This window comes from Capra hircus, chromosome 2 (genome assembly GCF_001704415.2).
Source record: "Capra hircus breed San Clemente chromosome 2, ASM170441v1, whole genome shotgun sequence".
Taxonomy (NCBI): domain Eukaryota; kingdom Metazoa; phylum Chordata; class Mammalia; order Artiodactyla; family Bovidae; genus Capra; species Capra hircus.
In genome coordinates, this window is record NC_030809.1 from 132,509,155 (window position 1) to 132,581,243 (window position 72,089).

Here is a 72,089-nt window from a genome sequence, read left to right on the forward strand (position 1 = left end):
GGATAGAAGTGTCTGGGGCCTGTGTGAGCAGGGCCACTCGGGGTGGACGGGGTGGCTGTCTGGAAGGGCCGTCCTGGGCTTGGCCAGCTGGGAGGGTAGTGGGGCAGGTGGGGGTAAGCTGGGAGGGGCAGCTAGCTTTGATGCTTCTGGGTCGGGGGCCCAGTTCATGTGGCGGCAGCTTGCTCCTGCTGTACAGTAAGTTGGATAGCCAACCACATGTAGAGAATTCTCCTGACCTAGTTTTGAAGCCTAGAGTCCTCTTGGTGCAAAGGGGATGATGACCCCTGAGAGCAATTCGTGCCTCACTTCTGTCTCCTTGAATCCTTAAACCTGGTCACCCAGTGCCTCTCCATCTTACAGAGGAGGTGGCTGCAGGGAAAGTCAGGGGAATCACTAGTGAGTGGCAGGGGAGGGCCCCATCCAGGGCACTGTGCCTCAGGGGCTAGCCCTCCAGGTCAGGGCCCCAGCAGAGCTGTTGCTCTCAGAAAGCTTCGCTTGGGTCTCTGCCCCAACCCTGCTCCCAGCTTAGGCTCCTGCCCAGGCCTTGAGTCCCTGGCCTTGTCTAAAGAGAAGAGTGCTGCGGGGAACCAGCCCCAGGCTCTGGGGAGACATTTCTAATGGGAAAACATGCCCATTTGCCTAAATGAATCAAATCCATTTCTCTCCCATACATATTTCATGGGCTTCCTCTCTGTGTAATTTAATTATCGCCGTTGTTAGTGTTAATGTCCTGGTTGGTGCGGTTCTGCTCCCCAGACCCTCGGAGCCTAATGTGGCATGGGGCTCCGAGGAGGAGCTGAGAGAGTGGGACCATCACCATGGCAACAGGATGCAATAATATTTCCCGGTGATCTATTGCTTTAATCTTGAGGGCTTTGAGTATATTGCCAGCATTAATAAATAAGTCTAAATAACACCCTGGTGAGATTGATATTATTCTATCTATTTTACTGATGGATCATCTGCAGCTCAGGGGGGGTTTACATGCCTGATCTGGGGGGAGAGGGGAGAAAGATAGGGATGGTAGAAATGCCTGCTAAGTGCTGCCCTGCCTCCCGGGTCCCCAGCATCCCTGCTGGAGGGGCTGGGTCAGGGGCCACAGGAGCCCTGGGAGCCGGTGGGAAAGTGATGGCCAAGTGTGCTCTGGAGGTACGATCCCTTCTGCTTTGTGACTGGGTGGGAGCAGGGCAGTGCGTCGGTCTCTCAGTGTTGCTCCTCTATTTTCTAAGTCCAGACAGTCCACTCAGAGACCTCTGTATGTTCAACAGTACCTTTCTTGGAAGTAATAACCTTTAACCCAGTGTCAGTCTCGGCAGCCCCTGGTGAGAGCTACCAGGGTGATTCTTGAGGCAGGGTTCCCGTGGTGAAGAAGGAGGAGGGAACAAAGGAGATGGGGGCCTCCATGGTGGGTGTGAGATGAGTGATCACGGTGCCTGCCTCTTCAGAAAATATGTTATCATTTTTATTTTTCCAACTGCATTCGTACACACCTAATTTGGAGGGGAACTCCCTTCCCCTTGGCTGTCCTGGGGTTGTCTCAACTTGAGGAGTTGGTCCTAGTTCCGAGTGCACCACGAGATTCCTGGCCTGGCCGCACAGCAGTCCCTGCCGCCTGGTGGTGGCTTGCCCAGCCTGTCCACTCTCGCCTCCCTCCTTGCACACTCACACCTGCCCTGGCACGTGGGTCCTGGTACTGACGCGCTGTGCGTCTCCTCTCCCTGCAGTGAGCTCCCCGCCTCTGACTGCACGTGGGCCACAGTAGCTGCCCAGCTTCCAGACTTACCCCACTTGGCCAGCACAGCTCTCCTCACAGGTCCTTGATCTGGGTTGTTAAGCAGGCTCCTTCCCCCTTCTAGGTGAGAATGCTTTTGGGGGTCCTTCTGTAAACCTCATTCAGGGCCACCCAGTCCATCAGAGGTGACTTAATGGCGTGGGGCCAAAAGACAAGGCTCTGCAGGCCTGTTCCTTCTGTTAAGGCTCCGCTTTTGCCCCTGGTCCCCTGGCTCTGCGACCAGTCATGTCCATGCAGGAGACCTAAAATGTCCTGCACTTGGTGATGAGGTCAGATCATCTCAGACTGAGATCATTTTTGACCATTTCAGGTCTTTCTCCAGAAAGAGGGCTCCAGGATGCTGTGCGGATGGACTTTCTGGCTAAAACGGGAGTGTGCCTCCACAGGCTCCTGGTCCCACGTGTGTACTTTCTCTGACCCCACTCCTCATCTCACCTGTCGGTGTGGGCCCTGAGTGCTCTGCCTAGGGAGTGGATGTCTTTTGGGGAGGCTTCCCCACCCCACCCCACTTTTCTCTGCCCCTGCCTCTCTGGCCACGGCTGATGGGAGCAGGTGTGAGCATCTGACGCAAGCCAGTCCAACTGTGGATTCTCTCCCAGTCACTGGGAACTGGGCCGCACACTGTTGCGATTGCACTAGTACCTGTGCCTGTGTCTGAGATGGAGATGCCCCCTGGGGTCCCCTGGGGGGCTGAGTTTAGGGTGCCGAGCGGCACAAAGCTGAGCGTGGGCTGGACCGAATGCAGCACTGGAGGGGTGGGGTGGGGGCCCCACTCCTTGAAAGGCTGGAGGCAGGTGGCGTGGGGCTTCTGCTTTTGGCCCATGTGCCTGTGGGAGAGGAGGATACTGGGAAGGAGGTGGAGGGAGAGAGGAAGAGAAGAGAAGGGAAGGCAAGGAAACAGAGAAGGGCAGGAACAGCAGGAAGGAGAGGAGGAGGGACTCCTGGGGCTTCCCTGCCAGCTCTGCTTTCTCGGAGGCCAGCTGTCAGCCCCAGCTCTGGGAGCTGCTTTGTCCTCATTTTGCTTAATGGCAGGCCCTGTCCATTCCAGACGCAGGCCTGACTTCAGAGATCTTAGAGTATTCTGCCTGGCAGGAGTGTTTCTGCCTGCCTGAGGCCTTGCACCAAGCTGGCGCAGTCTGAGCAGGTAAGCGTATCCAGACAGTGTGATTGCCGGTAAATGCCTGCGTTTTCTTGGGGGAGTGGAGTCAGTCCTGTAGGCTCCTGTGACTGAGCCCTAGTAAAAACTCTGGTCACCAGGGCTCAGGGGAGCCTCTGGCTGGGAGTACTTTGCACCTGTCTTCACGTTGTTGGGGGAATTAGGTATGTCCCCATGTAGCTCTGTTGGTAGGGACCCCCAGAGGATTGTGCTTGCACCCAGAGCTTCTTGCGGTGTCTTTCTCCCTGCACAAACCTTCCCTGTAGCAGAACAACGTTTTTCTGAGCAGTGAGAGTCTGCTAGTTAACTATCCGGCCTGAGGATGCTCTTGGGGAGCATCCCAACAGGGATCCCAACAGAGCATTCCAACACAGGTTGGCTGTGGCTTGTGCATATTTCTCTCCCTTGTAAGCTAAAGAGCCTTGTCTGAGGCATCTTGGAATGAAAAAGATGCACCAGAAGGGGTCCCAGCAGGGAACGGCACACTCAACCTGGGTGGCTATGGAGGGAACCAGTGAGCACCATAAAGAGAGAGCCACCACGGGAGCTCTGGCCAGCGAGGCCTGAGGCCCAAGGGGTGGGCAGCCGTGGTTAGAGGAAGCACCTGCTCATGGGCCAGTGGCTGCACGTGGAGGACACGGCCCTGCCTGCTGTGGCCTGGGGTGGACGCCAGCCTGGTTTGACCTTCCTGCTGCTGCTTCCAGGTTTCTGGTGAGGCCTTGTGTTGGCCAGACCCAACAGGAAGCTCCAGGGCAGGTGATACCAGGGAGGAGCGAGGTCCCAGGGCTAGGCCTGATGCTTGGGTGTCTCTGGGGTCCCCTGTGGAGGCTGAGGCTCAGGGTGCTGGGGACGTTGCTCTGGGCCTGCAACTTGGCCCAGCTGCAGCCCCACAGTGGCCCAGGTGGAGTGATGTTCGTGTGGTGGAGCTGGGGTAGGGCGGGGTCCCCTCTCCCTGAGAGGCGCTCAGGGAGGAGGAGGAGAGAAGCAGGCCTGACCCACTAGTAGGCAGAGCCTGAGGGGCAGGGTTAGGTGCCCTGCTCCTGAGGGTAGCATCCGGCTCCAGGCCTCTGTGTGCTGCCCACAGGTGTGAGGAGAGACAGGGTGGTCTGCCAGGATCTCCAAGTGGGACCACCTTGCCTGCCAGCATGCCACCTCTCCCTGCTGCAGGATGCTCGAGGCAGATGCTGTGCTGGGAATGGGCAGGCCCAGGTGTAAAGAATGGATGGAAAAGGACTTGCTAATTAATTTGTCAATTAGTGAATGCCCTTCTTCTTTCCACAGAGGGTTCAAGACAATTCACAAGAACTCATACAATACAGTAATCACAAAATAGAGGCAGATCATTACCCAGGGAAAAAGGTAAATGAGGGTGCCAGGTGGGACTGGCAGGCTCTTCCTTGGCCCTGGGGTCAAGTTCATCCTCTGCGCCCCTGGCCTGGCCGTGCCCCCTGCCTTTGGTTGGGGCCCCAGGGTATGAGTCCTCCTCATTTGGGAGGCTGTGTCGCAGGGGGCTGACTCCACCCCGGGGACTCTGTGTCCTTCCTGAGCTGGCCGGCCAGTGTTGTCACCCCTCAGGTCCCTGTCTGGGGCCGGACTGTGCTCTTCTGATCAAAGCCCTGGCACCCACGCTCACTCCCCTGCCACATCTGTGAAGGGAAGGCTCTGGGCCCATCCACTGCTGTTGCCTCCTAGGCTGCCCCAGGCCCCTACAGGTACCTGGAACTTGGGGGTGGGGGACGTGGGGGATGTGCTGAGTAAGCAAACGGTTGTGCAGAGGTGATGCTCTGACTAAGAGAGTGAGTCACCTGACTTCCACACTCTCTTGTTAGCTTTGCCCTGGGTCTCTTTTCATTCTAATTTAATATTAGCTTGTGTGTGTGTTAGTTGCTCAGTCGTGTCCCACTCTTTGGGAGACTGTAGCCCATCAAGCTCCTCTGTCCATGGGATTCTCCAGGCAAGAATACTGGAGTGCGTAGCCATTCCCTTCCCTAGGGGATCTTCCTGATCCAGGGATGAAACCCAGGTCTCCTGCGCTGCAAGCAGATTACCGTCTGAGCTACTAGGGAAGCCTGCAGCTGAGCCACTAGCAAACACACATAGTATTAGCTTGTTCTACATATGGAACTTTGCAGCAACTTCTGTTTCCTTTTTGGAATAAGGCTGAATGTATTTAAAACAAAATAAAAGAATAAGGGGAGATGGAAGAGTAAATCCAAGAAGAGTGAACAGGCAAATTATCAGATGATTTAGGACCTGTGTTGTTTCTTCAAGCTGAGAGTTTGTATGTGGCTCTGAGCTCCCTGTGTCTCCTGTGGGGAGATACAAGGTGCTTATTTTCAGCAGGGTGTACACCCAGGATCCCCATGAGCCCCACCTTTCCCAGCATGGAATCCGGGGAGAAGAAATGTGCCCTTGCCCTTGTGTGTATTTGAGAAGGTGTCATGAACACTGGCCTGTTAGGTGGGTGGTCAGGAAAGGAGTGACACAGGAAGGATTTCTGCACTAAAGGCTCAGGTGGGACCCCAGGCTGCTGCAGACTTCAGGGCAGAGGTCAGACTGTGCTGGGTTGGCCAGTTGCCCAGGGTGGGGCTTCGGCAGACACCTCTACCCAGTACACACAGCCATGGCCCAGCTCGGTCAGCTCTGACCATCAGCATCCTTTGAGTGCTCCATTCTTCTAACTATGGTGCATGTGTAACTTGGATAAAAATGAAAACCCATCTCTGTACCCAGTCCTGTGCACTCTCTTGATCCCACCCTTCTTTCCATCCAGGCTTAATATGTATTCCCTGACTAGAAACTGGATTTCTGTCCCCAAAACTCTGATCTGCTGGTGTGGCAGGAAGCTTTGGAATTGGCGCACTGGGCTGTTTCTAACTGGTTCTGCATCAGCTGTTCTCTCTGTTTCTAACTGGTTCTCTGCGTCAGCTGCAGGTCCCTCTGACCCTTTCTTTCCTTTTAGGGTGCCTCTGAAGTCCTGCCCTCTTTCAGCACCTCAGTGTCATCCCTCAGGCCTCCGAGACCTGCTGGCTCCCATGTCGGTGCTCTGCCAGCAGCCATGCTCCGATCAGGCCTCCCCCTTGATCCCCAAGTCCCAGGGGCTGTGACCCCACTGCTAACTTCTCCTCGCTGCCCATGTGCATGCTCCTACCTGCCGTCTGCATCCCTCTCCCCAACCCCGAGTGCACACCTCCCGCTAGGGCTCGCCACAATTCTCAGCCCGGAGCACTGATGAACTTAGACACCAAGTGCAAGCTCATTGATTTAACCAATCAGTGTCTATAAATCCGGGCATTATTACCCACCTTGCGGGGTTGCTGAGTGCAGCCCAGTGCTTGACAGATCGCTGACATCAAGTCGAAGACCATTCCTTTGTCCGCACATCCAATACCCCTCCAGGTGCATGGCCAGCCTGGTCCCAGCTCCACCTCTGCTCCCTTGCCTGGCTCTCCCTGTATTCCAGCTTACCTGGCCTTTCTTTTCTTGCCTCCTTCCACCCTCCAGGTTGAAGATCTCTCTGGAATGATTTTGTTTTAGAAAAGCCCCCAGTTGCCAGCTTTCCGCCATCACAAGTGCTCCCTGCTTCCGCGGCGCACAGGCTATGCTTCTGCAGGGCTCTGAGGGTCATGGGAGCAGGCCCGCCAACCTAGAGCAGATACCAGAGTTCCTGGAGGCTCACAGGCGTTGGGTACTGACAGTGATTATCACAACTATGAGCTGCATAACCCTGCACCTCTATGGATCATGTTGTGAACAAAGGCAGTGACCTCGTCTCTAGGCTCTGCTCCTTTCGCTGCCTTTGACTGTGCTGGATGCTCTTGGCTTTATCTATGCTGGCTGTGACTCGGAGTGTCTAAGTGTGACTTTGTGCGTACCCACACACCTGGGGCACCTGCAGGGAGCCCGGGGGTGGCTGCTGGCAAAAGGGACAGCTGAACTCCACCCTCCAGGACTTTTTGTGGCCTGGCCCTGCTCCCTCCTCCAGGTGCAGGGGCCACTGAGATCCGAGAGGGAGGGTGTGAAGACATCCACGTGGAGAGAAGAGGGTGCAAGGAGAACCGCTCACTTGGTTTGGGCTCAATATCAAAATCCCTGCTGATTTGTAGAGATGTGAATGGACCTGGAGACTGTTATACAGAATGGATAACAGAAAGAGAAAGAACTGAATATCATATATTAATGCATATATGTGGAATCTAGAAAAATAGGACAGGTGAAGCTGTTTGCAAGGCAGACATGGAGGCACAGGCATAGAGATCAAACGTATGGACACCGAGTGGGGAAAGAGGGTGTGGGATGAACTGGGAGATTGAGATCAGCGTGTGTACATTATTATATGTAAAAGAGGGAGCTAAAGAGAGCCTGCTGCAAGCACAGGGAACTCTACCCCGTGCTCTGTGGTGGCCTGAAAGGGAAGGAAATCCAGAAAAGGGCGACATGAGCATATGCACAGCTGACTTATTCTGTTGCACAGCATAAACTAACACAACACTCCCCACCCCCCCAAAAGGATCCCTGCTGTTGAAGGAGAAACATACAAATGCATCGGGATGTTCTGGCATGAATGTGCTAGCAGGAAGCGGTCAGGCCTGACTTTATCAAACCATGAAGCCATAGATAAATAAGGCAAAACAGGATAAAGTGTTTCTAAAAATAATGGAAGATAAAGTAAACAATGTAAAATAATGATTTTAAATGAGCAACTCCAACAGTTTATTCTGTGTTAAAGCGGCATTTCATGTTATCTGGGAAGAGTAGATTCATTTACCAGCAACTATATGCAGCCATCCCCCTGCCAAGCCCAGATTTTCTGTCCCCGACTGTCCACTTGGGCCTGGATCTGCCTGGCCGTAGCTGCTCGCCTCCCCTCCCAGCTTAGTGGTCCTTTGATGGCTCTTGTACTTTCTGTGGCCACCGCATGTGGGCTTCTGGGGACCTAGAGTGAGCGTCAGCCTCAAATCCCATCTCTGCAGTTCCCTGCCCAGGTCTGACCCAGTGGACCCGCAGGGGCTGCTTGGAGAGGCCAGGGGTGAAGGTGAGTTAGTGCCCCGGGGAGTGGACATTGGCCAGTGGGAGGAGCGAGGGGGTGACGTCCTGGCCACCCACTCCGCGGCCGCTCTGCCGTCAGGCTGTGTCCCACTTGGCTGAGTGCTATCAGGATTTGCTTCCCCTCCTTCCTTGTTCACTCATCTTTCCCTCACTCTTGCTCCCTGGAAGTGTTGGCACAAACATTTGACCTAGGCTCTGATTTCTCAGGATGCTGTGCTAAAGTAAGCACATACTATGTCCCAGGCAGTGTTTTGGACACTGGGACACTGTAATGCACAAAACAGAAAAACATCTCTGTTCTCATGGAGTTGATGTTCTAGAAGTGGTGGTGGGCTGGGGAAGACAGTGTTATGGACAACGTCATGAAGCGGTGAGCAGTATGAACAAACTGAAGTGGGGCCCTGGCCGGGGAATGCCAAATGAGGAGGAGGGGCAGCTTTACATGGGGTGTTCCAAAGAGACCTCAGCACTGAGGCTGACATCTGAACACAGACCTAAAGAAAGCCTGAAGTTGGAGAGGGCCGTGTGGGTACAAGGAGGAGAGTGTTTCAGATGCAGGGAGCTGAGGTGCAAAGGCCCCGAGGCAGGACCATGCTTGGCATGTTCGAGGCCTAGGATAGAAGGCAGAGTGGCTGGTGCGGGGTGAGTGAGGAGCAGAATGGGGGTCCAAGAAGACCAGAAGACACTGGGTCATGATCTTGTTGGAGCTGGGAGAAGCAGGGAGATCTGAAGCTGCTGTTCATTGGTGTGGTGGGAGATGGTGGAGGCGTGGACCAGCATTCAGCAGAGGGCTGCTGGCTATGAAAGCAGAAGAGGAGGCAAGGGCAACTGCAGGGTATTTGGCCTGAGCACCGGGAGGTGCAGTTGTCACTAGACGAGCTGAAGGGAGGAGCAGGCTTTGAGGGCGAAGAGCAGAAATTCAGACTGTGTGTGCTGAGTTTAAGCTGCACAGGGAAAGGTGGGTGGGTAGCTGGGGACAGAAGACTGGGATAGGACCGGAATTGTGAACAGTTCTCCCTGTATTCTTTCGTGTCTTTCTGCTTCAGTTGGTGTAATATTTGTGAAAGTTGTACGTACTACAGTTTATTTATTTCATTGTATGGAATTCCATTGTATGAATTTATTTTATCCATGTCACTTCAATGATCATATGGCTTGTGCCTGATAGTTGGCTCATATGGATATTTCCACTGGGATCATCCTTTATATGTGGCACATGTATCTATGGGCTATACACCCAGAAGTGGGAGTTCTAGGCCATCAACAAGCATATTTTCAGTTTTACTGATAAAATCAAACTGTTTTTCAAAGTATCTGTATCATCTTGCACTCTTCCTAGCAGCGTCTGGTGAGTCTGAGAATTCCGGTGGGTCCATGGTGCTTGCTGATGTACTGTCAATATGGTGGGCTTATAGGGTATTCTATTATGCTTTTCATTTGTATTTTCCTGTTTTATTTGTGAAGTATGTATTGCTACTTCAATATAAGTCATTGAAAGATTTTAGCAATAATAAAAACAAAGAGAAACTGACTCTCAAATTCCAAAAGCCTTGGGAGTTTCCTGGTTGCCTAAGGGTTAGGACTCTAGGCTTTCACTGCCACGGCCCAGGTTCAATTCCTGATCGGGGAGCTGAGATCATACCAGCCATGTAGTGTGGCCAAAAAGCCAAACAAACAAACAAACAAAAAACCCAAACAGCAATAACAAAAATTCCAAAAAACAAGAAAAACTGGAAGAAAGAAGGAGAAAAGTGTGGGACAGGGAGTAAGAACATGCCGCTTGTTCATCTGACACTGAGTTAGTCAGTGGACATTGCCTGGAACTTGGGTAACTTACTGGGCCTTGTGTAATGTCAGTGTGAGAAGATCCATGAAAGTCATACTAAAAATTTCCTATTTGACCATCTTTGCTCAGCTTCTAAGGGGACACGAAGGCTAAAGCTATTGATGGGGAAGAACTGGGTGGAGGCTGAGTATGGTTTTAAGCAGGGGCTGGTAGTACAATTCAATTTCCTTAACTTGGTGTCGTTTTCTGTCTAGCTCCCCAAGTCCTTTCTATAGACTGGTTAGGAGATTTGGAAGATCTCCTCACATGCTGGGCGTGCCCCAGAATTGGAACGTGGAGCAGCCTAAGGATGCCGCATGAGCAGCAGGTCCCAGTCTAGGGTGTCGCCTTCCTTTGGGCCGGCATGCTGGTCTCTGCAGGGCACACAGGGGCTCCAGCCTCTGGCCGTGGAAGCGCTGCTTCTCCCTTGAGCAGTGGCCTTTCCCGATTGTATTTCTTTGTAAGCAGCGGCATTCCAGAATCACATTAGGCACCTTCAGCTGAGCCCAGGAACACAAGCAAACTGTGAGAAAGACACTGTAACTGTGAAAACTGTACCATAGCTCTGTGTGCTGGATGCAACAATAGGGACTTGGAGACTCTTAGTGGTGCAATCAGGGGATGGCCCAAAGCTTACATACCAAACTCTGTGCTCTTCAGCTGAGAGGCCATGCTCTTTTCCAGCACCCGCGGGACTCTTGCGAAAGGGTTTCATTCATTACGTGACAGTCAAGAAAAGAGTTTCCAGTAAACTCCTTATAATAGAAATTGTACAGGTCAGCGCTTTGACCCAGTGCAGTGAAAATGGAGACTAATAACAAAAGTAAAAGCAAAATCTTCATCCATGTAAAAATTAAACGGCTGCAGCGTTTAATTTCCTGCAACCATTTCCTAAATAACTTCTAAATCAAAGCAAATTTGAAACCACAACTGTTGAATACTAAGAAAACGGCAATGTGAAAACCTAGGAGATCTGTCAAAGATAGAATGAAGCAGATTCATGACCTTACATGCTTTCAAAGTTAGGCAGAAAGGAGAAATGAATAAAGCACACTTTCAATTAACGTTAAAAAGAGAAGAAGAAAGTAAATTAAGGAAGCCAGGACGAAGGAATTAGGAGTTAGGAACAAAAATTAATGAATTAGAAACCCCAAGTCATAAATAAATACTAGAATGGGTACTTTGGAAAACCCCCAACAAAGAGATAAACAGCTGGCTAGTCCTGTTGGCCCTGGTGTATTTCACCAGGATACACATGATGGATGGCATTGCAGCCAGGATGGCTCCCTGCGATGAACCCAGGGTTAACATGCAAGTGCACACCCCTCCCAGGAACTCCATTTCTCAAACACTCAGGAAACTCTTCTGGAATGTAAACTGGTGGAATGTGATCAGTTCAGGGATAAATTTGAATTTGGTCTAAGTAATTAAAAAGATCTGCAAAGCTTTAGAAATTGAACTATAATTAGAAACAAAACCTTTCATTGTACATTTAACCTCATGCCCCCACAAACAGAGCATTGCATTTTCATGATGGAGAGGAAGCAGGAACCTGCAGGAGGAGGGAGCGGGAAAGGAGAAACAGCACGTCAGAGGTGCAGGGGATGGAAACGGGGTCAAAAAAGTGCTAACTACAACTCAATAGTAGACGATTTCCCAAACAAGTATAAATGACCAAAACCTAACTTTAAAAGAGAGAGAAAGCCTGAATATAGAAATAACCAGGAAAAAGTAGAAAAGTGATCCATAAAACGGTAAACAACTGTTACATCATAGAAATGGCATGGTGGGAAGTTGCAGGAATTGGTCCCTCCCTCAAAACAGTTACTGAGCAGGCATAAACTGTCAGAATAAACTATTTTAGAACTCTGGAATCTAGTCAAATCCTTGCAGCATCCAGCAGAGTGCTTGATGAAGAGAGGGTTTGGTAACTTCGTGTTTGTGTAGCAGACTCCAGCCTCCATTGTCCAGCTGTGAGGTGGGCAGTTATGGGGAAGATGGCCTGTACTCATGGTGTGTTTGCTGGTGCCAGAGTGGGCAATAAAACTTGCCCTCCAAAAGTAGAATTGTGTGTTTTATTTTGCTTTGATGGGTAAACCAGGGGCCAACATAGATGCTGACCATTTTTTTCAACCCCTCTGGCTGAAGCAGCTTCCAGAGCAGCGTGTATTGTGTATTGAAAGAATTTAAAGAGACAGAGCATCTTTTCTTTTTTATTGGATCCCAGCTTTCAAAGAAATTGCTGTCAAGTCACTGTCTAGCCACAGAGAAAACAGAGCAGAAACTTCAGTGACCATATGAAACAAAGGATACAGATTTTGCAAAAAAAAAAAAAAAAAGTTTAGAAAAGTCACTAAGCAAATAGATGGTTGCAGCCCTAAATAACAATAAAAAAACAAGAACAATCCATGGGGAGGAGGGAGAATCTGATCTCCAGAGTTATTACCTTATAGTATTAGCAATGTTCATTTCTCCACAGGTAAAAGGAATTGATAGAGACCATGCCTATGAAAACCCAGGCACTGAATATGCTAGACAAATACTTTAAATTAACTGTCTTATAGATGCTAAAAGAACTGAAGAAAACCATGGGCAAAGAACTACAGGACTCATAATGGTGTATAAACAAGTAGGGAGTATCAATAAAGAGACAGAAAATTATAGAAAGGAACCAAATAGAAATTCTGAAGCTGAAAAGTATAATAGATAAAATAAAAACTTCACTAGAGATGTTTCTACTTTTGATTTTGCACTGCAATATGAGTAGGAAACATTAATATAAATTTTAATCCCTTGAAAAATTTTTTTAATCCCTTGAAATTTTTAAAGACTTGTTTTATGATTGAGCACTGGGTCAGTTTTTGAAAATATACTTCTGTTTTTGAAATGAATTTGCATGATGCTGTGTACAATATATGTCTGTTGTTGAGTTTACTGGTTGTGCTACTCAAGTAGTCTATGTTCTTACTGACTTTTTGTCTGTTTTTCCTCTATATTATTGATTTAAGTGAATAAAAATTTCACACAATGAAAAAAATAAAATACATATTTTTCTCAAGTACCCTGGAAAGTTTATTCAGGATAGATCATATTTAGGCCATTAAACAGTTCTAAATACATTTTCAAAGATTGAAATCATAAAAGTGTCTTCTCCAACCACAACAAATGAAGCTAGAAGTCAATAAATGAAGGGAAACTGGAAAATAAGGAAATACATGGAAATTAAACAACGTATTCTTAAGTACAGAGAAGGCAATGGCACCCCACTCCAGTACTCTTGCCTGGAAGATCCCATGGACTGAGGAGTCTGGAAAGCTGCAGCCCATGGGGTCGTGAAGAGTCGGGCACAACTGAGTGACTTTGCTTTCACTTTTCACTTTCATGCACTGGAGAAGGAAATGGCAACCCACTCCAGTGTTCTTGCCTGGAGAATCCCAGGGACAGGGGTGCCTGGTGGGCTGCGGTCTATGGGGTCGCACAGAGTTGGACGCGACTGAAGTGACTTAGCAGCAACAGCATTCTTAAATCACCAATGTGTCAAAGCTATAACTAGAGAAATTATGAAATGCTTTGAGATGAATGAAAACAGGAGCACAACGTACCAAAGCCTATGGCATGCAGTGAGAGCAGCGCTCAGAGAGGTTTGGCTATGAACGCGTACGTTAAAAAAGGAGAGTCTTAGATTACCAGCATAACTTCATTCCTTAAGAAACTACCAAAGGTAGCAGAAGAAAGGGGATAATAATAATTAGAGTAGAGATAGAAAGAGAATAGAAAAACAATAGGGAAAATCAAGAAAACCAAAGGTCATTGCTTTGAAAAGATTAAAAAAAAAATATTGGTAGCTCTTTAGTTAGACTAAGAAAAACAGAGAGGATACATAAATGACTAAAAGGACTAAATCAGAAAATGGCTAAAATCAGAAATTAAAGTGGGGACATTATACCAAGCTTGCTGCTGCTAAGTCGCTACACCACGTCTGAGGTCAGGGGCAGCGGCCTAGAGTGCCAGGCTGCGATGGCGCAGGAATGGCCGAGAGGAGCTACCCCGCGTCTGAGGTCAGGGGCAGGGGCCAGGAGGAGACACCCCGAGTCCGAGGTCAGGGGCGGTGGCTGGGAGGAGCTACCCTGCGTCCGAGGTCAGGAGCAGGGGCCAGGAGGAGACACCCCAAGTCCGAGGTCAGGGGCGGCGGCCGAGAGGAGCTACCCCGCATCCGAGGTCAGTGGCAGCCGGGAGGAGACACCCTGCGTCCGAGATGAGGGATGGCCAGGAGAAGCCACCTCGTGCCTGAGGTCAGGGGTGGTGACCTTGAGGAGCCACCCGGAGCCCGAGGCCAGGGGCGGCAACTGGGAGGAGCCACCACGAGCCTGAGGCCAGGGCGGGCAGCCAGGAGGAGCAACCCGAGGAGTGGTGGCTGCGCAGCACAGGAGGGCCTGGAGAAGCTATCCCACGTTGAAGGTCAGGAGGGGTGGCTGTGAGGAGATACCCCTCATCCAAGGTAAGGAGCAGCGGCTGTGCTTTGCTGGAGCAGCCGTGAAGAGATACCACGCCAAGGTAAGAGAAACCAAGTAAGATGGTAGGTGTTGCAAGAGGGCATCAGAGGACAGACACACTGAAACCATGCTCACAGAAAACTAGTCAGTCTAATCACACTAGGACCACAGCCTTGTCTAACTCAATGAAACCAAGCCATGCCTACCCAAGACAGGCGGGTCATGGTGGAGAGGTCTGACAGAATGTGGTCCACTGGAGAAGGGAATGGCAAGCCACTTCAGTATTCCTGCCTTGAGAACCCCATGAACAGTAGGAAAAGGCAAAATGATAGGATACTGAAAGAGGAACTCCCCAGGTCAGTAGGTGCCCAATATGCTACTGGAGATCAGTGAAGAAATAACTCCAGAAAGAATGGAGGGATGGAGCCAAAGCAAAAACAACACCCAGTTGTGGATGTGACTGGTGATAGAAGCAAGATCCGATGCTGTAAAGAGCAATATTGCAAGGAACTTGGAATGTCAGGTCCATGAATCAAGGCAAATTGGAAGTGGTTAAACAAGAGATGGCAAGGGTGAACGTCGACATTCTAGGAAGCAGCGAACTAAAATGGACTGGAATGGGTGAAGTTAACTCAGATGACCATTATATCTACTACTGCGGGCAGGAATCCCTCAGAAGAAATGGAGTAGCCATCATGGTCAACAAAAGAGTTTGAAATGCAGTACTTGGATGCAAACTTAAAAACAACAGAATGATCTCTGTTTGTTTCTAAAGCAAACCATTCAATACCACAGTTATCCAAGTCTATGCCCCAACCAGTAACGCTGAAGAAACTGAAGTTGAACGGTTTTATGAAGACCTACAAGATCTTTTAGAACTAACACCCAAAAAAGATGTCCTTTTCATTATAGGGGACTGGAATGAAAAAGTAGGAAGTCAGGAAACATCTGAAGTAACAGGCAAATTTGGCCTTGGAATGCGGAATGAAGCAGGGCAAAGACTAATAGAGTTTTGCCAAGAAAATGCACTGGTCATAGCAAACACCCTCTTCCAACAACACAAGAGAAGACTCTACACATGGACATCACCAGATGGTCAACACCAAAATCAGACTGATTATATTCTTTGCAGCCAAAGATGGAGCAGCTCTATACAGTCAACAAAAACAAGACTGGGAGCTGACTGTGGCTCAGATCATGAGCTCCTTATTACCAAATTCAGACTCAAATTGAAGAAAGTAGAGAAAACTGCTAGACCACTCAGCTATGACCTAGATCAAATCCCTTATGATTATACAGTGGAAGTGAGAAATAGATTTAAGGGTCTAGATCTGATAGATAGAATGCCTGATGAACTATGGAATGAGGTCTGTGACATTGTGCAGGAGACAGGGATCAAGACCATCCCCATGGAAAAGAAATGCAAAAAAGCAAAATGGCTGTCTGGGGAGGGCTTACAAATAGCTGTGAAAAGAAGAGAGGCAAAAGCAAAGGAGAAAAGGAAAGATATAGGTATCTGAATGCAGAGTTCCAAAGAATAGCAAGAAGAGATAAGAAAGCCTTCTTCAGTGATCAATGCAAAGAAATAGAGGAAAAGAACAGAATGGGAAAGACTAGAGATCTCTTCAAGAAAATTAGAGATACCAAGGGAACATTTCACGCAAAGATGGGCTCAATAAAGGACAGAAATGGTATGGACTTAACAGAAGCAGAAGATATTAAGAAGAGGTGGTGAGAATACATGGAAGAACTGTACAAAAAAGATCTTCACGACCCAGATAATCATGATGATGTGATCACTAATCTAGAGCCAGACATCCTGGAATGTGAAGTCAAGTGAGCCTTAGAAAGCATCACTATGAACAAAGCTAGTGGAGGTGATGGCATTCCAGTTGAGCTGTTTCAAATCCTGAAAGATGATGCTGTGAAAGTGCTGCACTCAATATGCCAGCAAGTTTGGAAGACTCAGCAGTGGCCACAGGACTGGAAAAGGTCAGTTTTCATTCCAATTCCAAAGAAAGGCAATGCCAAAGAATGCTCAAACTACCACACAATTGCACGCATCTCACATGCTAGTAAAGTAATGCTCAAAATTCTCCAAGCTAGACTTCAGCAATACGTGAACCGTGAACTTCCTGATGTTCAAGCTGGTTTTAAAAAAGGCAGAGGAACCAGAGATCAAATTGCCAACATCCGCTGAATCATGGAAAAAGCAAGAGAGTTCCGAAAAACATCTATTTCTGCTTGACTATGCCAAAGCCTTTGACTGTGTAGATCACAATAAACTGTGGAAAATTCTGAAAGAGATGGGATTCCCAGACCACCTGACCTGCCTCTTGAGAAACCTGTATGCAGGCCAGGAAGCAACAGTTAGAACTAGATGTGGAACAACAGACTGGTTCCAAATAGGAAAAGGAGTACATCAAGGCTGTATATTGTCACCCTGCTTATTTAACTTCTATGCAGAGTACATCATGAGAAATGGTGGACTGGAAGAAACACAAGCTGGAATCAAGATTGCCGGGAGAAATATCACTAACCTCAGATATGCAGATGACACCACCCTTATGGCAGAAAGTGAAGAGGAACTAAAAAGCCTCTTGATGAAAGTGAAAGATGAGAGTGAAAAAGTTGGCTTAAAGCTCAACATTCAGAAAATGAAGATCATGGCATCTGGTCCCATCACTTCATGGGAAATAGATGGGGAAACAGTAGAAACAGTGTCAGACTTTATTTTTGGGCCTCCAAAATCACTGCAGATGGTGACTGCAGCCATGAAATTAAAAGACGCTTACTCCTTGGAAGAAAGTTATGAGCAACCTAGATAGTATATTCAAAAGCAGAGACATTACTTTGCCGACTAAGGTCCATTTAGTCAAGGCTATGGTTTTTCCTGTGGTCATGTATGGATGTGAGAGTTGGACTGTGAAGAAGGCTGAATGCTGAAGAACTGATGCTTTTGAACTGTGGTGTTGGAGAAGACTGTTGAGAGTCCCTTGGACTGCAAGGAGATCCACCCAGTCCATTCTGAAGGAGATCAACCCTTGGATTTCTTTGGAAGGAATGATGCTAAAGCTGAAGCTCCAGTACTTTGGCCACTTCATGTGAAGAGTTGACTCATTGGAAAAGACTCGGATGCTTGGAGGAATTGGGGGCAGGAGGAGAAGGGGACAACCGAGGATGAGATGGCTGGATGGCATCACGTACTCGATGGACATGAGTCTGAGTGAACTCCCGGAGTTGGTGATGGACAGAGAGGCCTGGTGTGCTGCAATTCATGGAGTTGCAAAGAGTCGGACACGACTGAGCAACTGAACTGAACTGAAAGAGACGAATTGCCCACCCAAAGCCCCTCTGGACTCACACTCCCTTAGTTTAAATCCTACTGTAAAACCGCAGCCATCACAGCAGTGCAGAGACAGCAGTGTGTCTAGCCGCCGAGTGTGAGGAGTGGGGAGAGGTCTCATGTCTCGGCCCTCTGGAGCCAGTATTACGGGGCTCCCTGCCCTAACCCTCTGCTGGTTTTCTGGGTGGCAACCCCCCTGCTGGGGGGCCCCCTTTTTTGATGCTTCCTGCCCAAGGATAGCTCTTTTGGGCTCACTGTCCCAAAGCTCAACTGTTGCTTCTCAAATTTTCACTACTGGGCCAGGGCGGCTTTTGGGGTGAGGGGCAGGTTGGACCCCAAACAGTGTCGCCCTTGCACTTGCCACTGATATTGACACTGGGTCTCAGTAGAGGTGGACCTTTCCCCAGGATAATGTAGTTCAGGGGCTAAGCAGGTAACTTACTTCACATCTCAGGACATAGAGGTGGATGTCTGTTACGCTGTCTTCCTTGGGTCCCCATACAGATGAATCCATCATCAGCCTGGAAACCAATTCCAAAGGGTCCTTTAAGTGTCAGCCCAGATCCCACACTCCATGGCTCCACATTCCAAAAAAGTGATGCTCCTTTGAAGGACGGAAAATGCATTTTCTGCAGATTAAAATGAACAAAGAAACAAAGCACCATGTAGTTGGCTAAAATCTTACCTAGAAATATTCTTTTATTGAGCTTTGGAGTTAATTTTCCCATATAAGGAATACCAAAAGGGTGACTGGAAGGGAATTGACTTTTTAAGACTGTCTGTTTATTGTTGTTGTTGTTGGTAGATTAAAATAGTATGGTTGGCCAAGTATGAGGGTGAGAAAATGTTCCTACTCTTAATCATGCAAATTCTGAGAATTTGTTTCAGACTAATTGTGCAAAACTCGTACAAAGCAGCAGCTAGTTTTCCTGCTGTGAGTTGTTATGGCAGTCAGCTCTCCTAGCCTCGGAGCCTGTGGCCAGTGGGCCAGAGTAGGCCCTTCCCTACAGTCTGTTCTCTCCTACCACTCACCCTCCTGGGCCTCAGGGCCCTCTTCTTGAGCACACTGGACCTTCTCCTTGCTGGTTCCTCTGCCTGGAGCCCCTGGTCCCTATAAAGCTGTGGCTCACGCTTCCTCAGGCTCTGCTCACCCCAGTCCTCTCTGAGAAGCTGCACATGACCACCCAGTTGGAGTAGCGTCCTCCCCAGGGAGGGTGTCACGTCAGCCTGATGACTTGTCCTCTCTCTGTGGGTCTCAGAAGGGTAGAGACCCTGTCTGCCCTGTTGCCTACTGCAGTCGTCCCCCACCTTCTTGTCACTAGGGACTGGTTTCATGAAAGACAATTTTTCTAAGAACCAGGGAAGGGGAATGGTTTGGGGATGATTCAGGTGCATTACATTTATTGTGTACTTACTTTATTTCTAGTCTAATGTCACTGCTGATCTGACAGGAGGTACCGGTCCATAGCCCAGAGGTGGGGGACCACTGGTACTGAGGTGCTGAGGTGGGGCTCAGCAGTGCTGGTTGGGAAGAGGCGTGAGGCTGGGCCCCTGCTGTGCCTCACACATCTATCCCATTGTAAACATGGCTCTAAAAATACCCATGTCACACCCCCTTCCAGGATCCAAGTGCACCCCTGCCAGGGCTTCCCATGAAGGAGCCTCTGTCCCTTCGACTCCAGAGCTGATGCTCTGGTCACACCCCGCATCTCTAGAACCTCAGCACCTCTTGCCTGGAGAGTCCTCCTTCCTCGGCTCCCTAGACTTCAAGTCCAGGCCTAGATGTCTCCTGCCTTGGGTGGCCCTTTTGCCTTCTCAACCAGCTTGCCCACCTCTGGATGCTCATCCACACAGAGGTCCGCATGCTGGACTGCCGGCCTCTCTGATTGGCCAGAAGGATACCTGAGCCCACAGGTACCCACCCCAGGGCGGCCCGGCTCCGAGAAGGAGGGGAGTGAAGACCTTCACCCAGTGAAGTCGCTCCTGGGGCATAGCTGCGCCTCCCTCTTCCCTTCCCCTCCTCCTCCTCTGGTTTCCATTTCGTCTGTTTGCCTCTCCCATTTGTGCAAGAGCCAATCTAACTTATGAAAAACAAGCTGTCATCTTAGTGTTTTTATAACTCGTTCCCCCAACAGCTGTTGTGTTTCCAGATGTTCATTACTGCTGTATTAGTGGAGGTTCTTAGGGATACTTGGGCTGACAGGATACAAATTGATTTTCAAGTTATGCTGATTGCTTAGACATATTTCTTGCACCAGCTAAGCAAAATGGAAAAAAAAAAAAAAGAAACACCAATCCGAAACACAACCCATGCCATATGGCACACATGGTCTTTGATCTAAGGGGTTTGGGCCACATGTGAACCAAATGCCAAAGACATCACACTGACTGGAGAAGGTGTGGCTAGGGACAGGTTTCCAGGGAGCATTAATTGGGTTAAACCTAGTGTGGCCCTCAGATACTTTGTACTTTCTGGCTTCTGCTGTGGGCTGAGAAAGGCTTTGTAGAGTGCAGGAGCATGGATCCTGGAGTCAGACCTGGTGTGACTCTCAGCATTGCCACTTATTTGGGGTGTGTGATTTTGGGAAAGTTGTTAATCCCTGAACAACACTATCTGCAGAAATCAGACAATATGGATATGTGCCACTCAGGTGGTTACGAGCGGCCATCAAGACAGGGCATGCCAAACTGGAATAGCCCCATACCAGCTTGGGAGAGATGGGGAGATATGGCTACATGGCAGTGAACAACTGGAATCTTTACCAGTTTTCATCAGTAGCAGGGCAGGAAGTTCTTGATCTGTCCCAGAATCTGGAGCTGGTCTTGCCTTTAGACGCCCAAGGAGAGAGCTAGGAAAGCAACCAAGCCAGAGGCGTTGTGGTTTCCGCGGCTGCCACATGGTGTCGCTGTTGTACACAAGCCCTGCGCCGCTCAGTGGCGGCTGGTCCACTGCCGCGGTGAAGGCCATAGCTCGGGATGCACTGTGCACACGCCTTGGCTACAGGGTAGTGATGCTATTCCTTTCTCTCCAAGAGGGCCCCAGGGTCCTTCACTGGAGATTGTACAGAAGAGAACACTAAAGGTCCTCTTATGGGGCAAGGGTGCTTCACTGATATCATAACCAGAGAGGGACCACTCCTGTGGTTTCCCCAGAAAGCAAAACTGGACTGCAAGGCGACTTGTCTCTAGTCCTAGATGTGGGAAAACTGCTTTGACTTTAAATTCCAGCTCATTGGTGCCTCCTCACGTGTGTAGATAAGCAGGCTCAAGCGATTGGCTCCTGGTGATCTATCAGCCAGTATAAAGGCTTCCCAGGTGGCTTAGTGGTAAGGACTCTGCTTGCCAATGCAGGAAATGCAGGAGACATGGGTCCAGTCCCTCAGTTGGGAAGATTCCCCCAGAGGAGGAAATGGCAACCCTCTCCAGTATTCTTTCCTGGGAAATCCCATGGACAGGGAAGCCTGGCAGGCTAGAGTCCATGGGGTTCCAAGGAGTCAGACACCGCTGAGCTCACACACATAGCTGGTGTGGACTGCCTCCCTTCCCCTCCACCCAGGCGGGCTGGCAGGTCAGGGGCAGTGTCACAGGTTGGTAGGGTGTCTTGGTATCCAGGATATTTGTCTATAGATCACCCTGTAGCCCTTACTTCTGGGAGCCTGTTGGGGCAGCAGATGGAGGGACCAGGTCTGCACAAGATGGCTGTTTCCCATCTGAGTGGAGTCTTCCCTATGAGACCAAGATGTAAGGGAGTTTCAATAAGGCCATGTTTGGATCACCATGCTTCATTGCTGATGAATAGGCTCTGAAAGGTCTCTGTTCTTACTTAGAGAGGCATCTTGGACTTTGTTCAGGGCTCATGAGCATACCCACCGCTGTGGGCTGCTTGCTGGGCTAGGACAGACATCTCAGAGTTTCCCTTGCCTTGTTTCTTGCTGCATCTTATGGGCCCATTACCCCACCCATCCCTCCATTCATTGTTGAAAGTCTATGGCGTGTCCAACGCTGTGACTGGTGTTGAGGGGAGGAAGCCCACATGGGGTGATGGGTTTGGGGGAAGCTGGGATCCTGGGGGAAGGGCAGGACCTGAATTGCTGAGTGGGAGGAATTTGAGAGATGTGAGTGGAGGTGACCTTGCTGAGGGAAAGTGATGACTATGCCATGTGTGAAAGCTGGCAGTATGGCTAGCTGGTCTGGAGCAAACAGCTTTCCTGAAGGAGGAGGGAGAGAGGCCAGGAGAAAGGGGGAGGGGAGAGGGAGACACCCTTTTCCTGGGTCCCTGCCCATCTTTTGTTTGGTTAACCTTCCAGTCTCAGGTTTGACAGCATCTCCTGAGGCAAGTCCCCCCTTCCTACCAGGCCAAGACTAGGTTAGATAGGTTAGATCTCCTGGTTAGTAGATCTTTTAGCCCCATGTGCTTTTTAGAAAAACCTGAAATTCATATTAAATAACAGTTTGTGTGATTATATGTTTGTCACCTGCGATCTGGTGGGGGGCACCTCCACGGAGCCTGGGCCATCTCTGATGCTTACTGGATATTTGCACCTGCCTCTGGTTGGAGGACTGGAGTTCTGCCTTTGTGCATTTGAGGAGGTGCTGGCAAGGGATCTGAATTCCCCTCCCAGGGTTGTCACCTAGTGAACCAGTAAGGTCATTACCTTTCTGGTCTTGGTTGTCTCTGAGAAAACAAAACAAATTATTGAAGCAAAGTGTCTTTGGGTTTCCTCCCAGCTCTGAGCTCCTGTGCATTGCTGCGAAGTGAAGCCCACGAGAGGTGGCAGAGTCCCCTGGATCTTGGCTTGGCTGCCTCTTGCTCTGCTCGCTCCCTTCTGCCTGTTTCCCCCCTGCAGTCCCACCAGGACTGAGGGCTGCGCTGGCAGCGCTGTGGCTGGAAAGCACCCGCGGCATCATGGGGAGATCTGTTGCCTTGAAAGACTCATGATGGTTTTTCCGTTGAGCTGACCTTGAGATGTCAGATTGTTCCTGATTCGTGGGGCTGGCTCTGGGTGGCCAAGTTCCTCATTCTGGGGGTGATGTTTATCTGTGGAGGGATGTGGTTGAGAAGACCAGTGTATGGGTGGTCACACTGTCCACAGGCACACTCCCCCACCTCCTGGCCGTTAGGGGAGATTAGTGATGTGGTGTCAGAAGGTGGAAAGCCATATCTTTCTTGATCATGCACAGTACACATGACAGATTATTGGGTTTCCTGAAAATGGAGTTGGTGATTTCTACTGACATTTATGTTAGAGGAACCCGAGTCAGATTGTGCAGATTGTTCTATGTGTCTCTGTGGGGTGTTTGGCCTCACTGCTGATGACAGGGCTCCTGCAGCAGTTGTCCTGACATTGCAGGGATGCCCAAGGGGAGCAGGGCTGTGTCCTCACCATCATCCCGGCCCCACCCAGACAGGAGAAATCAACTCCCTGAAGTGTTTGCCCCGAGGTAGAAAGGCCTCAGAGAGTCAACTTGGGGTCTTAACCTCTGTGTCTGCAGGGCTCTAGATTAGTCTAAGGAGAAGCTGGTTTGGCTCTGGGCAGTGGCTGGCTGTGCATTTAGAGGTATCTTGTGCTGATTTGGTTGCAGATTAGGCATGTGGATGACTTAATTCCACGTCCTTTCGACAGCTGTGGGGCAGGGACCATCACACCTCATCTCACCAAGCTATTAGGCCTCATCAGCTGGAGCGGGCACCGTAATGGGTCAGGGGCCCAGCAGAAAGGCACATGTACATGGCACATGTCTTGCTAGTTCCCCGGCCCAGCCCTGTACCTCCCTCCTCTGGTTCTGCAGTGGTCCCTGTTCCTCAAGGGGCCGAGCCCAGGCTGAGCTCTGAATGGTCTCTCATAGCACACTCCTGTCCCCAGGATGTCCTCTCCGCTGTGGAAGAGAGGGGGCCAGTTGCATGGTGGAAGGGCAAGCACATTTGCAGGCCTGTTTTGGGTTGGCTGCAGCCGCACCTTATCAGGGTGTGCTGGATCACTAAGTCCAAAAAAGGCAACGGTGGGGTCGTGAGGGTGCTAGCAGCCTTCTGCGCAGGCATTTTTCTGAGTTCAGGAGGCATCTCTGAAGGATGAGGACTGGTTCCTTTGGGAGGTCTGGGCGAGGGGCTGCTACAGCGATCCTGGACAGGGAATGCTCCTAAGGCCCTCACTCTGGGGGTCCTCACCAGGGCCCTGGACTGGTTGACTCTCTCTGATCCTCTCTCTCTGGGGCTGCATCCACCCCACCCCAGATGGCCTGGGAATCTAAAGGCTCCCACTCAACTCTTCTCCTGGACTCAGCCCAGGGGCTCCTCAGCTGGAGGCTGCGGGCCCCTTGGCACACAGAAGGCCTGGTGGCTCCCCTACTAGGCCTGGTAGGGCCAAGGGTTAGAACTGCAGAGACCTCCTCTGGAGTCCATCTGCGTGTGTGTTGTGTCCTCAGAGGGCCTTTCCCCAGGCCCCATCAAGCCTCCCTACAGTACTAGAGTCCTGCTCAGCACGGGGTCCTGTCCCCACCTGCTTCTGTCCTTCATTCCCCCTCCACTCCAGTGTCTGTTGGCAACCTAGCCCCGAGCAGGGTGCCAGGCACTTGGTAGGCACCATTTAAGAAACATTAGTCAGTGCATCAAAAGAGCAGGGATTCCACCCAGCCACATGGGGGAGGGTAGGAGGCTGTGCTGGCAAAGCCTGGCAGCCCTAGGACATCCGTGGGAATGTCTGTCGTCCTGCAGTGCAGACTTGGCTGCCTCTCTAGACAGGAGCTACAAGCCCCCGCCCCCCAAACCCCCAACCCACCAGGTTGATTCCCTGTAGGGGGGCTCCTCTCTTGGGGCTGAAGTACCTGTCCCAGCCTCCTCACTGGGGTCTTCTGGCCTGGTGACTTGGACTGGGCCCCAGATGGGAACCTCAGTGTACCCCCAACTACTCCTCTGTATTAAAGCCTAGGCAACCCCACCCTCTCCTCTGTGCTGCCTGCCTAGTGGTCCCGCTTCCTGTCGAGGGAGAAAGGAGTAGTTCCGGAATCACTTGCCTCCACTCGTCAGGGGCCTTGTCAGGGGAAGGGCGGGAGCAGGGGGTTCAGTGCCCCAATGGCTCTGGGACACAGCACAGTGAGTTCCTTCCTGCTGTCTGGGTGCTTGTGCCGTGCCTCTTCCTGAATGTCCCCAGTGTGTTCCAGTACGAGTGGCCACAAGTATGGACTTTGGTTTGGGTGCAATTCTGAATCCTTTGCTTGGTAGCTATTGATCTGAGGCAAGCTGGTTAACCTCCCTAAGCTTTTGTTTATTTATTTATTTTAATCTGCAAAATGGGCATATGGATGATATTGGACCTTTAGGGTGCTGTGAATGTTGTGAGCTACGGGCTTAGCTAGGGCAGGTGAACGTCAGCTGCTGGCCTCACGACACTTCCTGCAACGGCTTCTCTTCTCTTGGGGAGACTGGAATTAGAGGAAGGCCATCCAGCAGGGTGCTGGGGGAAGCTGTAACCTCCTCTCACTGTGCTGTGTCCCAGAGCCCCAATTCTGAAATTGAAAGGACATCCTCTACTCAAGAGAGTATTTGCAAACTGTCTCTGAAACTGCTTTTCAACTCGTGTCCAAAGCTTCCGTGAAGCTGCTGCGGGGACCGCCATCGGACAAGAGGCATAGAGTGGACTTTGTACCCTTCTCTTGAACGAGGGCTACTCTTGCTTCTTAGATTCTGTCAAACATTGGGCTCCACATAATATTTCTTTAAAATACATGACTGCTGCTGCTAAGTTGCTTCAGTCGTGTCTAACTCTGTGCGACCCCAGAGATGGCAGCCCACCAGGCTCTCCCATCCCTGGGATTCTCCAGGCAAGAACACTGGAGTGGGTTGCCATTTCCATCTCCAATGTATAAAAGGGAAAACTGAAAGTGGAGTCGCTCAGTCGTGTCCGACTCTTTGCTACCCCATGGACTGCAGCCCACCAGGCTCCTCCGTCCATGGGATTTTCCAGGCAAGAGTCCTGGAGTGGGTGGCCATTGCCTTCTCCAAAATACATGACACACTGTTATAACAGTTTGAACATGAATATTTATATAATAATCTTTGGTAAAATGTTTGGGCACAACTGTATTAAAATGACACCATCATCATCACCATTTTAAGCTGTTAAGAACAGATCCTACACTAATCTGAGCCAAAAGGCAGAGAAGCAATCATAATCACTTAAAAAATAAAGTTATATAAAGACTTCCCCATGTTAGGCAGTCTTCTAAATTCTGGAGACTTAAAAAGGCATAAAAACATGCCTCCTGCCATCAAGGAGAATAATTAGCAAACGTCCATAAAAATTGCTTTCATTCCCACCTGTGTGTTCATTAAAGCCCATGAGGGTTGCAGATGAAGAAACAGGGGCTGAACTTCTAGAAAATATCAACACCACCAACCAGTGGGACTCAGCTTTGCCCCACCCCCACTTCTTCCCATCTGAAGTACAGTTTATAATGTCAGTGGACACACACACACACACACACACACACACACGTACATACACCTACCTTCCCTACTCATTCCCCATTGTCTCCAGTCCTGTCCCCAAGAGCAGGGAGAATGAATATCAGCTTTGAGACAGTGGGTCTGATGTTTAAGACCCACCCCTAAACCAAGGCCTGGGCTGCTTTGTTCTCACATTTGTCTTGCCAGGCAGAGAAAGCAAGCTACAGTTTTGTGCCTGTGTCCATGCCTAGGGCTTCCCAGTTGGCGCTAGGTGTAAAGAACCTGCCTGCCAATGCAAGAGCCAGAAGAGACACGGATTCAATCCCTGGGGTGGGAGGATCCCCTGGAGAAGGGCATGGCAATCCACTCCAGTATTCTTGCCTGGAGAATCCCAAGGACAGAGGAGCCTGGCAGGCTACAGTCCATAGGGTTGCAAAGAGTTGGACATGACTGAAGCAATTTAGCACATCCATGCCTGCCATTATGAGAATACTTAGCCTTCCTTGTGTGGATCCGAAAAAGGGTCCCCCGAGGTGGAACTGGGATCCCCATGTCCCTGCGGAGTGGACTCTGTCCTTCCCTGGCCAGGTCTGGGTCCAGCTGATGAGCTGTCCTGGGCTCAGTGCCTCAGAGGTTTCTTGCATCAGGCAGTCAGCTGCTAAGCACCAAAGGGTCTGAGCCCAGAATCAGAAAAAGCACCAACTCCACGGCTCACGGTGGGGGCTCTCAGAGCGCTGGCACTGGCAGGCCAGCTGGTGGCTTGGGTGGGCCCCAGCAGCTCAGTGTCCTCAGAGGCTGCAAGAACTAGATGACAGGGTGTCCCAGGGCTGCTCACGCCGGTCCACTCCTCTGCAGTCCTTCCTGCCAGTCACCACTCTAAACCCCTCCTGGCATAGTTGATGCCGAAAAACCTGCACCAGCTCAGAGCAGACTGCCTTAGAACCTGCACCCGTGTGCCTGCGAGGCCCCACATTGGAGCTGATGATGGACTAGGACATTTCATCTTTCCTTCTGAGTTTGCTTTTCCCCTTTGCTTTTGAATTGTAACTTTGCTGACTGTGTCTCTCCTAATCTCATTTAAGTCCATTCCTTTGGGGCCATTAGCTTGGCCATCAATTTCTTTCAGGGTAGGAACCATGTCTTGCCCTGCTCCCTCTTCCTCTCCTGTCACTGGCTTATTCTCGCAGTGCCTGAAGGGCCCTGTAATCATGCTCATGTGTACATCTGATACACAGAAAACTGGAGAAAAGCGAGACAATGCACCAGAATACTAATAGTGATTGTTTTTTAATAAAGGAATTTTGTGTGATTTATATTTTTCCTTTTTATATTTTTCTGCAGTTTCAACCTTCCTCTAAAGTAGTATATATTACTTCCATTTTGATGCTTGTATGAATTTTATAATAAGAAAGAGTTCTTTAAAAATTACTGAAAAGTAACAGAACAATTTGTATTCTGAGGTAATGCTGTCCAGCTTGATAGAATATGGATGTGTTTCAATCTTTTCCTCGTTAGAAAAGAGTTTCATTATTGGAAGGTAAAGGGAAATAATTTAAAAGCAGCAACGCACAACCTCCCCTCCCATCGTTGTATTCTATCAGAGACAATGTAAAATCAGGTGAATTTTCCAAGGTACCTCCTGCAGACATCCTTTGAATAAAGATTCAAGAATTGTACCTGTATGTGGATCAAATATGCATTTCCCGCCCCCACCCCCACCCCCCGCATCCTTGGAAGCTTATTTGACTCTAGCACTGCAACCTGATAAAAGTGTTTAAAATCTTGTCTCAGTTGTTGACTGTAAGCAAGTCATTTAACTTTTCTCATCTGCAAAATGGGAATGAGGACACTTTTCTGGCCAGGCCGTGGTGAGGCTAATGATCTTGTAAGTAACACGTTCTGTCTGGTCCCGATACACACTAGAAGCTCGACTATGGGGATGGTTTTTCTCTGAGTCCCTGGAGGCAGGCCCCAGACGCAGAGAGTTCAGCACGGCTTGCTTCTCTGTTTCTCCTGCTCTGGTGTGGCTGACCCTCCAGCGTAGCTTCCACAGCTGCTGGGGGAGACACCTGGATATTCTGTGTCCTAAATGTCACAAGGAGGTCTGAAGCTGCCTGCTGAGAGACCAAGGGAGGGCAGTCAGAGGGAAACGGAAAGGTATGCAACAGTGAAGTGAAGTCACTCAGTCGTGTCCGACTCTGCGACCCCGTGGACTGTAGCCTACCACTCTCCTCCGTCCGTGGGATTTTCCAGGCAAGGGTCCTGGAGTGGGTTGCCATTTCCTTCTCCAGAGGAAGAACTATATATATAGTTCTTCTTTAGTTTTATATAATTATAAAAGACAGCATAAAGACATATTTTTCTCTTTTCCTTTCTTAGCTGATTTAAAAAGCAATTGTATAAAATCATATGTTTATAATGTTTTGTAGAGTGTGTAACACATTGAAAAATATATATTGCCAATAACTACAAGAAAAGGTGGGTGGTAGCAAGCTGCTAAGGAAATAACTACAGATAGGAAAGTAATAATTATAGTAGTGTATTGTTGGTGTATAACATTAATATATATGTGACGATAATAGCACACAAAAGAGGAAGAGAGACTAGAACCGGAGGGTATCATCTTTACATATTACTGGAATTAGACCAGTGCAAATCTGAAGTTGATTCTGATGTTAGGATGTGCATGGTAAATCCTAGAGCCATCACTAAAAAACCAAAGGAAAAAAATCCTTAAAGATATACTGAAAAAATTATCAAAGAAATTGAAATGCTAATCAGAAAATACTCCTTTAATACAAAGAAAGCAGTAGAAGAGAAATAGAGGAACAACAACAACAACAACAAAAAACACCAACACACGATACATACAGAAAACAAAAGTGAAATGGCAGACGTCAACTCAAATATATAAATAATCCAAATATTAATTATTAATCCAAATAGTAAATGTGAATGATGCAAGCAATCTAATAATTAGGCAGATGAATAAAGGAACTGCCCTTATAGCTCAGCTGGTAAAGAATCCGCCTGCAGTGCAGGACTTCTGGGTCGAGAAGATCCCCTGGAGAAGGGATAGGCTTCCCACTCCAGTATTCATGGGCTCCCCTGATGATGCAGGTGGTAAAGAATCCGCCTGCAGTGTGGAAGACCTGGGTTCCATCCCTGGGTGGGGAAGATCCCCTGAAAGGGGGCATGGCAACTCACTCCAGTATTCTTGCCTAGAGAATCGCTGTGGATGGAGGAGCCTGACAGGCTGTAGTCCATGGGGTTGTAAAGAGTTGAACAGGCCTGAGCGCCTAAGCACAGCACAGCACATGGTAGCTCTGGGCTTCTTTGGTAGCTCAGCTGGTAAAAAATCCACCTGCAATGCAGGAGACCCCAGTTCAGTTCCTGGGTTGGGAAGATCCCCTGGAGAAGGGAAAGGCTACCCACTCCAGTATTCTTGGGCTTCCCTGGTGGCTCAAATGGTAAAGAATCCTCCTACAATATGGGAGACCTGGGTTTGACCCCTGGGTTGGGAAGATTCCTTGGAAGAGGGCATGGAAACCCACTTCAGTATTCTTGCCTGGAGAATCCCCATGGACAGAGGAGCCTGGCAGGTTACAGTCCATGAGGCTGCAAAGAGTTGGACACGACTGAGCAACTAAGCACAGCACAGAAGAAACACTCTTTAGATTTAAAGACACAGGTAGAATGAAAATAGAAGGATGGAAAGAGATTTATTTCTTGCAAGAACTGAAGAAAGCTGAAGTGGCTATACTGACAACAGATAAAATAGACTTTAACACAGAAGAACTATTAGAGATAAAGAGGGACATTTTATAGTGATAAAAGAGTCAATCCTCTGGGAAAATATATACTAATTATAAGCATAGTGTAGTGCAGTGAAGTTCCTCAGTCGTGTCAGACTCTTTGCAACCCCATGGACTGTAGTCTACCTGTCTCCTCCATCCCTGGGATTCTCCAGGCAAGAGTACTGGAGTGGGTTGCCATTTCCTTCTCCAGGGGATCTTCCCGACCCAGGGATCGAACCCAGGTCTCCTGCATTGTACAAAGACGCTTTTACCGTCTGAGCCACCAGGGAAGTCACAATTATAAGCATATATTCACCTAATAACAGAGGACCAAAATACAGAAAGCAAAACTGACTGAAATGAAGAGAATTAAACATAATAGTTGGAGATTTCAATAATCCACTTTCAATAATGGAGGAAGTAGACATGAGATTAATAAGGACAACAGATATGTGAAAAGATGCTCAGCGTCACAAATCACTAGGGAAATGTAAATCAAAACCATAATGAGATTACCTCATGCCTGTTAGAATGATCAGCATCAAAAAGGCAAAAAATAATAAATGTGAAGAAAAGGAAACTTTTGTGTACTCTTGCTGGAAATGTAAATTGGTGAAACCACCATACAAAGCAGTATGGAGCGTTCTCAAATAATGAAAATAGAACTATCATGTGATATGGGGATTCTACTTCTGGATAAATTCAAAGAAAGCAAAACCCTATGTGGAAAATTCTGCACCCCCCAGTTCATAGCAGCATATTTACTATAGTCAAGATGTGGAAACAATCTAAGTGTCCATCAATGGATAAGTAGATAAAGAAATTGTGCTATATATACAATGAAATATTATTCAGTCAAAATTAGGAAATATTGCCATTTGAGACAACATGGATGGAGCTTCAAGGTAATTATGACTTTTTAAGTGAAAGAAATAAACAGAGAAAGACAAAGACTAAATGACCTCACCTATATGTGGAATCTAAACAACAACAACACAAAACTCATAGAAAAAGATGTCAGATTTGTGGTTATCAAAGGTGTGGAGTTGGAGAAAAGGGGAATTTGAGGAAGGTGGTCAAAGGCACAAACTTCCATTTATAAAATAAATGAACACTAGGGCTCTAATGTATAACTTGATGGCTATAGTTAACACTGTTGTGTAGTATCTATGAAAGTAAAGAGGGTAAATCCTAAGAGTTCTCATCACAAGGAAAAAACTATTTGTGTCTCTGTGAGATGATGGATGTTAACTAAACTTACTGTGGTGATCATTAGGTGATGTGTATAGGTCAAGTCACTGTGCTGTGTGCTACACACTTATACTCTGTGTATACACAGTGTACTCTGTGTCACTTATATCTCAGTAAAGCTGGAGGGAATTTTTAAAAAAGTTAACAAAGAAAGGGAAGACTTTAACAACACTGTAAATCCAATAGACCTAACAGACATCTATGGAATGCTCCACCCAACAAAAATAACACATATTCTTTTCAAGGACATATGGAACATTCTCCGGGGTAGATCATAGCCCATAAAACAAACTTCAATACATTTAAAAGAACAGAAATAATATAAAGTGTAGTCTCCAATTACATTGGAAGAAAATTAGAAATCAATCTCAGGAAAGAAACTGAGAAACTAACAACATACTTCTAAATAGCCAATGGGCCAAAGAAAAATTCAAAAGAAAAATAAGAAAGTATCTTGAAATGAATGAAAATAAAAATACAACATATTAAAAATCCATGTAATGCAGCAAAAGCTATGTTTAGAGGGAAATTTATAGCTGTAAATGCCTAATTAAGAAAAAAGAAAGAACTCAAATCTACAACCTAAACTTTCACATTAAGACACTAAAAAAGAACAGCAATCTAAATGTAAGGAGAGCAAGAAAAGAAATAATAAGGATTAGAGTGAAAATTAATGAAACAGAGACTAGAAAAACAACAGAGAAGTTCAATTAAACCAAAAGCTGATTCTTTGAAAAGGTCAACAAAATCAGCAATCCTTTAGCTTGATTAAAATCTAGGAAAAAAGAGAAGACAATTAATAAAATCAGAAATGAAAGAGTAACTTTATTATCAACATTACAGAAATAAAAAGGACTCTGAAAGGATACTGTTGTTGACTTAAAAAAATGCACAAGATGAGAGTCACAAGTCAAGTTTTATTTGGGGCAAAATGAGAGCTGTAGCCTGGCAGAGAGTATTATAGATAGCTCTGAGAAACTGCTCCAAAGATGTAGGGTGGAAGGTCAGTGTATATGTGATTTTGCTGAAGGGGGAGTACATGCAATCAAGCACATGCTTTTTGCAGAAGATTTCTGCTAGTCTTGTGAAGATTACTGCTACTCACAAGGAGCAAACCTCACCATGAAGAATTTTAGAGCATTTCTGCTGCTGCTGCTGCTGCTAAGTCGCTTCAGTCATGTCCAACTCTGTGCGACCCCGTAGACGGCAGCCCACCAGGCAAGAGCGCTGGAGTGGGTTGCCATTTCCTTCTCCAATGCATGAAAGTGAAAAGTGAAAGTGAAGTCGCTCAGTCGTGTCCGACTCTTTGCGACCCCATGGACTGCAGCCCACCAGGCTCCTCTGTCCATGGGATTTTCCAGGCAAGAGTACTGGAGTGGGGTGCCAAGCATTTCTAGATAAGAGGAAATACAAGAATTGGGCCCATAAATTTGGCTCCTGAAAATATCAATCTAAAGACCAGTTTTCCCCAGAGCACAGAGTTTCTGCTTCATTTCCGCTCTCCACTCTGAACTCCTTTCAGGTGGTGTTGAAAATCAGCTGTGCAGCAGCACGCAATTTAATCCTTAAGAGGCAGCAAGTACCAGTGTCAAGTGCTAATTTGTAGTTGACAGGGCCCCCTCATGATCATAAATTTGACCATGCTTTGGGAGGCATTTCATGACCATTTTGTCCCATGGTGCTAGGAAGGGTCATTCCTAGATCTGGCAGAGATTTTGCTGATAGGCCACTCAATGTGCTATTACTGGACTAGGTCTTATTAACAGCAACTAAAGGTTACTCTGGACCACCTGTCTTACTAGTCTATTATGGTCCAGGAAAATTCCCTCTTGCTTCTTTCCATATCTGTAGTTACACTACTACAATCATTGATCTCATACAGAACCATATATTTGATCAACTGCTTTAAGTTGCTGAGTCATTATTATTTTCGCATGAGGCACAGTCATACATTTGGTAACACAAGAAACAATAATCTTGTAATACAGACAAAATAAAAATAGTATAGCTAATAACATTAATAGAGTTATAGGTAAATATTTAAGCCAAGCATTTCCCATGCCAAACCAGGTTCTGAAGAGACCATCAAGACTAGGGAGTGGGTCATTTAAGGAAGAAATCTGGTTTTTGTTCTGATCCGATATGGCTCATTAAGTGCCTTATATTAGAGGATTCATCAGGCACAGCATTCAGTTTGAAGTAATGAGATAAGAGGCTGTAAGAATGTCAAGGGCCATGTGATTTTGCAGCACTGCTTTCTCATCATAGAAATCTCAGAATTCAATTGGCTAATAGTTGGTTATTGTCATTTAAGCCCATTGAGTAAATTTTGTTAAGGCTTCAATATGGGCGATTACATTCTCCAATCCTATTGAAGGTGCAAAAATAGCTGCTAAATGGTCATACCAGTGAAATGCAAATCCATTGACCCACTGGATTTGTACCAATGGTAGATTGGCCAGGGTCATCTCTAGATTGTTACTTATGTGACCTTGAATCCAAGGGAATCCCAGGAGACATCTTCTTACCCATCCTGGTGGAAGCTAAGGCCATAAAACTAAGTACCGCGAATTCCATGAGTTCCATTAGGTGCAACGCAGTGAATCTCTGGTCATCTGACCTAGTCAGTTCCATACCAGTCACTAATGGTAGTAACGTGTAGGTATCATTCATAAGGCACTCAGCCTAGTTTCCTAATGTTACTAGCCTGATCATCCTTAATATGACTTGATTGTTTCCAACATAGAGGAGCTTTTAAACTTAAATGACCATAGTCTGGTATTAACCACATATCCATCTTGTAATTGTGAGACGTTTTATTTCTTGGCTGAAATTTTTCTTGTTTCTCTGATTGGGCTTGAGTAACTTTAGATTAAAATTCATTTTTTATGGCCAGGGTCAGAGAAGGTAACATTAATTGACTAGGTGAGCGGATTCCTATCTGGTAATACCAAAAGTAGCCTTAACAGGACTAAATTTTCTTTCTTCTAATATAATTTCCTGAGGGCTATCCAATCAGAGCTTTGGAGGGGAGAAATCCACCAAGGCATCCTCAGAGTACTAGACAAAGTAATTGGTGGGAAACCCAACAATTGGATTGATTTGATTTTTAAAATCAGCATAGGATTGTTCCATAATAGGAAAACATTTGATTCATATGCAAAGGTCCAAGAACTCAAGAAAACATTATAAAGATCACACGAGTCAGGTCCAGGATCTTGGACTAGTTGTCTATTTCTGATTTCCTATTCTTCTCATCCTACTCTAGTGCAGCTCCTCGGCTGTTTGAGCATTGTTTTAAAGTCATTTTGAATATGTACAGCCATGGCTGATTCATGTCAATGTATGGCAAAACCCACTATAATATTGTAAAGTAATTAGCCTCCAGTTAAAATAAATAAATAAATAAATAAAAATAAAGTGGTTTTGAGGTCAGCCATTGTCTCTATCAGCCAGTCCAGTGTAAGGACCCTTTGTAAGTGAGAGTTAATCTAAGAATCAATTCCTTCAGTTTCTCTGTGCATGAAGTAGTTAAGAGTACCTTATAAGGATCCTTAGGTTGGAGACAGTCTCTTGTTTCAGGTCGTGGGGCATCTGATCTTCATCCAAAGATACATTACTAAGATATGCTTCAGAAACAAACAGAGTGTCTTTTTAATAATTCAATTAAACTTTACATTAACATAATGGAACAAAAAGGAACTGTACAGGAATTGAGTCTTATTAAATACAGATCTCTATTAACAAAACTGGGATTTAATATTCACTGAAACATAATATTTACTTTCTCTAAAATTACCCTCATTTTCTACCAAATATAACCAAATTAAGTCTAATTTGTTTGCAAAATAAGTCTGGTCTCAATAAACTTGACTTGATGATTTATGTAACTATAATTGATCATATAGTCCTTTTTTGCTTTGATGGAACTTTTATAAGGAGTCTCACACTGAACTTAAAAAAAAACTCTCAGGGCACAGAAAGTCATGCCAGGATTTATCACAGATTTTGCCTAACAGATGTAAGTGAATTCCTCCATTTTCAAGGTCCTTAAAATGCTTTAAGCTTTCTGTACCTGTTAGTGATGTAGTTTATCTGGGAAAGCTGCTGGAAACCTAAGAGTCTCCAATTTCTGGAGGGATCAGATAGAGAGAAAAGGTGAATGTTTCAATTCTGTTTTCAAAGGTATAACTTACCAAATTACTGTATGTCTTAATTAGTTTGAAGGGAAGGTTTTCCTTATACCTGGAAAACATAGATTCAAACCAGTAATTTTTTAGACATCAACCGTAAAATTATAACCACATTCACCAGTTCACTCAGTCTTATATAATCAATCCTTTTTGTTAACAGTTTTATGAAGGTGTTAGGTTTTCCATTGGAATTCTTTAATTTCTTACCCAGTTCAGTGTTTTAGTCTGAAAATCAGAAACTTGTCTTTATCCAAAAGTCCTTTCTATAAATCTTCTTGAAGAAGATGCATCTTTGCAAATACATTAGAATAAAGCCATAAATGTCTAAAATGAGAAAAGACTTCAGAAAGCATGTTTAGAATCTGATTACAATGCAATTGACAAGGGAACTTGGTTACTGCTATAACATACAACTCTTTAAGATAATGACCGGAATTATGACATAACATTTTACCAGGACATGTCAGAATTTTTGGAATGCCATATAATTTCTAGAATACCTATGTTAGTAAGTATTTACTATACAATGTAACCTAAGAAGATTTATTACTCATTTGACAATACTTTCTATGTAATTTAACATACCAAATAAATCTAGTTAGTTTAATATCTCTCTCTGGGGTATTTCAGGGGATCTTTGAAGCATTCCAAAGATAGCTAGAGGTCAAGAGGACTTCATTAAAATTTAATTTAGGAAGTTTTGTCAAAAAATGTTGTAAAAGTTTAGAATAATCAGTCAGGTGGAATCATAGATCCCCGTGAAACAAGAGTTATTCACTTAGCCAAAGTAACAATAAAAGATTTCAAAGACAAATACAGAGCATAGTACTTAAAAGATAAAGAGCTTAAAATCTGTTATCAAAGGCAATTCAACATAAGAAAGTTTGTCCTCTTAACTGAGAGAAAAGCCAAATTCAAAATTTAAACCAGCTTACTTTTAAATTCATGAACTCAATTAAATTTATTTGAAACTTTGTCAATCCTGACCATGCTGAAAACTTTTTTCTTGGGGTCCACTTCTACAAGCATTTCACCACTTTCTGTACCATCATTTCCATATTTTCCACCCAGAAACAGCTGTAAGTCAGACCTACTTCCTTTTCCTTATTACAATGCACTTCCATTCCTCACGTTTTCTTCACTGAATACACACATCCTACTCAAGGTTCCTTAAGTATCCGTGTGTGTATGCTCAATCTCTTTAGTCATGTCTGACTCTTTGTGACCCATAGACTGTTGCCTGCCAGGCTCCTCTGTCAATGAAATTCTCTAGGCAAGAATACCAAAGTGGGCTGCCATGCCCTCATCCAGAAGATCTTCCCAGCCCAGGGGTTGAACCAGTGTCTCCTGGATAGCGAGCAGATTCTTTACCCACTGAGCCATCTGGGAAGCCCTGCTGCTGCTAAGTTGCTCAGTCGTGTCCGACTCTGTGCGACCCCATAGACGGCAGCCCACCAGGCTCCCTTGTCCCTGGGATTCTCCAGGCAAGAACACTGGAGTGGGTTGCCATTTCCTTCCCCAGCGCATGAAAGTGAAAAGTGAAAGTGAAGTCGCTCAGTCATGTCTGAATCTTAGCGACCCCATGGACTGCAGCCCGCCAGGGACGGGGGAGCCTGGTAGGCTGTCATCTATGGGATTGCACAGAGTTGGCCACGGCTGAAGCGACTTAGCAGCAGCAGCAGCAGCATACTGGTGAATCTTGAAAATATGCTCCGTGAAAGAAGCCAGTCACAGCTGACCACACATTATGTGATTCCGTGTGGTGTGAAAATCCAAAATATCCCTTGACAGAGAGAGAGGTAGAGTGGTGGTTTCCTGGGGCTAGGGGAGGGTGAGCATGTGAAAGGGGTGAGAGCTGAAGGGGACAATGCTGCTTTCGGAGGTGATGAAAATGTTAAAGCAATGAACTTGATCACCCTGCATTGAGGTAGAAACATGTCTGTGACTGCTAGTTTTAAAAGCAGGGTGAGGAGAAATGCATATAAGATATCATTCCATCTTTGTCAAAGAAAAAAATGAAGATGTAGCAACAATGTCTAGAAGGATCCACAGTAAGCAGTGGCTAAGTTTAGAAGGAAGGTTTGAGAAGGAAGTTTATGCTTTACGCTTTATCTTATGCTTTTTCTAGGTCATGTGATTTTTTTAAACAACTGTATGTTATTTTTGTACTCAAAAAACAAAAGGTATATCCACAAAAAAACAAATGAGAAAGAAGACTCGATTAGCATTTGTAATCAGCAAATATTCTTTGGTGAGACAGGATGTGTAAACATGAAAATGATGGACCCAACCAACTGTAGAATGGATGAAAGGCAGCAGATTGACCTTCCCAGCTCTGCCATCTCCCTGGGATGGTGCTCTGGGCTCTTCAGGATGGAACACGCGGCCCCTGGGAGGCTGCCCGTCTTCTCAGGAGCCTTATTTCCCATGACTTCCCCAGTGGGCTGCTGCTTTCTTCATTTCATTCCCCATCCCACTGGATTTGTCTGTCCTCCTACTGCTTCTGAGGCAGGGATAGATGGACCCCAGGCTAAGTAGCTGGGGATTATCCCCTGTGGACAGATACCCCAAATTAGCAGGAGTGAGAGAGGAACCGAGCCTTGCCTAGATGAGAAATAAAAGAACACTTATTTCTCATTCTCAAAGTCAAGATCTTCCTGACTACACCTGTGCAGAAAGGCTTCGCAGAGGTCAAAAGAGAGGGGACAATGGCACCTCATAGTAAGTGATGTCAACCTATCCTCTTTGCTAGAATCCATCTCGGCTGAGAGATGTGCTCACACAATGGGAGGATCCTGAGATTTACTAAATGTGGACTCAGAACCAGGATGAATGGGCAAAGGACACCCAGAAGAAAGTCCTATAAAAGTGATTCAAACTACCATGAAGGAGTGACTCTCTGCCTGCTCACGTGTCCATCCACGTTCACTGCTCTCCTCCTAATAAACACTCTGCTTGTTTCGCTGCTTTCTGTTTCCACGTGGAAGTTCATTTAGACACAGCTGACGGCCAGGGCCTTGTCCTTGACCACTGGCCTCTGGTGGGCCCCTGGCTAGGATTCAGTGCTCTCACTGCTGCGGCCTGGCTTCAATCTCTGGCCAGAACCGCGACCCTGCTCCAAGTTGCTGTGGGCAGAGGCCACTCGAGATCACCTCCTCTCCCCAAGGGGTCAAGTTCAACGTCTCTGTGCTCCTCCCTACTTCTCAGCAGCGCGTGCCAGCCTCGATCCTGCCTATTCTCACAATGCTCTCATCTCTTGGCCTCGGGGCGGCCAAGCTCACTGCAGGCTCCCCAGCCCTCTCCGGCTGCCTTTCCTCAGCTGTCCTTCTGCCCCGTGCTGTTCGGGATATGGGTGTGCTGGGCTCTGACCGAGCCTTTGTCGTCCTACCTCTGCTCCTCCCTAGGAACCTCTTCTGAGCCCTGCCACCCTATTTCTCGTCAGGATCACCCAAAACAACTTTCCCTCCCCTGTGTCATATTGAGGAGAAGAGGCAGAAATGTAGATACAGAGAGAAGATTCTCTAAAGGTAAGCAAGCTCAAAAGGCCAAATTTTCCTCTCCCTCAAACTGGGTAAGACTAGGCCAGGTAAAAGGAGAGAGAGAAGCAGAAGCCTTTTAGCTGGGGGCTGGGGGGGCCAGAGAGAGGGAGAAAGCAAGCTTCTGGTATCTCTTCTTATGAAGGCACTAGTCCCCTCCTGAGGGCCCCACCCTCATGACCTCCTCTGACACCCAAATGCAGACAAGGCCCTGTCTTCAAATATGACCACACTCGGGTTTGAACAAATGGATTTTGGGAGGACAGAAAGATTCGGTCCATAACACACGGGCTCAGGGCTGAGCTGTTCCTTATCAGAGATAGCATGCAACAGTTCAGGAAGAGAAATCTCACCAGACTTTGCTGGCACCCTGATCTTGGCCTTTCAATCTACAGGCTGTGTAGTTGATTCCTGTTGTTGAAGCCACTTGGTGTGCAGTATTTTGTTATGGCAGTCAAGCTGACTGAGACAGCTCCTAAGAGGTCCCTGCTCCTTCTCCTCTCCTCCTCATGCAGGTCTTGCTCCTCAATACTCTATGAGAAGACAGCTCTTGGGGCCAGCCTCAGCACTCCTTAGGGAAGTCCAGCTAAAAGACAGCTTTCTTCCAGGCCTCTGGGTAGATCCTGAGCTCAGCTCTGCTCATCCCCTTCTATGGGCACACAGGTCCTTGGCCCTGCCTGCCTGGCGGTAGGGACATGTGGACTTCCCACTCTGTTCTGGTCGAAAGCAAGAGGGAGCAGGTGCTAGCCACTGGGCTGAATGCTTAACACCCACTCAACATAGCACTGAGAGGATCATGAGGTGTGTGGGCTCATGGGAGGCAGGCAGCATGGGTGCTGGGGAGGCGTATGCATGGGGGTGGAGGGGGAAACGACCACCTGCGATCATCTGCTCTGCAACCACAACTACACACGCAACTCATCCAACTCTCATTGCCACCTGGGGTGAGAGGCCCTGGTACCAAGTACAGGGGAAGGAACGCTCTGGACACTCTCCCCAGCGCTGGGCAGTTGGGGGCAGGGCTAGGAGCTGTATCTGTGGGGACTCTGCTGCAGGGCACGGCTGGCTTGCTCAGGCCCCTCCCACATCCTTGCCCTGGAGTAGGTACCAGAGGGCTGGTGTGGGGCCAAGGTGCACTTGGACTTGCTCTCTAGTCCAATGTACTGATGGGGTGAGTGCCCACATTAGTGAGCAAAAGTCTTCATCAGAAGCCTCTCATCCCCTACTGCCCCCTTCCTTGCCCCTTTGAGAGGGGTGCTGGGCTAAAAAGTGGATGCGCTGCAGAGGTGGTTGGCTGGGCACTGACCCTCTGTCTGCCTTCCACTTGTCTTGTTTGGATTATGCCCTTTGAATTAAACATGGTCCCTCCAGGCTTTGATTTGAAAGCAAACACAGTGCTGGTTACAGACTGAGCTGTTATCAGCAGCACCACCTTGGTGTGACTTCTTTATCAGATCCTTTTATCCCCGCAAGACTGAAGATTGTACTAGAGAACAGAATAGACCTTTGGGAGAATTTGAAGGGAGGTGAAGATTCTCTTGCAAAGGTGCCATCACCCCTAACAGTCTTCAGCACAGGAAAATACATCTGGGATAACCGTCGCCTTGTTTAGACTTCACTGTGCTTGCTCTGGGGCCAGCTGCCTCTGTTTAGATGATGGCTTCACCTCCTAGCTGTGCACAAGACCTTAGCCTTCTTGTACCTCTATCTCTCAGCTGCAAAGTGGAGATATTAATATTACCTCTCTCTTAGGGGCCTGGTGAGCAGTGCCTTGTGTGCATTAAATGCTCAATTAAAAGAATAACAACAACTAGTTATCTACATGTCAATTTGCAGATTAAAAAACTCTTACGTGATCTCCTTAGAGTTGCAAATAGCTCTGGAAGCAGTTTTGACTCCCATTTTACAGATGAAGAAACTGAGGCTCAGAGAGATGAAGAGCCTGAATCTCTGAGACCAAGCCTTTAAGAGGAGGAGTTAGGAGGAAAACCCTGGATTGTAATTCCACATCTGCAGAGTCCTAAAATGCTTCAAGCTTTGAGGGTAACTGGAATCCGCCCTGATCCTTAACAAAATAATGTTAACCGCTTCTCTGAGCCTCGGTTTCCCCACTTGTAAAATGAGGCTGCTCCTATGGGTCTGCAGAATGTCAGGCAGATGTCTGCAGTGGGAGCAATGATCATCATTACGTAGCTGCATCAGTCTGGCAGGCCTGGGGGATTTCTCTGCTATTGCTGTTACGTCTGGCTTAGCCTGTCTGTCTACAGAAGGATAGCAGAGACCTTGAAGGCCAGGAGTGGGTCAAGAAAAGATAAAACACTGCCCCAGCCTATTATCTCAGCTTCAGATATCGACATTGGCAGACTTTTCCATGCTTGTGGAGGAAAAGCACTGAAACTCCTGCCAAGAGGAAAAACTGATTTGCCCACATGCAGTCCAGTCCTCTGATCTGTCCTTGGAGACAAAATAAGGAAACTACCTCTTTGATTCAAAGCTATTTTTATCTGCCTCTGAGCAGTGCTTATGGTACATTATTCGTTTCACAGGGAAGGGGGCAACTGGCAGTGGAGATAACCATTACCCTTGGCCCAGCCCATTAAATGAGTGCCTTTTGTCTTCTCTAACAGTGCAGGAGGGGCCAGGTTTGTGTCTTAGGCTGATGGTGGCAGAGAAATGGTGTGTGCAAGTCCGCCTGGTGGACGAAGGAGGCAAAATCATCTTGGGTGCATCCAGTCCACATGATCTTGGGTGGCCTCGACCTGCGGCAGCTTGAAGCAGGATTCTGAGTCCCGCCCAGAGATGGAAGTCAGGCTGCGGTGGTGAGAGTGCTGAATCCTAGCCACTAGACCAGTGGCCAATGACAAAGCCCTGGCCCGTTGGTTTCGTAGAAGTGAATTTCCATAAAGAGAAAGTAGCGAAGCAAGTAAAGTGTTCATTAGGAGGGAAAAAAGTATATGAATAGATTCACATGGGGCAGAGGTAGGGACGGTGAAGGGTCTCAGAGAGACAGTAGCACCCTCATGGTAGTCTGAACCACTTATATGGGGCATTTCTTCTGGTTTCCTCTGGCCATTTTGCTTTTCTGAGTCTACTTATGGTATATCTCAGGATCCTCCCATGTGTGTGCACGCATCTCTTAGTCAAGATATATTCTAGCACAGAGGCCTGTTGGAAGGTTGACACTTCTTACTATGAGGTGGCATCCCCTCCCCTTTAGATCCCTCAAAGAGCCTTTCTGTGTGTGTGGAGTCTGGAAGGTTCTCTCAACCTCAAGAATGAGAACTACATGGACTCTTTATCTCTTATCTGGGCAGGGCAGGGCTCAGCTCCTCTCCCCTCCTGCTATTATCTTCATCCTGGAGTGTTTGTCCACAGAGTACAGACTACAGCTGCTTCAGCCTGGGGCCGTCTGTCTCCTACCTCACCCAGAAGTGTGTGCTGTGGAGCAAGGAGGGCCTGAGTGGGTGCTCACGGCTACCCTGGGCTCTCCTTTCCCGCTCTGCTCTCCTCTCCCCCTAGCCCCGGCACCCAGCTATTGGTCTACATTGGCCTGCCCCATCTGCCATCAGGATCCAGCTGGACACTGACTCCCGATCTTCAGTTCACCCCCAGCTTTGGGCAGAGACTACCCCTTTTCCCACAATCAGCCCTGCTTGCAGCTTTTCTGGGGAGGGGAGATTCAGACAGTAGGTGTATACATCTTGCTGGACCTTGAGTGGTCAGTAAGGCTAGGGTAACCACAAAGAAGAAGGAGGGAATTTATGGCTGGGGAAAACATGCTAGTAAAAACCTGGAGATGGACTTCAGTGGAGCAGGGCAACATTAGCTGTATTACACAAGCTCTTTGTACCGTATCCCCTAGAAGAGGCTGCTTTTTGTGTGCCCTTCCTCCTGTGCATAGAGGCAGAAACAGCCTGGAATTTCATGTGATGGTTAATCTTATAATGTCAACTTGATTGGGCCAAAGGGTGCTCAGACGTTTGGTTAACCATTATTTTGGGTATGTCTGTGAGGGAGCTGAAATTAACATTTGAATTGGTAGATTGAGGAAAGCAGCTGGCCCTCCCCATGTGGTTGCTGTCACCAATCAGCCAAGAACTTGAACAGCACAAAAATGTAAATGCCTTCTGCCTGAATGCCTTGAGTTGGGATATCAGTTCTTCCTGCCTTTGGACTCAGACAGAAGCATTGGCTCTTCCTGTGTCTCAAGGCTGTTGGCGTTTGGACTGGAACTACACCATGGCACTCCTGGGTCTGCAGCTTGCTAACTTCAGATCGTGGAACTTGTCAGCTTCCGTGATAATGTTAGGGGGAGCACACTGACTGAAACCACCCACCCTGGCCAGACACCATAGCAACCATCTGCATGAGTTGTCTTACAACAGGAGGTCCTGATAAGGAATACGGAACTAATAAACCATCAGCAACTGAAAGAGCGCAGGAAAGGTCAAAAGGAGACACCACATGTTCAACCACCTCCCAGAATCCTTCTCACTGGCATCCATCTTGACTAAGCAATACGTGCACCACCAGGAGGGACTCTGAGTCAGAATGACTGGTCAGAGACAACCGAAAACTAATCCCTTCATCATATAAAACCTGAGGCTGAGCAGTTCTGGGTTCCCTTACCCTATTGCTCTCTGCCCAGGTGCCCTTTCCGATAAAATCTCTTGCTTCGCCAGCACATGTGTCTCCTCGGACAATTCATTTCTGAGTGTTAGACAAGAGCCCACTTTCAAATCCTAGAAGGGATCCCCCTTCTTGCAACAAAACATGGGCTGATTCTTTATAATATCCCTGGGTCGGGAAGATCCCCTGGAGCAGGAAATGGCAACCCACTTTAGTACTCTTGCCTGGAGAATCCCATGGAGGGAGGAGCCTGGTAGGCTACAGTCCATGGGGTCGCAAAGAGTTGGACACAACTGAGCAAATTCACTTCACTTCACTTATACACACACACGCACATAGACACAGACAGACAGAAACACATCCTATTGGTTCATTTTCTGGAACATGCTCACTAATATACCAAGAGCCACAGTTTGACTTTGATTTCAAAATATTCTAAAACACATAGCAGAGACACTGTGCTGCAAGCCTAGATTTTTAATGGTAAGAGCTTGGCTTTTGGGAAGAGAAGGACTCAGCACATGAAGTTTATAGCATAAAGATGAGTTTGGGAGGCTTGTAAAGTACATTTCTCATTCTGAAGACGTCATGTTTTGGTAGGAGGAAGATGACTAGAGGGATTTTAATGGAGCCTCGAGGAGGGGTCCCAGAGAAGGGTCAGTGCCCTGACCCCTCCCTGTCTGAGCTTGGAGAGGCTGTTGATAGAATGCATTGAGTTATTGAGTGTAAGGATCAAGGGCTGGGCAAACATGTGCTTGGCCCTTCCTGAAGAGAAGGGGTGCAGAATCCTGAGCTGAATGAATATTTACCCAATTGTTCAAATCAAATTTGCACACTGCCCAATTTTTTTTCTAGGACCTAGAGAGTTGCCCCTGCAAATGTTGACTTGTGCAATTCTTAAATAAAAATCAATTTGTTTATAGAATTTCTCTCAGTTTCTCTCTCTGTCTCCATTCTCCACCCCAAGGTATGCCAGTGTGGAGTTATGCCTGCCACTCTTTAAAAATGTCTAATAGTGTGTCTTTTTGGTGTGCTTTTTGATCATGAGCAACATGAAAGCAGTTCAGACTAGCTGAAACAATAGAGAGACTTCTTTGACTAACTCAAATGAGAAGTCCAGACTAGCAGGGGTTCAGGTGAGGCTTGTTCCGGTGGCTTAGAAGTGTCAAAAGGCTCATTTCCCCATGCTGCTTTCCACAATGTCAGATTTAACAAATGAGTGCTTCATATCAGGTCCCAAGATGGCAGGCTGTAGCTTCTTGAGCTCCTGAGTCTTCTGACATCCAACTAGAGGAGCCTTGGTTCTGGCGCTCCCAGCCATTGCAGTTACCGTCTGGACCAGCAGAGACACTAGCCCATCTCCATTCCCATGACTGGATGCCAGAACTGGCTCAGCCCAGAAGGCCAGCTCTGTGCTTGGAGGCTGCAGAGGTGCTGCCACCCTGAGACCCCAGGGTGGCTCAGTGGGATCAGGGCTGTTGGGAAGTGGGAGGGTGAGCGATGCCGAGGGGCATCAGCCAGTGTCCTCTACAAAAGGGATCTTGCATTTCATGTTTTATTAAAATTCATTTTGCTACCATCCTTCCACAATTTTCTGCTAATTGGTAAGGAATTATCATCTGAGCAGAAATCTCTAAATTCCTGCCTGCCAAACAGGAGTTAGAAGGTTCTCTCTCTGCCCTGTGGCTGAGGGAGGGCAGGCTACAGAATCATGTGTCTTGGCTGGAGCCACACTGGCCTTGTTCTGCTCACCCAGGAAAGAGTCAGCAGTCCCTGCTTTGTGAGGTTCTTGTGAGGATAATCAGCGTGTCTCTCTGCATGCATCTTGCCCTGTGCCAAGGCCGTGGTGAGGGAAATGCTCTCTGGATGCGATGTCAGTTCACATACATGCTCATGAGGCTGCTCCCTGCAAAGCACTAGTTGGGTCTTGGTGACAGACTGTGGATTCAAAAGGCAGAGGCGGGGAGGGGGCACAGGTGGTAGAGACCATCAGCCAGGACCCTGTGACTGCCAGGTGGAGAGGAGGGGACCAGTGAGGAGTGAGAGACACACTCATCCCCTAACCCTCTGCCGTAATCCTGATGAGAACTTGATGACCTGTCTTCAGCTCATTATCCTGTCAAACAGTAGGTATAGAGGGAGGACCTGCCCCTCTGTGGTCACTGCTGAGGATGCTCTGCTTGCTGCAGGAGGGGAGCTGGGAGGCTGTGTGACTTGATGTGGGTCACGCTGCCAAGTGCAGGCTTAAGTTCCAGGACCTGCTAGCCGCTTGTCTCAGAAAAGCTTTATGAAAAACTGCGAAGCAATTTGCCGAAGATTGCAGGTGGTCTCAGGCCATTTAGACAAGGTTTAAAATATGCCCAAGAGTTCTTGGTATGGCTTAGGGATGTAACATCCCTGAAGTGACATGATCAACCGCAGTGCTGGAGAATGGATGGGCAGAGTTCTACTCCTGCAGACCCAAGGCCTTTGTATTCTAAACTGGGCGATGTTGCCAAAATTTGGCCTGTGTGATGGAAGGAAATGGCAGCACACTCCAGTATTCTTGCCTGTAAAATCCCATGGACAGAGGAGCCTGGCAGGCTACAGTCCACAGGGTTACAAAGAGTCAGACACGACTGACCAGGCACACACTCACGATGGATTAAATCTCAGAGACAGAGTTTTGGGTGAAGTAAAAAGAGCTTTATTGCTTTTCCAGGCAAAGGGGTCCACGGTGGGCTAATGCCCTCAAAGCTGTGTGTCCCATCCTGGAGGGGATAGTGAGCAGTCTTATCATGTTCAAAGAACAGGGTATGAACTGCTCGTGAACATGCTTTTCGCTGGTTGGTTGTGAGTTAATTGGGAGTGAGCATCATTAGCCTTCTGGTTCCAACCAGTCTGGGGTCTATGTGCTTGTGGGCAGCATACAGTTAACTTCTTTTACCTGGTGGGGTTCTGGTATCTTCAAAAGAGCTCAAAGGACGTGGTCCAGAATATTATCTATAGTCCTTGAGGAAGAACTAAAGATCCTTGCCTTTGTATGATGGCTAAAGAATTATTACTTTGTCTTGCTTGACTGCTTTCCTTCCTTCATTTTCTTACTTTTCTGATTAAATTTATTCTTCGACTAAAGTTTTTCTACAGACAAAAGACAGCTGGAGGACATGGGTGGGGGTCTATCCTGGGAAGATCTTGTAGGGTCCTGCTTGGTTACGGTGATGCACACGCTGGCGCTGTCATGCTGACGTTTTCCTTCTCCAAGGTCTGGGCTGTGTCTGAGTAAGTGAGGGGAGGTGGACTCAGGCGCTCCTTGTGATCTGCCTCCTCAGCAACCCAGCTGGGACCAAGGACCAAGAAAGGGAAGGAGCCTAGTGCCCTTCCTGGCTGCATTCTGGGAGTGACTGGCTTCCTTGGAACTACCTTCATGGTTCAGGGAGTGGGCCTATTGCAAGGGCATGGTCAGGCTCGTGTACCTAACTCCTGCCCTCTCTGGTCATCCACAGCTGTCCCTCCCCCATGGTGGTTTCTCCTTTCCCTTCTCAGCACCAGGGAAAGGGCCCCTTTGCCCTCTGAGCTCCAGGTGCTCCCTTATTCTCTTCAAGTGGCCTTAGGGTCCCACTGTGTGAACTCTGCACCTTTTAAACCTGCTCTGTGCCTTGTCTGCTTACGGCCCACAGGCTGGGGCTGTCTCAGAACCACACTCAGGAGCCACAAATGATCACAGTCTTAGAAATTTTGAGAGTTGGTCATCAAACTGTTGATAGCTTGCAACTGACCACGGGGAATATTTACACCACGGGAACTGGTTCATGCCACACTTCAGGGCTTTTTTTTTCGTTTACTTTAGAGAGCTGGCTGGTACACGTTTATCATTACAATCCCAAGGAGCATCCACGGTGAGCCTTCCTGAACTTGGTCCCAGGCTTCAGAGCCCACTTGTCCACTTATACTCTCTCAGGTGGCCAGAAGTCCTTGAGGCCTGCCTGGCTGCAGTGTTGAGTACCTCTAGCAGTCACATTCTAAGCATGAAAAAAGAGAGAGGGCCCCAGAGTCTTACAGGCTGGGGGTCACTTCTGGCCTGGGCCTGGACAGCCTGGAGAAGCTGTTTAGCTTCTCTAGTTTCTCCCTGGTTCAGTTCAGTTCAGTTCAGTAGCTCAGTCATGTCCGACTCTTTGCGACGCCATGGACTGCAGCACGCCAGGCTTCCCTGTCCATCACCAACTCCCAGAGCTTGCTCAAACTCATATCCATTGAGTTGGTGATGCCATACAACCATCTCATTCTCCTCCTGCCTTGAATCTTTTCCAGCATCAGGGTCTTTTGCAATGAGTTAGCTCCTCGCATCAAGTGGCCAAGTATTGGAGTTTCAGCTTCAGGATCAGTCCTTCCAATGAATATTCAAGACATGGTGTTAATACCACCTACACCTCGTGGCTCAGACAGAGAACCTGGTTTGATCCCTGGGTTGGGAAGATCCCTCGGAGAAGGGAATGGCTACCCACTCCAGCATTATTGCCTGGAGAGTTCCATGGACAGAGGAGGCTGGCAGGCTATAATCCATGGGGTCATGAAGAGTTGGACACAACTGAACAACTAACACTTAACACGCATAACCCCTGCTGGAGAGGCATGTGTAGCTCCAGGAACTGGTAGGGCTCCATCAGTGATAGCCTCCAGTGGCGGGGCTAGTGTGGCTGGTGGGGTTTGTCTGGGAAATTTCAGCAGAGTCACTTTGAGATGTCTCTCCCTCTTGCTTCTCCATTTAACACCATTGGTGTGCAAATGGATACTTGAAATACAAGGAGAACTCAGCTTGCTAGACCCCCTTGCTGATGGAAAAGAATGACCTTCCATGTCATCCTGGCATGGAGGTTGTGCAATGAGGGGGCAGGTGTGTTCTCAGGGGCCCAGAGAGTGTTGGTCTGAGGAGCAAGAGCATGAGCTCGGGGTTGTAGCTGCTGCATGGATGTTGCCCATATGTGTGCCCATATGTGTGGGAGGCCCTGGATTTCCATGCTATGAAACTGTTGAATTCTGGCTCCACTGGAAAATGGAGAACATGGATTCAATAGATCCTAAACCCAAAGATGCCACTCTTTCTTGTCCTCACGGTGTCTTGATGCTGAACATCCAGTGGGGACCCCATGTTGGCCAATTGGCTGAATGGCTATCTTCAGGATGCCAGTTGTCACGAACTGAATTATGTCCCCCTTCTCTCCTGACTCAGGTGTTGAAGCCCTAAATCTCAGTGTGACTGTCTTTAGAGACAGAGAATAAGGGTGGGGCCCTGATCCCGGACTGGTGTCCTTACAAGAAGAGTAGGGGACTCCAGTGTCCTCTCTCCTTCTTAATCTCCGAACACACAGAAAACGCCATGTGAGGACACAGCAAGAAGTTAGCCATCTCCAAGCCAGGAAGAGGGTCTCACCAGACACCAACCATGATGGCACCTGATCATGGCCTTCCAGCCTCCAGGCGGTGGGGTAGTCCTGTGGTTTAAACCACCCAGGGTGTGGAGTTTGCTATGGCACCCGAGTGGACCAAGATCTGGAGTATTACTCCCTTTTATTGAGGACCATGGGCTTTTCAGATGTTATTCACATGCACCATTATTTATTTATCTTCACATGATGTACACGCATTATTTCACTTAGACTATCCCCATTTTACAAATGAAGTGCTTAACACACTGTGAGGTAAAGTAACTTGCCCAAAGTCGCAGACAGTAGGGCCAGAATTTGAACAAAAGAAGAGGTCACTTGACAATCCATGATCCTGAGACCACACCATTCTTGGGGTCCCCACACGAAGCCCCTTGGGCCTGAGCCCCTGGCCCCTGAAGCCTGCGGTGTTTGGCCTGAGGGCACCTTTCCTATAAATGGGGCCAGGGCCACTCACATTTTGGTGCATTGGAAATAGGCTCAAAATGAAATCTCCAGAAAGTGGGGCTCTCTGTGCAGCACCCTGGCAGTTTGATGGATGAAAAGCATTTCAAATTTTCCTGTAAAAATGTCTGTTGTGCAAAGATAAGGTAATTCTGGCACACGCAGTGGTGACTTCTTAACTAGCTCAGGCAAGAAAGATGTGCTCATTTTAGTCTTGGGGCTGGGTGCAGCAGCTGGGGTGAAGCTGGCCAGGCCAGCACCAGTCCAGACCCACAGGCAGCACAGGAGGGGTAGGACCAGTGTTTGCCCAGGGCTGCCCTCTAGTGCCACATATACTGGCTGTTTGCAGAGAACCCAGACTTCAGAACCAGAGAGCTCAAAAGTGGACCATGTCTAATTCTGAGACTAGGGAGTCAAGTGTGACATGGGGCCTGGATCCTGGGCCAGGGCCTTCCCTGCCTTGTGATCTCAAGCAGCTCTCTCAACCATGTGATAGGAGGAGGGGTGAGATGAGCCCAGCACTCCAGGGTCCTGGAGACCCATCCAGCTGCCAGCTGGGGCAGGGATATCCCCTGAGTGTGTACAGGGGCCTCCTGTGCACCCTGGCAAAGATAAAGTGATGGAAAAGTCATCTCTTTATTTGGTCAGTTGTTCAATTGCTAAGTCATGTCTGAGTCTTTGCAATCCCATGGACTGCAGCATGCCAGGACTTCACTATCTCCCAGAGTTTACTCAAACTCATGTCCATTGAATTGGTGATGCCATTGAACCATCTCATCCTCTGTTGCCCCCTTCTCCTCCTGCCTTCAATCTTCTCCAGAATCAGAATCTTTTCCAATGAATCAACTCTTCACATCAGGTGGTCAAAGTATTGGAGCTTCAGCATCAACATCAGTCCTTCCAATGATTATTCAAGGTTGATTTCCTTGAGGATTGACTGGTTTGATTTTGCCATCCAAGGGACTCTCAAGAGTTTTCTCCAACACCACAGTTCAAAAGCATCAATTCTTTGGAGCTCAGTCTTCTTTATGGTCCAACTCTCACATCTGTACATGACTACTGAAAAAGCCATAGCTTTGACTTTATGGACCTTCATCAGAAAAGTGATGTCTGTGTTTTAATAAGCTGTCTAGGTTTGTCATAGCTTTTCTTCCAAGGAGCAAGTGTCTTTTAAATTTGCGGCTGCAATCACTGTCCACAGTGATTTAGGCCAGTGGAGGACCCCAATTTTGCAGCAGAAGATGCCTCAGGTGCCACCTGGTTGGAAGGGGAAGGTCTGATGGGGATCTCGTGCTCAGGCCCTGGTCTGACTCCCTTCACCATTCCCACCAGATGTGGCCCCTCCCCCTGTCTCTTCAGATCCTTTGATGGAATCATTAGCCTGGTAATGCCATGTTTCCCAATCCCTTCCCTACCCAGAGTGGGAGCCCCAAGGAGTGATGATGACAGGTCACCTTGAGGTGGCCAAGGCTCGTAGGGGTTAGACCTTGGAGAGACTGCGGCTCCTCCCTCTTAGAGCCACAGCTTTCTGGGTTCCTGAGGGGCTCGCCCAACTCTGGGTTCTCTAGCAACTCAGCTTTCTCTAGCAACTGGCTCATCTTGGGGGCCCTCACTTTCTCCTCCACCTCTGGACCTGTCCTGTCACCGGCCCTCATTCTTACCCAAGCCTGAAAGCATCCTTCCTCCATGTCCAGGGTGAGGAAGCCCTGGACCTCCCCTGCTCCTGTGTCAGCCATACCTGTTAGCATTCTGGCTGGGCCCGGCTCTGCACACTGTCTAGAAGGCTGTTGGCCTGTGTGCGCCCTGCTTGACACCTTCCTCTCCTGTCATCCCCGAGTAATGAGGCACTTAGGAGGGAGGATGGGATGTGGGAGAAATCTGGGGTCCCTACTCTCTGACAATGGCACTGCTGAGGCTTCATCTCAGTTCAGATGCAGCCTTGCTGGGTGACCAAGCCTTTCACCCTTGCCCCTCTGGGACCTGTGCCCTTCTGTGACAGATGGGGGACAAGGTTATTGTGAGACCAGGGGGACACCTCACGGTGCCCTCTGACACAGGACTTGTTAACAGCAGGGCTCTCTGAACGCAACCTACCTCCATTAAGCCCAAACTGCAAAGCCAACGTCAGGCTTAGAGGTGCTGGGGAGACAGGTCATGATAGCAGTTTCCTCCTGAGTGAGGTTGAGGGGAGGTCACCTCCTTGGTCTCTGGCTGACCCAGCTCAGTCTGGAAAGGGTCAGTGAAAACATCAGGCCTCAGCCCAGGCCTTGGCGCCTCCTCTAGAGCTGGCGTGATCCCAAGTTATGATTCCTGGAAATCACTCTCTGAGAAAATGCAAAATTCACTTACCCTTGGGAATCCATTGGCAGTGCTGGGCTACAATTTAGTCCATTCATCCAAGGGTGCAACATTCCAGCTGGAAACTTCAGCCCACCCTGGATGTGACTGTGACGAATAAGAGAGGGAGATGGATTAGAGATAGGAGTTCTGATTAGCACAATTACAGGGAGCCATGGTTCTGTGTCCTGGTGAAGAAGACAATAAATTAATTGTGACTTGGGAGAGATGGCATCCCAAGTCCACACAGTGCCCGGTCCTGCTATAACCTGTGTGTAATGTGTAATTGCATTGTATTGCCAAAGGAGTTGGGGCAGGGATTCAATTACTCTTCAATTACTCTGGCTGGAAATAGCTCTGACCCCCTCTCATCTACTGACCACACTGGAGAAGATGTTGCATCATTAGACCCTGAGCTCAGCAAAGGAAGTGCCAAAAGCCAGATCACAGCTCTGTGGGCCTCTGTCCACTTCTGTGCAGAAACCCATTGAGAGAGTGTTATGAGGTAAAGGTGTGTATCCACCTGAAATTCATGTGTTGAACCCCTGACCCACAAGGGATGGTATTGGGAGGCGGGACCTTTGAGTGGTGATTGTATTTAGATGAAGCTTTGTGATGGATTAACGTCTAGGTGAGAGGAGAAAGGGAGACCAGAGCTTGCCCTCTTGGACATATGAGGGAATGGCGAGAGGGTGGCCATTTATAAGCCAGGAAGAGGCTGAACTTGCTGGAAACTTGATCTTGGACTTCCCAGTCCCCAGAATGGTGAAAAATCAGCGTCTGTTGCCGAGTTGCCTGAGCTAAGGTAGCAAATAAGAATTCAAAAGAGTGCAGTCAGTGCCACTTGGTGAAGCGGGCACTGTGGTCCTGGCTGTCCGAGGCCCTGCTGACATCATCCACCAGCCTCTCCAGCCTCTGCATTCCTGGCCGGTGCTTTCCACCTTTTACTAAAGAGCTACTTGAAATGAGGAACTGTGGCTCTCCCCACCTGTTCCACACATAGTGTTAGCTATTTTAGAAGTGTTTTCCTTTGGTGCTTGCAACAGTAAGCACTTTTGAGGCAGGTTTAAGATTCCAGGCTTTAAAGGAAGAGGAAGGTGATTGTTTGCTGGGCCTACTATGGGCCAGCTGCTGTCCTCAGCACTGAACATAGTACACAAAGCTCTCCACCCTGGCACAGCTGGAAGCAGCAGAGAGGAGACATGTTATAAACCATGGACATTATGTAGTATGTTTGAAGGAGATAGTGCATGAATACATTAGAGCAAAATCAGTGGGATCCAGAGGGCTGGGATGGGTGAGGGCAGGAGGTGGTGTGCGGTTTTGTATGGAGTGGTCAGGGAAGGCCTCAATGTCAAGGTGGCATTGAGCAAAGAGTCGCAGGAGGTGAGGGAGTTAGCTTGTGGAGTGGATATTGGGAAAAGCGTGTTGTAGGTAGAGAGAGCAACCATGGCAGAATCCCTAAATGGATCCCATTGGAGTGCTCCCAGAACAGCCAGGAGGCTGGTGTGGCTGCAGCAGAGTGAAGGCGGGAAGCAGTAGCTGCAATAAGAGAGCTCATAGCAGGTGGGTCCTCGTAGGTCATGGGGGAGACTTGGGCTTTTCCTCTGAGATGGGAGCCAAGGGAGGGATGGAACAGAGGAGTAGCATGAGCCTACCCTTATTTTAACAAGGTCACTGTGGCTCTGTGCAGGGAGGCCAGAGAGGAACAGGAAGAGTCCTAGGGAGGCCATTACGAAGGTACCCCCTATTCTACCAACTTATACGTGGGAGGATATGGATATGAGCTATTGATGGCTATTTTGTAGCCTTCTTTGTGATCTGTGGAACAGAATAAGTTTGAAAGTAGAAATGAGAGATGCAGAGAAACAGGCTTTCAATGATATAGCTTGAGTACTAGGATTATGCTGCACCTGGAATTTTCAGTTGAGTGAACCAATAAATTTCCTTTTTGTTATTGTGGTTTTGTTTGTATTATGGCTTTAGCCAGTGAGTGTTGATTTTTCTGTCACTTGCCAATAAAAATATGAAAACTGACACATCAAAAAACAAAAAAACAAAAAACCAAACTTCTGGTGAGAGGTGATGGTGACTCCCATGAGCGTGATAGCAGTAGAGAGTAGTGGTCAGATTCTGGACATATTTTGAGTCAAGGACACCTGCCTTTACAAGAAAGTCCTGAACACCTTTTCCCACATTGTTTATTCTTTTGGTTTTTCCACTTTTGTGAATCACCACTTTTTTTTTTTCCCTATTGGGTTATCTGTCTCTTGCCCTTTGATTTGTAGGAACTCTTTATATATGTTGGCTACTAATTCTTTGTTAAGTTGCAGATATTTTTTTCCCTGTAGTGACTCTCTTTTCATATTTTGGGAGGGATAACTTTTGTTCATATAATTTAAAATTTTTATTATAGCTAATTCATGATATTTTTCTTTATGATATGTTATGTTTGTGTCCTTTGAGAAATTTCTTTATAATGAGATCATGAAAGATATCTCTCAGTGTAATCTTCTAAGAGTTTTAAAGGTTTTATTTTTGTATTTGGATTTTTAATTCGCTTGAAATAGATTTTTGTATATGGTGCATATATGTATACTTACACTACAAAGTAAAGATCTGTCTTTATAATTTCTCGAATGTGTAATATTTTTGTCATTTGTGGAAAAATCTATTCCCACTTATTTTAATGCCAACTGTCTCATACACTGTTTTACATAGGTACGAACCTGATCCTGGACTCTATTTCCCTGCTCCATTTTCCTATTTGATGGTTCCTGGGGCAATATCACACCACCCTAATGACTACAGCCTTAGTATAAGTCCTGATTTTTGATAAGTGTAGATATTCCTTTTTCTTTTTATTAAAAACTTTGGTGATATTTTGGACCCAAATACTTTCTGTTCAGTTCAGTTCAGTTGCTCAGTTGTGTCCGACTGTTGGCAACGCCATGAATCACAGCATGCAAGGCCTCCCTGTTCATCACCAACTCCCAGAGTTCACTCAAACTGACGTCCATCGAGTCGGTGATGCCATCCAGCCATCTCATCCTCTGTCGTCTCCCTCTCCTCCTGCCCCCAATCCCTCTCAGCATCAGGGTCTTTTCCAATGAGTCAGCTCTTCACATGAGGTGGCCAAAGTATTGGAGTTTCAGCTTTAGCATCAGTCCTTCCAATGAACACCCAGGACTGATCTCCTTTAGGATGGACTGGTTGGATCTCCTTGCAGTCCAAGGGACTCTCAAGAGTCTTCTCCAACACCACAGTTCAAAAGCATCAATTCTTTTTTTTTTTTTTTAATTTTAAAATCTTTAATTCTTACATGCGTTCCCAAACATGAACCCCCCTCCCACCTCCCTCCCCACAACATCTCTCTGGGTCATCCCCATGCACCAGCCCCAAGCAAGCTGCACCCTATGTCAGACATGGACTGGCGATTCAATTCTTACATGACAGTATACATGTTATAATTCCCATTCTCCCAAATCATCCCACCCTCTCCCTCTCCCTCTGAGTCCAAAAGTCTGGTATACACATCTGTGTCTTTTTTCCTGTCTTGCATACAGGGTCGTCATTGCCATCTTCCTAAATTCCATATATATGTGTTAGTATACTGTATTGGTGTTTTTCTTTCTGGCTTACTTCACTCTGTATAATTGGCTCCAGTTTCACCCATCTCATCAGAACTGATTCAAATGAATTCTTTTTAACGGCTGAGTAATACTCCATTGTGTATATGTACCACAGCTTTCTTATCCATTCATCTGCTGATGGACATCTAGGTTGTTTCCATGTCCTGGCTATTGTAAACAGAAAAGCATCAATTCTTCAGTGGTCAGCTTTCTTCACAGTCCAACTCTCACATCCATACATGACCACAGGAAAAACCATAGCCTTGACTAGACGGACCTTTGTTGGCAAGGTAGTATCTCTGCTTTTGAATATGCTATCTAGGTTGGTTATAACTCCTCCTCCAAGGAGTAAGCGTCTTTTAATTTCATGGCTGCAATCACCATCTGCAGTGATTTTGGAGCCCCCCAAAATAAAGTCTGACACTGTTTCCACTGTTTCCCCATCTATTTCCCATGTAGTGATAGGACCGGATGCCATGATCTTTGTTTTCCGAATGTTGAGCTTTAAGCCAACTTTTTCACTCTCCTCTTTCACTTTCATCAAGAGGCTTTTGAGTTTCTCTTCACTTTCTGCCATAAGGGTGGTGTCATCTGCATATCTGAGGTTATTGATATTTCTCCCGGCAGTCTTGATTCCAGCTTGTGTTTCTTCCAGCCCAGTGTTTCTCATGATGTACTCTGCATATAAGTTAAATAAGCAGGGTTGTTCCATCTCCAATTCTAACTTCCTGACCTGCAGATAGGTTTCTCAACAGGCAGGTCAGGTGGTCTGGTATTTCCATCTCTTTCAGAATTTTCCACAGTTTATTGTGATCCACACAGTCAAAGGCTTTGGCATAGTCTATAAAGCAGAAATAGATGTTTTCCTGGAATTCCCTTGCTTTTTTGATGATCCAGTGGATGTTGGCAATTTGATCTCTGGTTCCTCTGCCTTTTCTAAAACCAGCTTGAACATCTGGAAGTTCACGGTTCACATATTGCTGAAGCCTGGCTTGAAGAATTTTAAGCATTACTCTACTAGTGTGTGAGATGAGTGCAATGGTGCAGTAGTTTGAGCATTCTTTGGCATTGCCTTTCTTTGGGATTGGAATGAATACTGACCTTTTCCAGTCCTGTGGCCACTGCTGAGTTTTCCAAGTGTGCTGGCATATTGAGTGTAGCACTTTCACGGCATCATCTTCCAGGATTTGAAATAGCTCAACTGGAATGCCATCACCTCCATGAGCTTTGTTTGTAGTGATGCTTTCTAAGGCCCACTTGACTTCACATTCCGGGATATCTGGCTCTACATGAGTGATCACAACATCGTGATTATCTGGGTTGTGAAGCTCTTTTTTGTACAGTTTTTCTGTGTATTCTTGCTACCTCTTCTTAATATCTTCTGCTTCTGTTAAGTCCATACCATTTCTGTCCTTTATCGAGCCCATCTTTGCATGAAATATATCCTTGGTATCTCTAATTTTCTTGAAGATATCTCTAGTCTTTTCCATTCTGTTGCTTTCCTCTATTTCTTTGCATTGATCACTGAGGAAGGCTTTCTTATTTCTCCGTGCTATTCTTTAGAACTCTGCATTCAGATGCTTATATCTTTCCTTTTCTCCTTTGCTTTTCGCTTCTCTTCCTTTCACAGCTATTTGTAACGCCTCCCCAGACAGCCATTTTGCTCTTTTGCATTTCTTTTCCATGGGGATGGTGTTGATCCCTGTCTCCTGTACAGTGTCACGAACCTCATTCCATAGTTCATCAGGCACTCTGTCTGTCAGATCTAGTCCCTTAAATCTGTTTCTCACTTCCACTCTATAATCATAAGGGATTTGGTTTAGGTTGGCCAGACATAATTTAGTATCATCACTTTGTCAAGTATCAAGTATACGCTGTTGGATTTTGATTGAAATTACACTAAATTTATAGCATAATCTGGGGAGAATTGGTATTTTTAAGATATTGAATCTTTTCATCCTTGAACATGGCAAAAATCTCCATTTGTTTACATTTACTTTACTTTTTGTCAGTACTGCCTTAGAACTTGGCTTGTAAGGCAAAGCTTCAGCTGTGCAGGCTGTGTATCTTCGTCCATGTAAGGATGCCCTGGAGTTATGCAGTGCGCACTTCATGGCTGCCCAGAACAGCTATGTGTGCTAGTCTTGCGCAACTGTTCTTAGACTTATTCCTAAGTATCTTATGGTTTTTGTTGCTGCTAGAACACACCTTTCAAAATTTCGCATTTTCTAGTGTACTGTTGCTAGTGTGTGCGTGCGTGCTCATGTGCCTGTGCCCATATACACATATCGTCTTGTGGATCCAGTGAACCCACTGAACTCTTTTAGCTGTTCTAACAGTTTGCAGATGCTTCTGTGTAGACACCCATATTATCTACAAATAATAAAATATTTATTTCTTCTTTTCTAATCCTTATGTAAATTTTAAAAAGGTTTATTGTACTGGTACAGTAATGAGTAAAGTAATTATAATAGGTCTTATGCCTGACTTTAAATAAATTATGCTAATCAGTATGGTGTTTGTACTGGATTTATAGAGATAGCCTTCATTTATAGACATAGCCTTCATCAAGTTAAGAAAGTTCCCTCCTATTTCCAGTATGTAAAGAGGTGCTTTTTCATTGATTTTTAAAAAATCCATTTGTAGTAAAATTATCTTCTCTCCCCCATTTTCAGCCTTTTAAGTGTGGTGAATTATATTGATATAATTTCTAATATTAAATCAATCTTGCTTTCCTGGTGGCAAATCGGTCATATGTTGCTGCTTTTATTCATTACTGGATTTGGTTTCCTAATACCCTGTTTATGATATTGATATCTATGTTCGCAAATATAACTGACCTATAATTTTTCCTATTTGTATTATCCTTGTCTGATTTTGACACTAGCCTCATAAAATGAGCTGAGGAGCATTCCCTCTATCCGTTTGAATAGTGTGTTTAAATATAGGTTTTCTATTCCTCCACTAATTTTTGGAACTCACCTAAAATCGTCTGGCGACTTCCCTTTCACTTTTCACTTTCCTGCATTGGCAACCCACTCCAATGTTCTTGCCTGGAGAATCCCAAGGATGGGGGAGCCCGGTGGGCTGCCGTCTATGGGGTTGCACAGAGTCGGACACGACTGAAGTGACTTAGCAGGAGCAACAGCATGATTCTAATGGATAAGGGTTGTACTTGTGTTGCTCAAACTTTCTATATCCTTACAAATTTTTCTGATATGTTTAAATAGCAAATTAGTGAGACGTGACTTAAAATCTCTTGGCATTGCTGTGGATTTTTTCCCTCATTAGGTCAATTTTTGCTTTATAAATATTAAGCCATTTTAAAAGTTATCTATAGTCTAGAAAGTTTGCATCATCTTGATAAATTCTTTTTTCTCATTATTTAGTATAGTCTCTACTTTTCTTAATAATGATTTCCTTTTGTATATATTACATTCTTTACTTATAATTTTCCTGTATCCTTATGTTCTAGGTATGATTCCTATAAACAACCTATTTCTGGATTATTCTTTTAATTCAACTCAAACCTCTATTTTTTGTTTATTTTTAAAATATAAATTTATTTATTTTAATTGGAGGTTAATTACTTTACAATATTGTATTGGTTTTGCCATATATCAACCTGAATCCGCCACAGGTATACACGTGTTCCCCATCCTGAACCCCCCTACCTCCTCCCTCCCCGTACCATCCCTCTGGGTTGTCCCAGTGCACCAGCCTCAAGCATCCAGTATCACGCATTGAACTTGGACTGGCGACTTGTTTCATATATGATATTGTACATGTTTCAGTGCCATTCTCTCAAATCATCCCACCCTCTCCCTCTCCCACAGAGTCCAAAAGACTGTTCTATACATCTGTGTCTCTTTTGCTGCCTCGCACACAGGGTTATCATTTGAACAGGAAAGTTCAGAAAATGTTTGTTTACTGTGATTATTGATCCATTTAGGTCTCCTCCTAACACCTTTTACACCTCATTTCATGTCTGCTCTTTTTTTTGCTTTTACTTTAACTTTCTGTTTTCATTCTTGCCTTTTATTGGCACAAGTGAGTTTTCTTATTCCTCTTTTTCTCCTCTGCTTGCTTGAAAGTTATGTATTCTCTTTCTCTTCATCTCATGATCACATGGAAACTTCCTCCATCGCTTTTTTACAAATTTTCCTCTAGGTTTATTAAGATGTAATCACCACATAGCACTGTGTAAGTTTAAGGTATACAGCATAATGTTTGACTTACATATATTGTGAAATAATTATCACAATAAGTTTAGTTAGCATCCATCATCTCACATGGATATAAAAAAAGAAAAAAAGTGATTTTTTCCTTGGGATGAGAGCTCTTAAGATCTACTCTTTTAATAATTTTTCTGTATATCATCAGCAGGTGTTCTACATTAACTCCCCAGGACTTACTGACCTTATAACTGGAATTTTGTATCTTTTGACCACCTTCAAATCAAATATTCCTGTCCCCCACCCCCCGACTCCCTACTCTAGTGACTGCAAGTATAATATATCTTTTTTATGAGCTTCTTTTTTCCAGATTCTATGTAAAAGTGAGATCATATAGTATTTGTCTTTCTCTGTCTGGCTCATTTCACTTACCATAATGCCCTCAGAGTCCATCTACGTTGTCACAGATGACAGGGTCTTCTGGTTTTGGTTGTGCTGTGTAGCATGTGGGATTTTGGCTCTCTGACCAGGGATCGTACCTGTGCCCCCTGCATTGGAAGTGTGGAGTCTTCACCTTTGGACTACCAGGGAAGTCCCAGAATTTTCTTCTTTAATTTAAGGCTGAATAGCATTTTATTATATATGATATGTGTGTGTGTGTATATATAATACATCATATATTCTTTATCTGTTCGTCTACCAGTGGACACTTAGGTTGTTTCAGTACATCGGCTCCTGTAATGATGCTGCTGTGAGCATGGGTGTGCAGACCCCTCTGGAATAATACCTTCATTTCCTTCATTGCTGAATCATATGGTGATTCTATTTTTTATTTTTTAGGAACCTGAATACTGTTTTGCATAATGGCTGCACCAATTTCCAGTCCTACCAACGGCACTCAAGGGTTTCTTTCTCCCCACATCCTGACCAGTATTTACCTCTTGTCTTTTTGATTATAGCCATTCTAACAGTTGTGAGGTGATATCTCATTGTGATTTTGATTTGCATTTCCTTGAAGATTAGTGATGTTGAGATACTATTCATGTACCTGTTGGCTTTCGTTATATCATCTTTAGAAAAGTATCTATGTTGGTCCTTTGCCCATTTTTAATTGGATTATTTGGTGGGGTTTTTTTTTTTTTTTGCTATTGAATTGTATGCTATTGAATTGTTCTTTATATAATTTGGATATTAATTCCTTATCTGATATATAATTTAAAACTATGATTTTCCCCCATTCTGTGGGTTGTCTTTTCACTTTGTTAATCTCCTCGTTGGTGGCACAGAGCTGTTTAGTTTGATGTAGTCTCACTTGTTTGCTTTTAATTTTGCTTTGAGTGTCATATCCAAAAATTCATTCTGAAGATCCACGTCAAGGAACTTTTTTCTTGTGTTTTTTCTAGGAGCTTTATGATTTCTGATCTTGTGTTTGGAAATACTTAATGGAGAAGATACTCTCTTTAATAGATGGGAAAATTCAATTTACACATGAATGAGACTAAACCTCTATTTTACCCACTTCAAATGTGAAATGGATTAAACACATACACTTTAAACGTGTCAACAAGTCTAAGACTAATCAGCCCTGCACCCTGTCCCCAGATACCATGAGGACCTTAAGAGTGGTTTGGCTCTGCTCACCCCTTTCTGCTTCACTTATTTACTTATTGCCTCTTATCCCTCTATCCCAGTAGGTTTCCTGGATCCTGCTGTATTCACAGTGACGAGAACAGTTTCTGGTACATAGTTGGAGTTCAGTAGAGTATTTTATCTATCTATGTTTTAAAATTTATTTTTAATCGGAGGATAATTGCTCTACAATGTTGTGTTGGCCTCTCCAATGCAACAATTTGAATCAGTCATGAGCATACATGTGTCCCCTCCCTCCTGAATCTCCCCCTGCCCCATCCCACCCCTCTAGGTTGTCACAGAGTATCATATTGAGTTTGCTGTGTTATACAGCAACTTCTCATTAGCTCTCTATTTTGCATATGGTAATGTGATGTTTCAGTGCTACTATCTCAGTTCGTCCCACCCTCCCCTTCTCCCCCGTGTCCACAAGTCTGTTCCATGTATCTGTGTCCGTATTCCTGCTGTGCAAACAGGTTCATCAGTACCATTTTTCTAGATTCCATATATTTGCATTAAAATATGATATTTATTTTTCTGTTTCCGACTTACTTTACTCTGTATAACAGGCTTCAGCAGAACATTTTGTATTTCTCATGTTATTCACCATTGTTGTTATTGTTTTATAGTCTTATTGAGTAGCTGGTACTTTTTCTTTTCATTAAGAACATAGTGAGAAGTTTTTCAATGAAAAGAAAAGCATTCTCTCCCAAACTAGGGTAAGACATATGCTGTGATGAGTCATTTCATCGGGTCCCAAGGTTACTGCATCTTAGAGTTTTGCTTTCTTCACTTCAGAAAGCAGCTGACATTCAGGGCCCTTCAAGGATTCTACAGGCTGGGAAGAGTGTATGGTTTGCTGGTCCACTACGGGAGGATGAACCTTCAGTGTACATGCCAGGGACTGTGGGACAGGGCTTCCCGTTCTCCCTCTTTCTCCCGTCATTATCCCCTGGTGCTGTTGGCTCATCCCTATGAGCATACTCATGTGCTGTGTTCTCCCATCTGGGAGGTGGTCCTCCCTAATGCTGTATCTTGCTCCGGATCCTGCCTGAGATGGGGCATGCTTCCAGCTGCAGCTTGCAGGGCTGCAAGTGGGTTGGCTGCATGGCTGGGTATTAGGTTTTTTCTCTTTGTTCTTCAGCAATTTGAGGCTGCTCTGTGTGAAGCGTGTGTTCCTGAGTAGGAGGGGTCACAGCTGGAGAAAGGCCTGGGCTTCTTGGGCCATTTGTCATCTTTGGAAGAGTCAGGGGAGCTGGAGCATGTCCTCACCTGGTCCCCAGACAAGATACTTTCCCTGCTACTGCCAGATCTCTGGGGTCTGTTGGGAGGTGGGCTCACCTCCGAGGCACAGAGGGCCTTTGTGGGGAAGCCCAAGGATGCACTGAGAGACATTGAGTCCTAGGTGGCCTAAGATTGGAAGAGCAATAAGAGGAGGGGGCATGGCTCAGAGGGACATCAAACCCCAGGGCAGTGATAGAAGGACCTTGGAAACAGGCTGTGGGCAGTTTTTGTTCTGTTGACCAGTTGCTGCTTTAGGTGAGAGCTCATCTTACTGGCACCAAGCCTGCAGCTGCCAGAGCTACCTGTGGATTTCCTCAGCTCACCAGGCTCAAAAAGATGGAGTCCTCTCTTCTAAGCAGCGGGTATCCACAACAGGGACAGCTGCCCTGGGGCCACCTGACCCTGACACAGAGGGACTGGATAGCCCTGTCCCTCAGCAGGCATGCCCAGTGAGCCATGCTCAGCCTCCTTGAGTCTCACCTCCTCCCCTGTCCCATAGGGACACCCCCCCCCTCAAAGCCAGGGCAACTGAGAAGAGCATGTGTACAAAGAGTTGGAGGGAGAGGCTGTTGCATGATGAACACTTCCCAAGGGTTGTTCTCTCCCTGTCACTGTCACCATTTTTGCTTGTCATCTTAGCTGAGGCTGCATTTTCTGAGTAGGTTTAATCCACATTCTCCTAACCTCCCAGGGCTACTAAGAGAAGCAAGTCCAAGGGTAGACTTGAAAAATGGTTAATCCAGGCCCAAGGCCAAGGCCCAGGCTCAGGCCCAGGCCCAGTATCTCCAGTTTGGACCCAAATCCACCAGGCTGAGCAAGATTTCCCCCCTTCTACTTTTTGAGCCCTTGAAATCCACTATGCTCTTTACCGGATAACAGCATCTGGCTGCTAAGAGTCAGCACAGGTGTAACCTCCCCTCTCCCCCCAGCAAAATCAAACCAGGCCCTTCCTCGTTTGGCCCAGTCCCAACAGCTCCCTCCACCCAAGAACTCATCACTCTCTGCTTTGCCTCCTTGTTTGTCCTCCTGAGCAAGACCAGCGTCCAGTTCAGACCCAAGTCTTTGGATACAGTATAGGTCTGATCAGATCCAGACTTAGAGTCAGTATCAGAAACAGTTCTGATCAGGAATAATAATCATAAGGAATAACAATGAACCCAACATGAAGCCCATTTAATTTGAAACATTAGTGGCTTTTTAAACAAATGTGTGTGTGAACAGACTAATGAGGTTGTAGATAGCTAGGATTGGCAGCCAGCTCAGGGAGGGAAAGCAGAATCCATGGGCTTACAGCTGGCAGGCCCTCTCAGTGTGAAGGTGCCCTGGGGATTTCAAGTTCTCAGCTACCCTGGTGTATAGCCTGGGGCAACCCCCCAAGAAACCCAAGCCCTGAGTGGAAGGCGGCCTTCTGGGCTCACACTCAAACTCTTGTCCCATGTCCTGCTTTGGGCTCACTTCTCTCACTCTTCTTGGGGCTCCTCTCTGTAAACAGTGAAATGTTGTACCTACTGACACTCTAATGTTGAGAATTAAACAGGCTCCATGTTGGGTTCATTATTACTCCCCCTCCCATTATTATTCCTTCCCCCCCATTATTATTCCTTATCATGATCAGAGCTGTTTCTGACACCAACTCTAACTCGTCTTCATTCATTCATCCTGCACCCTTGGCCTCTGGGAGTTGGTGATGGACAGAGAGGCCTGGCGGGCTGCGGTTCATGGGGTCGCAAAGAGTCGGGCATGACTGAGCGACTGAACTGAACTGAACTGAACCCTCCACAGTTGACCCACCAGCAAGTCCCACTGACTCTGCTTTCACCCGGGCCCCAGATCTGTCCGCATCTTCCATTATTGTCTGGGCTCCCCCATGAAGTGTAAGCTCAAGTTGTTAAACAGATGTCTGAATCTCATTTCATCTGCCAAGGAACTCTGTGAAACAGGAAGGGTAAGGATTACTACCTTCACTTTAGAAACTGGGGCACAGAGAGACCTGGGACCAGGATCCTGCTTCAAGCCAGACTTTGTTCCTTCTGCATGTTGCCACCACCTTCCTGGTCATGGGTCAGCACAGGCACAATCTCAGCCCAGAGTTCAAATTCAGACCCCGCCCTCCCTATATTCTTAAAGACTGTGAGGCTTTAACTGCTGTTTCCCAGTCCCTCTGATTGTGTTTTGGGAATATTTGTCACTGTTTTATAGGACTGTTGCAGAGATTAAGGGAGTGAATATGCAGAATGCCCTTAGCTCTGTCTGCACACTGACTGCCCAGAGTAGGGTGTTTATCACCATGGTTGCTGTCCACTGTAGAGTCTGACACTAGGCTTCCTGCTTCCCGGTAGAGCTGTCTGCACCTGCTGGCTTGCTTCACTTCCCTTTCACTCCTCAGCTCATCTCTGCTAGGAGTTGCTCCTGGGGTCATCAGGAATGGCTGTGGCTATTAGTCCTGCACACCAGTCCTTGCCTCTTACCTTGCATCTTACTTCATAGAGCACTCAGCTCCCTTCCTCCTGAGGCAGCCCTTCCTCTTGATGGCCAGGATACTCCCAGCTTTTCTGCACCTATACCTCTCTCCAGCCCTCTCTCATTTGCTGGCTTCCCCTGTTTCACTGGACTCTAAGGTCTGATCTCTGTCCCCTAGGCTCTCAGTCTTCCTGGCTCAGGGTCAGTTCTTCTGAGAGATCCCATCCACCCATATAGTAGTGCCTGCCAGCCATTCATGACCTGTCAACAGCCAGCTCTCCCTAGAGCCCACTCTGTCTCTCTAAGCCCCAATTCTGACATTGTGGCTGGCTGACACCTCCTCATGGGGTCATCGGTGCCATGCCAGCACTGAGTGTGTTTCAACTGAGCTGGACTTTTCCCTGAATCTGGCACTTCATCTTCCCCCAGGCACAGGGCACTGTCCGCCCCTGTCACCCCAGCCACCCAGGCAAACCCCTTCTAATCTGTTCCCTCTACTTCTGTCTCCCACCACTTCCTGTGCTGTTGGCCTGCTTCATGGTTCTTAGCCTATCCGCCTTCCCCATCTCTCCAGATAGCCCTCTAGCCCAAACATGTAATTTCTCACCTGGATGGATGACTTTGCCACTCTAATCCATTCTCCACAAAGCAGCTTATTTGAGCCTTTAAAAACTCTCCTTGGATCATGTCACTTTGGTGCTTAGAACTCTTCAATCTTTTTCAGTAGCTCTGTTGATAAAATTCCTGATCTGTGGTGTGTTTTCTCACAGTGGAGCCCTGGCTCCCAGAGTTCACTCATCACTGGCCTTTTCCTGCTTCTTCAGAGCCCTGTGCTGCCCACTCCTCGAGGCCTTTGTCTGGCTAGCCTGGCCTCACCATGCTGTGCTTCCCAAGGTCACGTGCTATGCTCTCAGGGAGCATAGGTCAGGGATCCACGTCTCTGAAGCGTGTCCATGACACCTTAAATAGCTGTGCTTGTGGTTTTGTTGTTTGCATGAGGCCACACCCACTAGTCTCCTGGTTTTAAATCCCGTGGAAACACTGGTGTCTCCCACATTACCCTCTTCTCTGGGTTCTCAGCTGGGGTATCTGTCCACTTATTTGAAATCTCCACGGGGATGTCCAGCAGACACCTCAACAAGGAACATGTCTGAAAGCCAAGTTCCCAATCCCACCTGTGCCAGACCTGCCTCTCCTGCCGCGTCCAGGGCAGCCCTTCACACTCGGCCCGCCCCTGACATCTCTCCCACTCTCACACTTGGATCCATGTATTACCTGTTGGCCCTACCTCAAAGCACATCCAAATCCCAGCACGTTTGACACCAGCAGTTAATCCTTTTTCAATATCACCCTTGTGTGGATTCTGTGTTTGTGTCTTCTTCAAATTCACATGTTGAAGCTCTTATCTGCAGCTTGACAACGTTTGCAGGTGGGGCCTCTGGGAGGTAATTACGCCATGAAGGTGGAGTCCCCAGGACAGAATTAGTGCCATTTTAGAAGATAAAGAGACGCAAATCTCTCTCTCTGCATGCATTCACCATAAAAGGCCATATGAGGTCATGGAAGAGACACTTCATAGTGAACCGGACCATGCTGGCTTCCTAATTTTGGACTTCCATTCTTCAGAACCATGAGGAATAGTCTGTTGTTTAAATCATCCATATCTATGGTGTTCTGTTGTGCCCTGAAAAAAAAATGCACAACCTAAAAGTTGAGAATTATGTTTTATTTGGTGGACCAAATGGAGAATTTAAGCCCTGGACGCAGACACTCAGATGCTCTAAGGGACCTCTCTGAAGAGGCAAGGGAGGAGCCAGCATTTATAAGAGTTTTTGCAACAAAGACCAGGTAGTTGGAACATCAAAAGTTTACTGTTAATTAAAGAAAACCAGATGTCTCATGTTAATGAACTTAGCACCATTTTTTTTTTTTTTTTTTTTTCTGTATGGGAAGATGCAAGAGTCAGAGCTCACTGAAATCATTCCTTCGATGTGTGCCTCAGCTATCTGGGGCCAGCATCCTGTGCTTTCTCATCCTGAGTCTCAGGATGCAGCGCTGGGAGGAGGGCTGGCTGCAGAGGCTGACTGTGAGATGGTGGGCGGATTGTTTCTGTCGTGAGTTCTCTCGAGGCTCACTGTTGGGATGGCTGTAACGGGATGGCTTCATGGATGCAACATCTTTTATTTACTGATATGGCAGGTTATATTTTTTCATTGATGCTGTTATGGCAACTCAAACTAACTGACAACCTCTTCTGTGTGACAAAATTATATTCAGTAATAATCACAAAACAAAACAAGTAATAAGGCCCAGAAAAGACTGCAAATTTTCTTAAATGGAACTTTGTGTTTACGTTGATTGCACGCTTGCGTGCTAAGTTGCTTCAGTCGTGTCTGACTCTTTGTGACACAATGGACTGTAGCCTGCCTAGCTCTTCTGTCCATGAGATTTTCCAAGCAAGAATTCTGGGGTAGGTGGCCATTTTCTCCATTAGGGGAGCTTCCTGATCCATCAAACCCATGTTTCTTGTGTTTCCTGCATTAGCAGGCAGGTTCTTCACCACTAGCGCCTCCTGGAAAGTGCATGTGTATATAATGATACCAATAAAAAATGGATGAATTTCAGTAAAATAGAGTCAGCCAACAGAGGTACAGTTCAGGCAACTGCTGCAAGATATCACTGATATAATATTTTATTTCCTTTATTAGTTCTTTGGCTTTAAAACGATTACTTAACAATTATAAAAGGCTAAATTTCAGTTAAATATATTGTTTACCACCAGTAATAGTTTGCATATGAATGAAAATATTTTCTTGCAAAACAAAAATGTCACATTCGCAGTCTGTACTGTTTTACTTCAAATTTTAAACATACACACACAAAATATCCCAAGTGGTCACATGAAATGACAGAGTTGAAGGAACTCATATTCTGTTGCCTTGCCTTCGTAATCGCTGTGTTGTCAAAATTTGTTTCAACTCCACCTTTTAAATTCAAGACCCAGAGACCTTATCTGGGCCCTAAGTGAGCTTGTGTGGTTCAGAGCCACAGGAACTTAGGCATGACTTGATCCTGGAAGAGGGGGGCAGTCAACTTTGCAAGTGACAGGTCTCTGAATTAACATCCACATAGAACACATTGTTGACCAAATGTGCAGATTTGAAGTTTATCGATGTATTACTAAAATTCAATCGTATTTGCAGCCATTCTTTAAAATTTAGACAAAATATTTTTGAAGGAGGACTATATTCTCAGTGATAATATTTAGAATTTTCCATTCTTAGATGTTACATTCTCTCAGGGCAATGCACCTTCCCCTGGGGCAGACTGCTTCCATACCCTACCTTAGCACCTGCCTGCAGGATCAGACCCTTTCCCACCATCCTCCCTGCCAGTGTGGTCCCAGCCGTGATCTCTCATCTGGTTCCTCACTGTCACTGCATGGGCTGAACCGGGTCACCTTTCCCCACAGAATCCACAGGACCTCAGAAGGTGACTGTATTTGGAGATGGAGATGTAAGGTGAGATGCAAGGTGAGATGAAGTTGCTGGGAGGTGAGCCCTAAGCCAGCATGACTGGAGTCCACATAAGAAGAGGAGGTTAGGAGACACACGTGTGCAGATGGACAGCCTCGCAGCGACACTGAGAGGAGATGCATCTGTGGGGTTTGCTATGGCAGCTGGGATGACCACCGTGTTCACCTAAGACCATCACAAGCTTTTGTCTTCGCCCCCTGAAGTCCTTTCCCATCACAGCAGCAAAGAGGTCCTCCAGGTCGGGCCATGCCCCGCCTCTGCTCAGCCCCTCCAGGTCTGCCTTTCCCAGGCCTTCTAGAAGCCGTCTGGCCTTCTCCAGGGGCCTCCCCAGCCCTCTCCCTGCTGGCTGTTTGCTGGTTACGCTGCCTCCTCCTCGGGTGAGAGTCCGCATGCAGCTCCACCTCGTCCTTCCCTTCTAAAAAGCCACCTCCTCAAGCGGCCTCACGAGCTTCAGCCCTGCCCCCAGCCTGCACTAGCTCTGCTGCTCTACCCCTCCCGCCCGGCGCACAGCCTCGCATTCCGCCTGTGCCTCTCACCCGACAGGAGGAGGCCTCTGGTCCCGAACCCCAGCACCTAGCAAAGAGCTGGCACAGGGCAGGTGGCCAGTAACCACTCGTGGGTGGGAAGGATAAACACAGCAATGAATATCGGGCCGCAGGCACCCCCTTCTGCCAGAGCAGGGAACAGGCCTGACTGACTAATAGGCCCATCCTGGGGGCCTAGGCTAACAGCTGTCACGTGTAAATTCTGAATTCAAATGTCCTAGTTCCCTTGATTTCACCACACTCTCTGAGCAGACTTAAAAATACAGCTAAGGCTGCAGAATTAGTCCCCCAGGGCTTGGCTCTTTCAACCAGGAAGTGAAATGGGATTTCAGAGAAGGGTTGGAAGTAAGAGGCTTGAAAGGTTTTGGCAGGGATGCAGGGTTAGAGGAAGTTTCTGGAAGTTAATGCATCCACAAAACCATCTATTATGCCTGAAACCAGACAAAAGGGTTTGGGGGAGGGGGGCAACTAAGCCACTCTGCTTTTGCGGCCTGGGGAAAAGCCCACACCCATCACTGATTCATCAGCCGCCCCTCCCCAGCCTTGGGCCTGGATTGGAGACAGGATTCTGTCAAGAACAGGTGTCTTCCTCCAGTCCAGGGTCCTTCCTGTGAGTAACCCCGAAACTTGACCTCTTCATGGGGGCCTCCCACCCCTCCTGAGAAGGGCCCTGGATCTTCGTCTCCTCTAGGTTTAGCTGCCAGTGGCCTGGAAAAGCTCCTTGGAGAAGTTACGGCTTTCAAAGCTGTCAGTTAAGGCTTCCCAGGCAGGGCTCTGAAGTCTGATGTGCCAGCACCCTCCTCGGGCAAGGATGGTCTGGTTCTTTCCTCCTGTGCCTCAGTTTGCTCACCTGTAAGCAGAGGAGGGCCACGTGCGCCTGGCAGGTGCCTGTGAGAGTCCGGAGCGGCGCAGAGAAGCAGCTCTCCTGGGATGAGCTAATGCCTTGAAGCAGGAAGACCTAGGGAAGCGCCGAAGGGAGGTAAGCCCAAAGGCTGCAGCCCTGGAGTCCAGGCAGGACCCTGGACAGAGAGAGAGGCATACCCCCTCACCCTGCGACCAGCAGCTGTGCCGGAGGCCCCCAGCTGGGGAGGGCACCACGTGCTGAGGTCCCCATGGCAAGTGCACGGGCCATCAAGGCCCATCCTGTGGTTGCCATCCTGTGGCAGCCAACCGCAGGGATGGGGGAACGGTGTGACTGCCAGTCCCCTCCCGTCCTGGAGCTGGGCTCGCTCTCCTCACAGGGGCAGCTGTTTCACCAGGCAGTTTGTCTATTCCAGGCCAAGTACTCATTATCCAATCACATTGTATGCAAACTGCCGAGCGTGTGGGATTCATCCAAGAACCACCCTCTTTAAAACAGTATCAGGTCTCCTGTCATCAATTGCAAAGCCATTGATGAGGGAAGGGAAAAGGGAGACATTTCTTTTCTTGGGGCAAAATCCACTGGAAATGAAGAGAGTCTCTCTTCCTGGTGATGGGGTGCTCACAGGAATGTGAAAACTCGAAAGTGAGAGTCAGTCATGTCTGACTCTTTGCGTCCCCATGGAGTCTGCATGAAACTTGAAGGGGACCACAAGTGGTTCTGCATTGTTTTGGCTGCACTTGACCATCAGAATGGTCTGTTCAAGCCTGAGAAATCCTGATGATGTCCAATCCAGGCCACAGTGATGTGGTGGAGGCCTCTGGGGCAAGGACCTTAGAGGGCCACTAGGGGATCTCAATTGGCCTGCCCGAAGTTTAGCACAGAGGTCCTGCTCCTCTAGAGGAGTCGGGCCCCTACACTGCTGCACACTGACCCATCAACCCCACTGCTGCCAACTACATGCCCTCTGACCCTGTCACACCTTTGCCCTTCCGACCAGGTAGGAGGTCAGGGGCTAGGGTTTCAGGGGACAGTGTCAAGTAGGCCAGTGGTGAAGTCAGTTGTGCCCTGGACCCTGGAGTGTTGCCTGTGCGTGGGGAGCTGGCAGCCCAGGATGAGATGGCGTCCCTGTTGACCAGTAGGCAGGGAGTGCAACCTCTAGGGGGCGAAGCCACTTCTCCTGAGGCTTGGGGCCCAGGAAGCTCTTCCAGATTCTTGGGAGAAAAGCTGCCATGTCATTATCTTCTGCACTAAGGAATTTTTTAGTCTACCTCTCTGTTACTGGCCAGGCCTCATGCTGGGGGCTGGGAAATATTGATACATAAAGTGTTGTTCTCATCCTGGGTTGAGAGGTTCAGGTCAGTGTGAGGGATGTCCACTTAGCAAAAAGGACTCTGTGAGGGTTGACTCACATTGAGTGGTATGTCTTGAGGCAGCCATCCAAAGATTTTCCATATCCTCAGATGTCACAGCGAGATGAGAGATGTTAACAAAGGGGAAATTTTGTACCTGGAAAGCAATGGTGCATCCTTCATTTATTAACAGGAAAGAAACTGGATGCAAAAATCTTGTTAACTGCTTTGAAGTGCTAGAAACAGAACTCTCTTTTGTAGAGAAACATTTCAATGTGTATTTTGAAAACTTCTAGGTGAAAATTAAAGCAGATCTTATAAAAAGTCCCACAGCTTTTTATCAAAGTTATGAATACATGGGGTTTGAAGAGTCTAACGGCCGAACTAGTTTGGTTATGCAAAACAGCAGTCTCCTTGCCCCACATCATAGTTTTCTGCTCCCCAGAGAAAACCAATTTTCAACAGTTCTTTAGATGCTATGTTCACAATTCTAAATAAAATGCTTACATTTCTAACTTTTGATTTTCCAGTTCTGGGTAATATTCTTTTACTTCTTACCATGGAAAGTGGGGAGTTATTTTTCATTCACATTCATTTAGGCAGCGCCACACACATGTTCTAACACTTTCCATCCCCCATTATCAACAACATCAGTTACATCCTAATTCTGCATGGATTGAGAATACAGACGTTCCCACACTCCCAGGAAAAGACCCATTGTTCTGTAGCCATGGTAACAAACAACAGCAGACCAGTTTTAAACTTTTTCAATGGAAAGACAACAGCTGACTTCAAGGAATATGCTTTACAGCCAACCAGTCAGTGTCAGTTCCTAGCTGAAACTCAACCAATCAGAGATAGACACACTCAATTAAGCAGCTTCTGTGTGCTGGCCAATCA